The following is a 70,597-nucleotide window of genomic DNA, read 5'->3' as shown; positions in this document are numbered from 1 at the left end:
CAGGATTAGGCCAAACTACACTTCAGCAGGCATGGTTGGGCCAAGTGCTGTGCCATGGCCCATTGGGAGGTGTTTGGATGTACTTTTAGCTACGTAGTGGTTATTGTTCTTCTACAAAATGAATTTGCTTCATTTTGTCATTATTACCTAATTAATTGCATAATCTGATGGGAAAGTAACTGATTAAATTTCTCCTTGGTGTCGATCATTTCTTAGGTGTTTTGTTATCGGAAGGTCCCTTCGGAAGAACAAATCAAAGACCTTTTAAGAAAGAAGAGCTTCAATGAAGCGATATCCCTGGTGGAAGAGCTTGAGTCTGAAGGTGAAATGTCCAAGGATATGCTCTCCTTTGTTCATGCTCAAGTGGGTTTTCTGTTGCTTTTTGACTTGCATTTTGAGCAGGCGGTGAATCACTTTTTGCAGTCAGAGATAATGCAGCCTTCTGAAGTCTTTCCTTTCATAATGCGAGATCCCAATCGCTGGTCACTGCTGGTAGCGGTCATATACTCTTATTACCATCTTGTTGTCTCCATAGTAGTCTGTTATCATTTTTGTTAAAAAAGTGTGTCGTAACATCATGGCGAGAATCCTAGAAAAATGTGTAACATTGCATTCTGTAGCGAAATTGGAAATTGGTTGCTTAGGGCAAATCGAAAGTTCTGCAGAAGCAGACTTCTCGTGGCAAACGTTTGAAGTCTTATGCTGCTCTTTGTTCTGCATTATCTAATGCTGAATTATCAGTACAAATGGAGGTGACTTTTGTCCTTTGTGTGCCCTTGTGCTTGTGCCCGCATGCGTGTTTAACACCATTTTAACAACCTTTTGTCGTCTCTAGTGCAAAGATTGAATTTGTGGAATTTTTTTTATTTCAAAAGAGTCAAAATGAGAGCTGAGAAGACGTAGGTAAACGTTCTAGCTTAGCACTTTGTCTGTAAGGGTATTAGAATCAGAGGCAGCACAATGGCATAGAGATGCTAGGATTAGTGTCTCCTTTCTTTTTAAAATCCTGTATATAATAGAGGGAAAAAGGAAGTGCTAGGAATAATTAGAATAGACAAAAAAATTTTGGAGTAACATTGCCAATTTTCTATTTTCACTGGTTCTCATTTTACTATTCCAGTTGTATATTCATGTTAATCCGATTTAAGAGCTTGGAGTTGTTTCTTGCAAGTACTGGATGAAGTCATGTACATTGTTTTATTATGAACCTGAACAGAAAGCTACATGGATATATACTTGTGCTGAGTAGTGATGTTATCAAGTTTTTTTAAGTTTGGTTCTCTCTCATGTATTAATCTTATAAGCTTCTTGAGTTTCCAAGAGTCTTTGGTGATATAGAGCAGACTAATTTTTTAGGTACCAAGAAACCGATATTGGGGTTTGCATCCTCCTCCTGCACCTCTTGAAGATGTTGTTGACAATGGATTAGCAGTTATTCAAAGAGCTATATTTCTTAGAAAGGCTGGTGTTGAAACTTCGGTGGATCATAATTTCCTTCTGAGTCCTCCCAATAGAGCTGATCTACTGGAGGCAGCGATCAAGAGTATGATAAGGTGTGTCTGATTCTTGCTCCGTCTATTTGTTATTCTCTGGATCTATTTTGTTGTTTCCTGTATATGTTCCTACTTCCTTTCCTTTTAAGCTGCTGATTTTAATGTTAGAATGTCATTTAATTGCATCTTGAGTATAATTTAAATATAATGCAGGTATCTTGAGGTTTCTCGGAAGAAGGATTTGACCTCATCAGTGAAGGAGGGAGTGGACACACTTCTGATGTACCTTTATAGAGCCTTGAACTCTGTTGACAAAATGGAGGAGCTTGCTTCCTCTGAAAATAGTTGCGTTGTGGTACGTTTCTTGATTAGCTTGGTTGGGAAATGGAAACATAAGATATTTGAAAGATCCTTTGAACTGAAGGTTTTGCACATGATGAGAGAACACTTGTGAAAGTTCAAGTTGCAAACTGTTCTTAAGTTAAATTAAGCTTCGCCTCCATCACTATTTTTGGCTTTTGCAATCTGTCCCATCAGATTTGGTGATTATCTATGGAGTCAGCAAACTTACATCTCTCATTGAGTTTGACGAAAAACTTAGAAACTTCCATCGAGATATTATGGAGAGTCTGAATTGAGTTTCATCAAGATTATTTATGGTAGTGAAAATTACTGTAGTATCTTTGATTCTATTGATATTTGTTAAACATCAAGAATGGAAGAGCCATCTAATACCTGTTTTTCATTTCTTGAATGGCCTATTAGGTATCTGCTGAATTATTATACCAAAAAATGGGGACGGTTTTTATTCTCTTTTGGATTTATCAGAGAAATCTCTTGATATGTGCCTGCATTTAGATGAAGCTACTCCTGGAATCGAACTAAAAATGTATTTCTTTAAAAAATAATAACTGTATCATAAGTTGAAATCCACAATAGTCTTATTGATTTGGAAAATATCCTTTTTAAGTCCTCTGGACCTGGAATCATTTTATAAGCCCCACAATGTCACTCCGTCTGGTTGTTAAAATATGATGTGGTATTCTCACATTGTAAAACAGTGCTCCATGTTTAATGTGTTGCAAATTGGAGTTGCTGTTTTCAGGAGCGTGCCTGAAAGATTGACTGTATGATGTATGTGTGTGGTGCAGGAGGAATTGGAGAATCTGTTGGATGACTCCGGGCATCTTCGGACGCTTGCGTTCCTGTATGCCAGTAAAGGCATGAGCTCAAAGGCTCTAGCTATATGGCGTGTCTTGGCTAGAAATTATACATCTAGCATCCGGAGGGAGTCTGCATCTGCTAATGAACTTCAGAATAGGAGTTCAGATACTCTAAATGCTCGGGAGACTGCTGCAAGTGAGGCATCAAATATTCTTGAGGAATCTTCTGATCAAAATTTAGTTCTGCAACATTTTGGATGGGTATGTGGTAATTTTTGAAATTTTAAAGAAACTTTTAACTATTTTTCTACTGTTTATTTTGCAATTGAACCACTAAAGGAGTTTTATCCTGGCATTAGATTGCAGATATCAACCAGGTTCTTGCTGTTAAAGTTTTGACATCCGAGAAAAGAGAAAAACAACTAGCACCAAGTAAGTATTACACCTGCAAACCTTTTTTAGCCTTCAGCAACTAATGTTGGTGTGTTTAATTTTGTACACTGGTGCTTATTGGTCCCTTTGTGCTTTACTTTTTCTCTTTCACCGGCCTTCTACCGGTGCCTTTTAAGTTTTTTCCTCCTTTTTTTCAATAAGTTTTTCTCTCTTTTATTTGTTTATTGCATATCATTGACGCCAGCACCATTGCCATCATCATCATAGGTGTAGCCATCATTGTAATGTTTATCTTCATCATCTTCTTCGACATGGATAGGTTGGAATATTACTTACCTTTACACGTCTCTAGAATTTATTGTGTCAAAAGGGTTGAAGTCCGTGTTGGAGAGACATTATAAAGGGAACAAACTTATTAAAGTCCTAAAGTAGCAATACTTCCTTGTTTTGGGTGGGCGTGATATTCTTAGATTCTAGAACTCACTACTCAACAATCACAATGTGGTCCGCCATAATCATTTTCTTCCCACGATGATTCTTGGTCATCACTTCTTAAGATTGTCGTCAAGTTTCCCTTCACAGATAAAACTGAGAGGTGACTTTAGCAGGAGCTTCCTATCATCTTTTCTAGGGTACTCCCACAGTGTGAACTCATATTCCACTTCTTGGCTGTCTGATCCTCTTTGTTTAGCTCCGAGTCAAAAAGTGGACTCTTTCCATGTTCCATTCCACTATCTCTTTCTATTATAGAAATCTTAGTACAAGTTACCACAAGCCTTATGTGGTACGGTTGTTTTCAGTTTGAGAAAAGACTAAAAGATGATTGCTTTTGGTGCTTTTACACTGCATATCCGGTGATATTTGGTTGTTAAACATGGATTACCAGGTGCTTCAGCAGAGAAATATCATACTTTTATTCAAACAAGGAGGTTTTACTATTTGACCTGCACTTTTCTGGTCACCTCTGTTGTATTCTTTTGGTGCAGCAGCTTCTATGCTTGTCTCCCAAGAATAAGGTTCTTTGCAATAGCTTGACTGCTCAAGTAGTTGCTTCTAGTGGGACTATGTGCATTATCTGAACTAGTTCAGTGAAGTTTGTACTTCTAACCCACTCTGCCGCATAGCCTCCTTGGGTGTTTTCTTAGGCAATCACTTTCAGCACAAAAGAGATTTATGATTAAGACGACATTTAAATTCTAATCTGCTCTGCCTCATGTCCTCCTTTGATGTTTTCTCTGGCTATTAGTCAGCAAAACAGAGATCTTATGATTAAGGCGACATTGAAATTCTAGAATTATTTGATTCGGATTCTTATTGGGCTGTTCACAGATCTAAAAGAGAAACAAAATGAACTGGAACATCTGAGGCTTTGAGCTGGAGCACTTAATCAATATGACTTGATACATATGTATAAATGTTATGCTGGCAGTTTGTCACCTAGCTTAATAGACTTGAAATGGGATTTGACACTTATTTGACGGTTGTCTCCAAGGGCTGCAACCAGTCTCAAAGTGAGTTATCTATGGCTGATATGCATGCAGTTAGTCTTTCCTAATTTATATTCCTGGATACATCTTCAAGGATGCAAATAGGCATGATTATACCATACTTGGTCTGGTCAGAGTTTTCTGTAGAATCTACGTACTCTAAGGCTCCGTTTGTTTGGCGGAAAATGTGACATTTTTGGAAAATGTTTTCCGAGAAGTCATTTTCCTAGAAAATGGCATAATTTTCCAGTGTTCGGTGACCGCCGCCGCCGGTCACTGGCCGCCCGGCGGTAGCCGGCAACCGGAGGCGGCGGCCGGCAATCAGCAGCAGTGGCCCTGACGGCCGGCAGGGAAAGGAAGCCGGCGGAAAATGTTTTCCGCTTTTCAAAAGAGGAAAACATTTTCCTTACTTTTCTTCATGTTTTCACTCATCGAGGGAAAATGTTTTCCGGGGTTAGTTTATTTTTTGCCCCCGAACACCGGAAAACCCAGAAAATGTTTTCCTGGAAAATATTTTCCGAGAAACGAACGGAGCCTAAGTTATGTGAACTCTTGTTTCTGTCTGGCTGTAATTCACTCTCATCTGTTTATAGTGGAACCTTAAGTGTAAAGCAGCATTCCGATCAACTGTGTTTTGTAGATTGAATTCTATTTCTTATTTCTTACACTCAGTGTGGATGGAGTGATTAGGGGGGACTATAGAGGAAGATAAAAGACTAGAAAAAGTATTTCTTGTCTGGTAGGAGGGATTGAGATCAAGGGATTTGGAGGGATTATAGTCTAAAATTTCCTTGCTTTCTTTAATCTTATCAAACCAATCCAGATTTGGAGGGATTGTGGGAGATGCACAATTTTTTTTCTCTCTTCCATATATGTCCTCTATTGTATCAAAAAAATAAAATAACCTGTCATTTGAACATTGCTCCCCTTTAATGAGTAAAACACACTTTTTATTGTGGATTTTCATTTTTTATTTCATGTATTTCTTTTTTTAACTTGCCATGTTGTAATCCTATATCATTTGTTGTGGACGATGCATCTCCAACAACTTTGTCCAAAGTGTTTAAGCATTTTCAGATAAGTCACAAGACACTCCTCATTTCTATTTTTTTTTAAAGTAGTTTTCTTCTGTAACTTTTTTAGGTCGTAAGTGTGACATGCTTTTTTGAACTTGTTTTCATTATGTGCTTTGTTTTTTTTTTTTTTTTTTTGGATCACTTGAAAGCAATGTGTACTTTAATCGTTGAAAGTGCATGATTTCTGTTGGTTCACTACTTTAACATTTCTATCATTAACTCACACCTTGTCGCAAACAAATTAGAACCTATTTATGATGCAATTGTTAGATAAAAATGTATGGACCTTTGTATTTACTACCATGGAGAATTCTTGCTGGAATTTTCTTAATAGTCAAGGTGAGAAAATTTGAAAATATTGCATATGGTTATGGTCATAGTATTTTAGGTTGTTTAGTTTGTTTTGTGTTATAACTATGAATGTGTGTCCTAATTTGTTGGCTTTTTGGGTTGAGTGAAGTGAACTTTTTATGCTACTATATCTTTTTTGATGAGTCAACTATTACATTATTTAATTTATTAAAGTTAATTTTTATCTATTTTTCCTATGATGAAGAAGGACAAAATAGTCATGAAGATATAGTTATATTCCTTTCCACTCTTCTCTCTTCAACCAAACATTATATGACTAAATTCCCTTCATTTCCTTTCTTTTGTTTCATAAGCATCCCAATTACAATAAAATCAAATCCTCTCCTTTCCTTTCTTTTGTTTCATAAGCATCCCAATTACAATAAAATCAAATCCTCTCCTTTCCTTTCTTTTCTCTCTTGAGCTCATTATCCGAATCCTTTCTATTCCTTCCCAATCACTCCATCCAAACCGAGTGTTAATTTGGCCAAACCTCTGTGCTTGTAATTTAAGATTCTGTGGCTAGAGGTAGCTCTGTTTTTCCGCATGGACAGTTTGAGTAAGATATAGATTGGCCAATTATTTGTTATACCATGTAGCTTTACTTCTGTAGTCCTTATTATAAGCTGAAGATGTAAAAGATAGCAGGATATGTTCTTCTCGGTATGGATGTTGTTATGCCCATTATATAATATTATTAACTGAAACTCCAAAATTGGTATGCATAGAGCACTCTTTGATTGTATTGATCATGGTATATTTTTTGTAGGTGAAGTGCTTGCTGCAATTGATCTTAAGAAAGTTGAAATTCGCCAAAGGTATGACAGAATTATTCCGATAAATTATTCATACAAAATTGCAGTGGCAAACAGCCTTGTCCTTTAAGGATTTTTTAGATTTGGGAGTATTGGGGCAAACTTCTTACTACAGTCATTCCAAAAGAAAGAAATAAATAAGAAGCAGTTGAAAATTTCAATGTCGGGACGAGAAAGCAGTGAAAATGTCAATGAACTGACCTCCGAGTTCTTTTTGACATGCTTTGTGTTCTGTCTTGTGGGTTATGACATTTTTAACTCTAGATTTATCCAGTATAGGAATAATCTTCTCTTATACTTCCAATAGCGTATTTGACTTACTTTTTGTGTCTTGTTTAGTTGATTTTTGGCATCTGTTGTTTTCATAGAAACCTTTTAACTGTGTATTAGGCTGTAGTTTAATGAGGATTGCTTTCTCAGGTACCTTCAATGGTTGATTGAAGATCAAGACTCTGATGACACTCACTTCCATACGATGTATGCTATTTCACTTGCCAAATCAGCACTCGAGTCTTATGAAAGGGAAAGTATGTACGGTGAACATGATGTGGGAAACATAGGAGGAAAGAGCACCTATGATTCAGGATCAAATTCAATTTTTGAAAGCCCTGTCCGGGAAAGATTACAAATATTCTTGGAATCCTCTGACCTCTATGATCCATTGCAAGTATTGGAATTGATTGAGAATTCGGAGTTATGGTTGGAAAAGGTTTTGCTGCCCTCTCTCTTTTCTTGTTTTTTAGCTATTAATTTGTATGGCTTGACTGCTTATAGGGCATGGCCATGATGGTGGGACATGCATTCGGCAACTAAAATGAAGGCTTCATATTTCCTCCAATTCATTTAAAGTTCTGTTTACCTTTTACTTTTTGAGTTCGTAGACATGTCTCTTTCTGGTGATTTGAAGCATCATTCGCTTTCTTGTGTGATCTTTCCTCAATTTGAGGCTATGCCACTGTTTATCGTGTTCTGCATTAGGGATATAACAACAGTTACAACCTTTCTTTCTCTTTTTTTATTTTTATATGGATGCATGAGTATTCTAGCTTTTTAAGACGAAAGATGGGTATTTTTACTTGTTGCTTCTGGCTTTTGATACTATTGTGCTGTTTGGCAGGCTATTCTTTACAGGAAATTAGGACAAGAGACATTGGTTCTACAGATATTAGCCCTGTAAGTTCCATAACATTTTCAGTATTTTATGAATATTGTGGTTATCACTTTGTAAATTTTTCTTGGGCCCTTTCTCAATCCCACTATGGCATATTGCCATAGTTTTAATGCCAGTTTTGGTATCTTGGTGGTGCCTTTTGAATGTGGGAGGTGCTATTGCACCAACAACCACTTTGGATCATCACTTTGTACATTAGCATCTTGGTGGTGCCTTTTGAATGTGGGAGGTGCTATTGCACCAACAACCACTTTGGATCATCACTTTGTACATTAGCATATGTGGTTTAGGCTATATTTACTGAATGATTTGTCGAGTCATATAAAGGCGGCGGAACTTTCTTTTAATTATGCTTATCATGAAAAGAGTTAGTTTGAGTTCTTTGTGTTTCGCTCTTGTAATGCCAATGATGGTGTGGTAATTAGACTTCATTTACAATGAAAGAGTTGCATGGTTGATTGATCTATGAAGCTTTAGGATGTCATGAACAACAAAATTAGTAAAACTAATTCTGCTGCATCCTCTGAGTGCGCGCACGTGCGCATGCACATGTGCAGTGTGTTGCTTTTGTGTGCATCCATTTAAGATGATTGTTTACTAAATAGTTGTTGTATGTACGAGGGCTCAGGAAGCTTGAGGACAGTGAAGCTGCTGAACAATATTGTGCAGAGATTGGCAGACCAGATGCCTATATGCAGTAGGTTCTATTCTTTTGCTACTTTTCTTTGGATTCTGAAAGAAGAATGTACAGTTATGATTATGAAAATATACTCTGCGTTCCTCACTTTAATATGATTTAATTCAGCTTACTTGATATGTATCTGGATCCACATGACGGTAAGGAGCCTATGTTTAAGGCAGCTGTTCGGCTTCTCCACAACCATGGTGAATCTCTTGATCCTCTACAAGTACTTGAGGTATTGAGCCCTCCCTTGTTTTCTATATTCTCTCACATTGCTTATTTTACATTGATTTCCTTCAAAATTTATTTGTTGTGGTATTGTTTATGCCATGCTCAGTGTGATGAAACCCTCGATAATGACAGTTTGCTGAAATTTAATAATTAATGTAGGTTCAAAATGCTGATTTGTGTATAAGGATTCTTGGAAAAAGAATCACTGTAAAGCCCTAGTGTAGGAGGTTACATGTAACATTATCATCAAATACACCGGCCTTATCTGTGTTTTCAAACCGGACTGCCAAGTTTCAACTAGTTGAACTGGAAATCAAAGCTGAGTTCCTTCGGGTTAGCCGTCATGGTGAAAACCAGAAATGAATCAGGCACAGTTCAACAGGTAAACTGGTAACCCGATCAACCTGGTTCAAGTGGCTCATAAATTATGAAATTCAAAAATAAACAATTCTTTGTCATGAGTGTGGATCAGCCCAGCAATCTCACAGAAGTGGCTCCACCCCACTCATTTAAATCTCTGTCACTTTCTGATGTCATTTTTTTCCCTCATTTGAACTTCTAAACAAACCTGAAAAGCCAAAAAACCTCAAATGGGCATAGCAGAGAGCTCTGGACGTTATATGTCTTCACTTGCACGCATGTATTAAGTGGGCTAGGGTGAAGTTCTTGTTCTGATCTACCAATAACTTTTTTATAACCCTTGCATTACATGATGAAGTTATCAAATTCTGACCTATCAGTTCAACCAGTTAAACCGGGGTAGGCACGTGAACTGGACTCCTCACTGGTTCTTGCTCTGGACCAGATTTGAAAACACTGGTCCTCATTGATTCTATGTGGAGTTCTTGAGTCAACATATTTTTGGATTAGTAACTTTGGGAAGGTTAAATTAGGAGTAACACTGATGTTTTCCTTATATATGGTTTTATCTTGCTGCATGACATGTTTGAAGTACTTTTAATGTGTATTTTAGGGATATAAAGGCCTGGAGATGTTGCATGGATGTGTGTTGGGTACAGTTCTTGCTACATTGTAACAATAAATAATTGTCATGGACATTGCAGAAATATTTTACACCTAATTGATAATTAAAGTAGGGTAAATTATTTTGGATTTGGTTTTAGATCTGGTCATTTTTGCTAAGATCTAGACACTTCTCCAAGTAGTATATCAAGATACTTCTGTGCATCCTCACTTGGATTGAATACATCTTTTGTTTCTGCTTGGATTAATTGCCTGAACTAAACATTATTATTTTATATGTTGCAGACATTATCTCCAGAAATGCCTCTTCAACTGGCCTCAGATACAATCTTAAGAATGTTGAGGGCCCGGCTGCATCATCATCGTCAAGGACAAGTAAGTTTTAATAATGCCAATTTCCTTCAGTTGGCTGATGTAGGTAATGAAATGTGCTCTGTTAGATTAACCTTGCATGGGATTAAGTTGCTGGTGAACTAATCTATCACATGCTTCAATATAGTTAACAACTGCCTTAATTTATTGCTAAACTCTATTAATTTTCTGTCATATGAAATGGTCCTAAAGTTATTTTCCCCTCTTGGTTTTAAAATAATTTTCTCTTCCGTGTTAATTCCTTTTCATTGGTATAACTATTTTCTGCCCACTACTATGAATACGTCTTGAACATTTCATCCATCATATGCTCCCAATAGACTCACTTTTCACCAAACACTTGGTCCTTGTTGTGATTAAATAGTTTAAAGGTGGTTTCCAGTATAATGCAATACATAGGCCAAGACATAGCAGTTAATTACCGAGTTGTGTGAAAATTGGGTCACAATAGAATATCTGTCAACTTTTTGAGTTTTACTTCGAGCATCAGGCTATGAGTTGGCCTTCCCTACATAAGGAGCTGACAAGAGAAGCTTTGGAGTACATATTGGAAAGTTTTCAATGGCATGATCCTCTGTTATAAGGAATGTCACGAGAACAGTATACTTGGGGCTGGGGTTTTTTTTTTTCAGTTTCAATCCATGTTGATTGAGCATCTATATTTGGCCATAGTTCTATGATTCAAACTGAAAGAGCCTTAATGTTTTACTAACAAAATATCCCATTCTCCATTGGTTTATATTTGTTTGTTTTTTCTTTCTGTTTGTCCTTGTACGTTTCTGATGTTCTAGAACTCTCTTTGTAACATCCTTTATTATCTATTAGAAAACGCACATTTTCCATTGATAGATAAATATGAATGTGGGAAGCATCTTTATAACCCAATTGTTGTTTTTCATTCATTGGTTGTCTCAGAAAATGGAAATCAATTTGATTATTGCTGCCATTTTAGACCTGTTTCACCCTTGTGCTTTTGTTTGATCTTTTATGACAGATTGTACACAACTTATCCCGTGCTGTAGACCTTGATGCAAGGTTAGCGATACTGGAGGAGCGATCACGGAATGTGCAGATCAATGATGAGAGTCTCTGTGATTCATGTCAGGCTCGTCTTGGGACTAAACTCTTTGCGATGTACCCAGATGATACAGTTGTCTGCTACAAGGTCAGTGATATACATTTGTTGCACATCTACCCAATCAAATAAAGAGAGAGATAAACTGCAATCGTTCCAAGATGATGAGGTCTTTTCTAATTCATGAACTTTTCCCACTGATTGTTTTATGTGTGGCAGATACACTCAAATTTCAAAATTATATTAAATTTAATATGATATGTTGTTTACAGAATTGTATTTTGGTTAAGAAAGCAAAAAACCTTTTGACACAATTCTATTATTTTAATTGCTAAAAGTTGGATGTTTCTGCAGTGTTTCCGACGTCAAGGTGAGTCGACTTCTGTCTCAGGACGTGACTTCAAGAGGGATGTCTTGATAAAGCCAGGGTGGCTTGTGACCAAATAACTCTAGATGTGGTATTCGAATTCTTTAAATCATTAAAGGCTCGAGAAGAGGATTATCATTTCCAGTTACTTCAGCGTTCTGGCCTAGAGTTGTATGGAGTCAGCTTGTGGACGAACTGGAAGGTGATCGTCTTTGGCGAGGAACATTGATGACATCTGTGATTTCGCCTTCTGCCATGCTTAAATCGGAAGATTCTGTTACCCATTGGGTATTCACAGGAGGATAATGTAGATGGGTTTTCCACATCGCTCAGGCTGTCTCCATTTCAAGCTGATAACAGCAACAATTTTTGGTCCAACTGAGCCTTGAGTCAGTTTTTCTGGCATTGTACATCTTTCTCAACTAAGTTTCTTGCATTGTCCTTTTAATGTGCTCTTGAAATTGATCCAGTTCAGGAGTTTTCTGTTTATCTGACCCCTTGAGGGGTATTAGGCAATAGATGTTGTACATGATCGATCTATACAAGAAGATGGTGAATAAGCAAAGTGTATAATTACTTCATTCATGGATGTTGAATTACACTGGTTGCAGTTGAACTGCACCTCCTCCGTCTTGCTGTATTGCAAATGGATTAAAGATCTTTTTCCAATTGATCACGTATTTTCCTTTTTGATGGATCGTTTGTCCATGTTTGCTATGTATGGAAACACCATGACTGTGCGCTTCATGTGATTTTACCAGACTCGGCCCTGGAGATCTTTTTCCAATCGATCACGTATTTTCCTTTTTGATGGATCGTTTGTCCATGTTTGCTATGTATGAAAACACCATGACCGTGCCCTGCATGTGATTTTACCAGACTCGGCCCTGGAGGTGATGGCACATCCTTAGTCACTGAGCTTGACATCAAAGCTCAAATCTTGATGGCCATGGAGGAGTCACTGAGCTCAATGCCGGACAAAGGATGCGGGTGACGAGGTGGTGGTTCGGCAGTCATGAAGGAGCCATCGAGAATTCAAGATCAATGCTAGACAATGAGGTCAATGCCGGACAAAGCATGCGGGTGATGAGGCGGCGGTTCGGCAGTCATGAAGGAGCCATCGAGAATTCAAGATCAATGCTAGACAATGAGAGAGAGAGAGAGAGAGAGAGAGAGAGAGAGAGAGAGAGAGAGAGAGAGAGAGAGAGAGAGAGAGAGAGAGAGAGACAGATGTACCATCTCGGGAGGGAGAGACTTGGGCCAGAGAGGACACGGGCGAAGGGGGAGATGTGCGTCGTCGAGGGTGATGAGGTAGTGGCTTGACTTGGGTGGTGACGCCATAGCAGGGTGGAGACGCCTTGATGAGTGTTGGTTGCACCGGGAGGAGAGATGCTAAGCTATGGGTGCATCAGGTTAGGGGTTTTGGGTAGGTGGGATTTCACGGTAAGGGGCTTTGGAATGGTCGGAGAGGCAAAATCAAAAGAAAATGACAACTCCGTAGATGACATGAAAATCATAATCTTTTGTGATGCAGCTTGAGATGGAATCACAAAAGTGGAGATGCTAACGGTAGATTTTAAAAGCTAAGAATGGTGTTTGATGTTTGGTACTCTATCCAGTCAACTCATAACAGGGTAAGCTCTGTGTGAAATTGGATCTCACTAAGTTTTTAATGGGCTTACGGTTTTAGCTATGACCGACATTACTTTAAGCGGTTGACAGAAATAATAGTCATCAAATGGCCAAGTGATGATCTCCTTGATTCAATTTCTTCAGTACCTTGACAGCCAGTGAAATCTACACTACTTATGTTGACCAGTGGAGAGAAATGGACTACTTTCCCAATTATAAAAGATCAATTCAATTTATTCACAAGGCAGAACAAAGTGGACTCTCCACACCACAATGCCTTAGGTTCTTGAGCCGGTCACCGTGCCTCGACACGTTCCCGATTTATTTGAATTACTCCGACTAGACAACACTTCCAGAAAGACTCTTCCAAGCCAAGAACAAGGAAAAGAAGACTCCCAGAAAGACTCGCCGTGACGATATTGACGAGTGGCACCAAGAATTATCAGAGCACACTTCGTCTGACCCTTTTATGCAGTTAACAATATAAGTGATTGGAATAGTGCACACATTTCATAAGAATTTCCATGATATATAGATTCCAGAAAATAGACGGTGGACCGTGCCATTGAACAGCCAGAGAGATTGTTCTACCAGGCTAGCATTACTCAGGCTCATAATTTTCCATGTCCCTCGCCAATGCCAGATCTTGAGTCTGTTAGGCTTTGTAGTTTCTCAAATGAACAACATTTGCGTACGGGAAGAAGTTAATTATAATCAGAGATGAAAGGTTTTTAAAGATGGGGTTCCACAGCTTCCGTTGATTTTTGTTAAGATTGTCTCCTCACATTGAATGCGGTGCTCAAAGCCAAAGAAGCTGTGGAAATGGCAGCTGCTGCCAAGAGGCAATCTTTTTCATCCCCATTCTTCGATTCCGAATGCAAAGGGATTGCACCACAAGCTGTTTGAAGTTTGAGAATTGAATTGAAAAACCAACCTGAGAGCCTGCTATTTTATTGATTTATTCCCGAAGATGAACATCCTATATACGTCGCATACACACTACGAGAATGATACTATTGCAAGGATTGACTACAACAGATGCATAATAAGCAACTATCAGAATCCCCAGTTGAATTTCCTGATTGGGGATGCACAATTCTAGATTTGGGGATAGATGTTAGAATTCAATAACGAAAAGAATATATAGATGTGTCAAAAAAGGGACAAGACGCCATGGAAATGATTCCAGTCCGCTCGTCATGCTAGAGTTGCCCTCTTTCCTTTCGCATCTCTCGACTGCAATGAATAAGTTGTCAACGGATTAATGTGGGGAAGCGTGTGTGTGTGTGTGTGTGTGTGTGAGAGAGAGAGAGAGAGAGAGAGAGAGAGAGAGAGAGAGAGAGAGAGAGACCTGAGCAGCAGTAGATCTTTTTGCATCGAGAAATTCGCTGTAGATGCTATACAGTCTTCTCTTCTCAGCATCTGAGACTGACGGCCTTGCCTTTGAAGCAACGGACTTCAGAAGAGAGTCGGTTATAATTGGCTTTTTCCCATGCTGATCGACCTCCCCTCTGTCGAGAAGATCATGAACAGCTTGAAGCTGTGCATCGGAAAGCAGAGCTTGAAGATCAGCTCCACTGAATCCTTCTGTCATATGAGCTATGGCATCTAAGTCCACATTGCTGGCCAAGGGGAGCTGCACAAGGGCATTAAAGCAGCACTTAGGAAAACTTAAGCGTTGCCCAATGGTTGCTATTTTTACTACCTGATTAAACGGAACTGAAGTTATATAATGAAGTGAATCCACCCAATATCTTCCTAATTACTGAAAAGAAAACAAAAGGAGAGGATGACAATGTTTAGAGAGATTATACTAAATGATAACCAAAGGTAAGTCTTAGTCCTGTTTCATGGATCAGCTGAACAGGCCTTTTTTACTTTTATCACAGCAACGTCAGTAGGTGTTATATCAACCTGAGCCTCACCTGAGCCTCAAGGTCCAAGGTTGAAAGTGATTTACTATTGAACATCCGAACTTACCTGAGCCTCACCTGAGCTGAGCCTCACCTGAGCAGGTTGTACATCCAACCCGCAATGCTTTTTACTATGTTTTCCTCTATTTTACAATGCCTAGGGTGATTTGGCGCAAAATGACTTTTAGGGAAGTCATGGGAGAAGGGATTTTAACTTATAACTTAACGAGTTGCACCAAATGCACTCTGTCTGATGCTGTAAGTTCTAAGCAGGATCTCAGCCGCTCAGATTAACTCTGTTTCTAACTCTTTCTTTTGTGTGTTTTTAAACAATTCTCTGTTCATATGTAATCTTACCAATGCATCTTCCTCGCAAAAGTAGGATTGCGGATATATAGTTCTTTAACAAGTAATCCCATAAATTTCAATAGGTACCACCTGTTTTAGACCATGTCAAAGACGAATTGCTAAAAGTAAGCATTGGCAGATGGATGGAAACAAAGTTTCTACCTTCCTCGATAGAACTTTAAGAACATCCAGCCTCTCCTGTATAGAAGGAAAATCACAAAACAGAAGACGATCGAGCCTGCCAGGTCTCAGAAGCGCAGCATCAAGTAAGTCCGGTCTACTGCTTCACATAAAATGCAACTTCATTAGCACTAAAAGCACATAACTAGACAAATATAAAATAAAGGAAAAGGATCACGATGAAGACAAGTGAATTAGAATTATTAGGTTATAGATGAACCCATGACCCCTGAGGAAAACAAATGAGCACCTCATGCAGCAAAGATGTCATGATATAAATGAGAAATTGCACTATGCTCAATGTCACAAGACTGAAACGATCATAAGGGTGAGCATTGTTCCAAGGTAGAATTTGGAACTTGGAAACCTGATCAATGGAAACCTGTAGATTCCAGGTTCGAAGGTATGCAGGGTAGGTTTCAGGTTTCAAAAGCCTGGAACCTAAAACCCTTCGACAAGTTTTTTGTATTTTTTCTTGATCTAAGTTTTCGCGTGATCCTGCGTTATTCCATGGCAATTAATAATGAGTGTATAATCTGGAATCACTAGTTTGAGCTTTCATTTTATGACTTGTTAATGTTTTATATTATTCGTGTCTCTAAAATAAGTTGTAGTCAGTAGATCGTAGTAGAAAGTGGTGGTCATCAAAAGTGATGATTCACTGCAATTGTTCAATTAATAATATAGGTGGAACCTGGATAGACCCTGAAACCGACCCTGGAACCTGTGACAGGGTAGGTTCCATATTCCAAAAAATGAAGAACCTATTCCCATGGGTAGGTTCCAGGTGGAACTTGTACGGAACCTGAAACCACTCACCCCTAACAATCAACATCAGTTGATGCTGTTGTAGAGGCTCAAGACCAGCTTAATACACTTAGTGTAAGCTACTTCAGCAAATGAAAAGTAATTCACGCAATCCAAACTTTTGTTACCTTCTCTGATACATATGTAGTTTACCCAACACCATGTATCTGAGGTTTAAACAATTTTAAATCAATGAAAAGTCATATGTAGCAGTTTATAGTCTGCCTTGAAGGATTATTACAAAGTCTCCACACTAACTGTTTCCTATAAATTGTTTGCTAAAACATTCATAACAGAAGTGCAATTTCTACTAGCAGCTTATAGTTAGTGTGCTATTGGAAGTAGCACTTTTTGTTACCATGTCCAACAAAATTATTACCTTGTTGCCGCGAAAACAAACACTCCAGTTAAAACTTCAACACCATCTAATTCAGTCAAAAACTGCAGCAAGGAATTACATAACATTAGTAAGTCAAACAATTAAATAGATTTCACATGACCACCTTATAAGTGCTATTGAATGCAAGAAACTAACTTGATTGACGACACGGTCAGTAACCCCCGTATTATCATGCCCCCTTTTTGGAGCAATGGAATCAAATTCATCGAAAAAGAGAAGGCAAGGTGCTGCAGCTGCTGCCTTCGAGAATATATCCCGAACCTGTAATTTTCTAATTGCCGTAAGTTTCGAATATTCAAAACTTCTCCAGTTTGCTGAAAGAATCAATGCAATCCATGTGCAGAATGTAAAATCCAGTACAAATTTAATTGCCGATTTCAAATTCCTAGTAAAAAAGCTTCAAATATTTTATATCGTAATCTTTCTCTCAATCAAATGGTCATAGAGATCCTCCCGCATCATCAATCGTTTTGACTTGGCCACTTCAGTAGGTATTGGAGGATCCTGATTGCTGTCGTTGGCAACGACATAATTAGAACACCTTGGCTGCAGTGGCAGGATCCTCATTGCTGCTTTTTAGTTTATCCTATTTTGACTGCTCGCATACATTAAGGGACCTCTATTAAATGCATACAAAAGTAACAGAAGAAAGCACAATATTGTGAAATGTCTGGAAATAAAAAGGTTTTAAGACACGATTGCACAAGATGGAACACAATCAACATCATTATAGTTGATAAGAAGCCACTTACAGCTTGCTCAGAAGCACCAATGTACTTATTCAACAGCTCAGGCCCTTTCACTGATATGAATCGAAGAGAACAAGCTGCTGCTACAGCACCAACAATGTGTGTCTTGCCGCAGCCTGGAGGTCCATATAAAAGAACGTTTGACCGTAGCCTTAGAGGAGCTTGTGAAAACACTTTTGGAAATTTTGAAGGCAATTCGATCATCTGATATTTCACCAAGTATAGAGACAAGGAGGCATTCAAAAACATTTCATCAGCACATGTAAGAATGATAAACAAGAAGATAAACTAGGTTTATATAACAAGTTAACATTAATGACATTATCAGCAAAGAGTTTGTTTTCCAGAACAACCGGTCTCTTCATAGTCCAGAGTAAATAAGAAGAGTAAATAAGGACTGTTGCTCAGTAATTATGTAAAAGCACATCAAGAAACAAATAGATCATGTTCATTGAGAATCGTGTGGGTTTAATATGGCAGCATTGACTTAAAAAGATCTGTTCTTCATTAAATTCCTAAATTTACTAAACAGTGAGCATAAAAATTAAAGGGAATCGTGGGAAATGATACAGAAGCTAGTGGGTTTGGAAAGGAAATAAGAACTGAACCTTAAGGCAACAATTTAAAGACCATATCAAAACTAGTAGAATACATTATTCACTCATTTACTAAAAAGTATCTAGTAAGCTCCAGGGGCACCGATGTTAATACTCCAAGCTGGAAGCATGAATCTAACACATGAAACGATGAACCACCACCTATATCATCCTACAATAGTAAAAGTTGACATTATTGTTGACTCCTCCAACAGAAACATAATTTCGTTTAGGAGTATAGTAGATTCTCATCAGTGATGATGGCCAATAGCGAGATTACAAGCAGACAGCAATACATTCATCGATGAGCCTTCATGAGGATATCAAACAGGTGAAGGCAAGTGTCACGACCTAAGTGCAACTTGAGACATGCACGAAAATGAACAGAAGGCTGTATTTGTCAGATAATTGGTAGCTACTATCAGATGCTAGCTACTTGGAAAGGGGAATTTACTGTAAACTAGCTTAGCTTGTTTATATACTGCTCAAATTAGTGATCCACTTCTACAACTATCGTTTTATGAAAGTTCATGGTATAGGCGTCAGGTACCATCTGAAGCCCAACATATAGGTAATGTGTTTTCCATTAACACAGGAAGAGACTTAAGACAATAAGACACTTGACTTTGCATTTTCTTGATATCCTTGAAGAAACCTGAAGGGGAGCAATGTGTGTATTGAGATGCAAAAATAAAAAATAAAAAAGAGAAAAAAACGAATATTTAAGTCACAAACTTCAGCACACAGAGTAGCCAATTTTTTTGGCTAGTTTCCATCTAAGTACACAAATGTAAAAAGATTTATTGCAAAAAAATAGGGAATTTACGAAAGGGTCAGTAAGTTTGTTCATCTAACAAAAAGGCAAGAAAACATTTTACCTCCTTAATGGCATTCTTGATATCACTGAGTCCACCAACATCATCCCATCCAGAACGACCACCTTCAGGAGCAGTTTTTGTGATATCGCGCATAGCAACTGGAAGGAAGCCATGCAGTGCTCTCAAAAAATCATCTCTGAGAAGACTCATCTTCTCAGGCCTCTTCAAAGACAGTGAATAAGGCATAAAACGGCCAACAGCAGCATGAATAGCTCGATCAACTAATATTTCCTGAATGAAGTCAATAAAAGATTTTGCTTCCATTTATTTCTCAGGTAAATCAAATGTAGAAGACAACTAAAATACCAGACTGAAAAGACACTGATAAAATTGAAAGCATGCATAACATCGAGTTCACGACAATGATATAACTCAAAGACAAAAAAGGTACAAATCTGAAAGGTCATTTTCTTATTCAGAGTTTATCTATTCGCAACATCATCTGCTCAAGGACTAGCCTTAATGTACTACATTTTCCAGCACAACTTCGACAAAGTCTCATTAAACACATAGAATTCTAGTGGACATCATTTCTCTCAGAATTTTAAATAAGAGGATTTAAGCGTGTGTTTCTCCTATAATGATATTGAGAAAACTGTCACTCATCTTTTGTACACCAATCATGGACACAGCATATGAATAGCTCAATCAACTAATATTTCCTGAATGAAGTCAATAAAAGATTTTGCTTCCATTTATTTCTCAGGTAAATCAAATGTAGAAGACAACTAAAATACCAGACTGAAAAGACACTGATAAAATTGAAAGCACGCATAACATCGAGTTCACGACAATGATATAACTCAAAGACAAAAAAGGTACAAATCTGAAAGTCCATTTTCTTATTCAAAGTTTATCTATTCGTAACATCATCTGCTCAAGGACTAGCCTTAATATACTACATTTTCCAGCACAACTTCGACAAAGTCTCATTAAACATATAGAATTCTAGTTGACATCATTTCTCTCAGAATTTTAAAGAAGAGGATTTAAGCGTGTGTTTCTCCTATAATGATATTGAGAAAACTGTCACTCATCTTTTGTACACCAATCATGGACACAGCATATCTGCAGAGCCATTTATACTCCTTGAGCATCTTACTTTGGACTCAGATTCTACTGAGCAAAAAATTTAGTTGAGAGAGAGAGAGAGAGAGAGAGGATAATAAGAAAAAGAAGAGAAGGTACATTGTCCAGGTCAAAGTCACCATACCAAATCATAGGCATCATAACCATCACATTTGGATGCCACTTCATGTAAGATTTCGTCAGCGCAATCTAAAGAACGCTTCTGCATTTCATGTTTCAATATAGCTTCACGTTCCGTGGCAGCAGGAGCAGGCAGTTGCACATGGAAGTCAAACCTCCCTAGCAGTGATAAAATTTATAATCTGCAGTGAGAGTACCGAAAAGGAACAAAACAAAAATGAAGGAAAGCCATACAACACGAAACGTCTTCTTTAGAGATAAAGAAAACTCCAGCAAACACGAGGCGAACCTGAGGAACTCAAGGCCTGCGGTATTTTATCTAGAGCTCTCACCGTCGCAAGGAAAGCAATGGGTCCAATTCGACATGAGCTCGTCCTTTTTTCCTGAATGACATTTTTAAATGAGAGATGAATTGCGATAATATATCCAAACAATGTACTATAAAATACCAGTACTCTCTTTCCGTCATTTTCCTACTTGCTAGTTAACTATTGAGCAGGAAATGCCTCAAAAAATTTGATTCTCCATATCCAAAATGAAAGTAAATGGTTAAAAACGTGTGATTAGTTTTTTTTCCAGAGAAAGAAAACTCGAATTGGGGTTTTAGGAACATGGCTCAGTCATTCACTTTCCCCCGAACTCAAAGCTTAGCCAAAAGTCATCCTTGTTGCTAGGTTTCCACTCCTTGTCTCAGATAAAGGATCTCACCAACCTCCCCTCCATGAATCTAATTTTCACTAAAAGCAAATGAGCTCTCACACATGCAAGCATCAGATCATGCAGTCCTGCGCGCTAGAGAGTCCTTATGCCTTGCTCTTGAAAAGTAGCAATAAAATGAAATACCTTTTTGTTACAGATAAGTAATAACAGTCTTTGCTTTCTCAGCACTGACCTTTCTCTCTACTCACTTTAGCAAACTAATAGCCTTTAAGCTGCCAAAATTCCGTTGTGACACAAACAACATATAGGAAAATATGATATGACAACTTAAACAGTTTTCAACTTGACCAACTACCACTAGGATGGGAACTTCATTTGCGATTTATATAGTCTCCTTACAATCAGCATTAGCTACTCCTTTCTCTCATCCTCTTAAATAGCAAAGAAGACAGTATATCCCAGCATATTGGAGTATTAACATAAGAAAGATGGAAGAATATTGCATATACCTCTTGTAAATACTTCAAATAAGGGCAATGCATACGCTGAAAACATCTTCTAAATGTTCACTTAGCAATTTGAGGAAACTAGCTTACCGCATAATCATCCACAATGTCTATGAGAAATTCTGTAAGCTCCATTGCAGAAGTCGACGATACTGGCCCTTCTGAGTCAGAAGAGGAAGAAATGATGCTATCGAGATCATCAAAGACCACAAGTGAAGGTGCATGATCTAAAGCATTGGTTATGTATCTAGATAGTTTCTGACGGATGAGGGAACCCTTTTCTAGGGCAAACCGAGAACAATGAATAAAAACTCTGCATAGCAAACAAAAGGCCGGGCTTAGATCTCCAGGTAGTAAACTCAAATTATTCTGGCTTAGTCAAAACTACAAAACCAGAGAAGTGATCCCACGAGAAGAAAAATAATATGAATTAGTTTTCATACATGTGAGCAAAAAAGTCAGGCTGATACTTCAAGTTCTTTGCAACAGCACCTGCCAATAGCGTCTTCCCAGACCCCTAATAAAAGATAGTCATGACAACTATTATCAAGTAAATTACAAGATACAATGCTCCAACGAAAATGTTAAATACATTAGGCCTACAGCACAATACATTTAAAAGAAAAGGGTCAAGATCAAAGTCCAAACTAATTGACCGATATTACGTAATTCACGTACCAACTTTTGCAGGCATTTACTTCTACTTATCTAATTAAACAAGGTCAAATTGAACTATGTCAGCAGAGAATATATTGTCAAGACAAATTCCGCAGGTAAGATCGAGTGAGAAGTATAAATGAGCAAGCGACCTCAACAATTACTTAGGCAAGGTGTAAAAGAGCAAGCAACCCAAGTAGTACATGGAAATAACCATCCCCAGTTAAAAGGTCCCATTTGTCATCTGAAGAACCTACTGATGAAGATAGCATATGCTACAAATGATTCATGGACTTGTGTGGCACTAAGACCCAAATTCCACTAACATTTAACAGCATGATGCACTCAAAAGCCATAAAATGTTTGGCAAAGAGACACTATAAGCGATTAAGATGTTTTGGAGTACATATTATGCTTGACAATGTTCTAGTTAGATGAAATCAAGAAATAGAAGAAATACATTTCGATAAGGAGTCAGAGTTCCTTATCGTAAATTGTCTGTTACATCGATACTACGAGCATACTTTGTCTGATGCAATAGATATGGGCACCCATCCACTACCGTAAGATCTCAAGAACAGCGTTTCCTTTGTCACTGGCTTAATGTTGCTCAGTCATCTCTTAAGCATACTAAGATGCCATAATCATTGACTTTTTACTTTCAGAATTGCCATAATCACCAACTTTGTACTTTCAGGACTGTGCTTTGACCATGGAACGTCATGAACTTAAACTGGGTAGATTGAAGGGAAACAAACATATAGCACAATTTCAGAGGCCTCTGAAGGCTAGAGTTGAAAAAAGAAAACATTAGAATGCTTTCTACATTACATACAGCGGGCCCAAAAGCACAAATAAGATTGTGGAACATAGAGTACAGAAGATGGGCACATGCTGCAATCACACAATACTCTCATCCACACCCAATAATGATTAATGTTGTGTTAGTGTAGTCAACATTGCTAACAAAAGCTGATCCCAAACTGTTAAAATTTCAAAGTTTACAGATGTACTCACAGGAGGGCCATGTATTAGGACATGTCCAGGCAGAGGAAGATCATACTTGCTGAACCACATCCCAGAAGCTGAAGAGAGCAAAACCATCAACCCTGCATTATAGAATTATAATCACGATGGGATCTGTCAAAAGGTAATTACATTTGCCCTTCTCTGTTTTCCTTCAGGTAAGTATCAAAAGTATAAGGGAGGATGGCCACAATACGCCAAAATCAGAGAACACCACCATAAAACAGCAGCATAAATCTGTCAAGAAAGTGATTACGTCCTCCCAGTTTCCCGCACAACAAGTATATTGGCAGAATGGGGTCAAATTGATTATTGCCCTAAGTGAACTTACACCACAATGCACAAATAGCAACCTCTTAATAAAAACAAAAGGCAGCATGCAAGAAGGTTTTAGAGCCTTGTTATTTAGAGAAGAAATAAAGTTGAGCTATACAAATTGAAGTAAAATGCACAACATGAAAGTAGCATTCAAGACTTCGGAATTTCCAGCAAATTAATTAAGTCAAAACACAAAGAAAGAATCCTTGCAACATCTTTGAATCTCGGCTTCTGCATGTAGGCGATGATCAATCTGGATACATAGATATTTAGCAATACAAAATCCACGTAGCACAAGAGTTCCCTTGATGAACATATAATTTGCTATTCTGAACATAAGTAAAAGCCAGATCCTGTTATCAACTGAAGAGATTGACCTCAAGGCTGAAATTGAATTTACCTCCTAAATGAGGCCTTTTCAAAACAAATTGTTAAGCTCCATTTTATGCTAGAATACCTAAACTAGTGCTTGGGGTTTCAACCTCTAACTGCTTGTCGTGGTGAAGGGATGAAGTCGATAGCTGAGTTCATTCCTTTCTAACAAACAATCTGAACTAGATGCCGTGAGATTTTTAACTCAGACGAGGTCCCTATGCCATCAAATCCCAAACACAGGATCTAACACATAGATTACATCAGGAGGAAAACTTCTTTCTGTATCAGTTGCAGTTTACGCACACCCAATTCAAAAGTCAAATGTCATAACACTCTTCTCTTTCTTTTCTGTCCAAAAGCAATCTAGTCCTTAGTCCTAGTCCAGATATCTTTATGCGTCAGCTAGAAAAGGTGCTGTGTCTGACAAATGATTAAGGTTTCTGTTTTCTAGTCAGCATGAATATTTGGTGCTTTAGGAAAGGAATTCAAGCCAGTAGGGGTATAGCGTATGTATACATGCTCCTCTCTATCTCTCTCGCAGAGCAGGGTTATATGCTCAAATATAATCACTACAGTGATACAATAGTTGCAATAACAACTAAAAAGTAGATGCCTACAGCTCTAATTACTAAGAGGAAGTACCTACGGTTGACAACATCAGAAGCAGCTGTCCGAATCCAGCTCAATGAAGATAAATCTGCATCGAAGTCCTCCTCGTAATTTGTATCTTTGATATAATAAAGGGAAGTTGGGTCACCCCAACCCAACTTTTGGCCCAAGAACTTCATTTCTTCACTGAGCTTGTCATTCCCTTCATTTAATGCTAGCTCGTATGCACTGAACTTCTCATGTTGGGTTAATCCACCAGATATAGTCAGTGAGAATAATATTGAAGCCCTCTGTTCTTCCAATTTAGATCTGTTAGCCAATAAATTGTTTAATAACTTCTCCTTTCCTGGAGATCCAAACATGTCAATTTTTACAACAAAATGAAGCAAAGTCTGATTCCCCAAAAACAATGAAGTAACTTCCTTCTGAGAAGTAGAAGCAATAGTATCAAGATGTGCCAAAAGCCAGTATTTAAGAAGACACGGCAACCCAGAGCCATAAGAATTCTCATCATCCTTGTTTTCAGAAAGCGCACGAGACAGTGCATCAACAACTTTATTATGAGAAGACCAGTCTTCAGCATCCATAAAAAAGCCCGTGTGCACATCCAGATGCATCTTTTTCTTGCTTTTGTATCTGTGCAGATTAAGCTCTCCTTCCCCATTTTTCTCAGGAGTTTTTTCCTTCCCTAGCAACTTACAATGGGCAGGAGAGACCAACATCGACGAAATGTTCTTGTTCAAAATTGTAAAGGAACTCTTCATGTGAACCCCTACAAACAAGAGGGAAAATATTTCATGGCTTAATATTCTATGCTTGTTCTTCATCTACATGAAAGAAGTCAACTAAAGGAAAATACACATTAGCAAACTCAATTGAGATATTACAAGTACAAAACCAAATTATACAAAATCAAAAACTTGCTGAGTAGCCAGCCAACTAAAGTTAAAGATGACAGGTTTTCAGAGACTAGGATGAAAGGATACATGTATGCACAGCCGTATACAATATCAGGTTTTATTTCCGCATTGCCAACAGAAAATACAATACCAAGACATATCTTGGTTGACACTAAAAGAAAATTAGAATACAAAAGAGCTTTCAAATTGATAAGTAGGTTAACTCATTATGCACTGGTAAAGCATGGGAAGTTGTTGTGACACCGATCCTAGAAATAATATATGTAATGAACACATAAAGTTTGTAATGTACCACTTAGTTTTTTTTTTTTTTGGTCGAATGTACCACTTAGTTCATCAAATTTTTAGTGCATCAATTTAACAGTTATCAGGTACTTGCAGCACCATCCTTCAGCAATAAAAGCAGTGCTTCTTATGTCTTTTGGTCCTCGGACTAGAGACTTAAAAAGTCATTTTTTCTAATTCACCCCTAACTGTTTATTGTCTAAGCAAGTTTAGTTGTTTACGCAAACAAGCAGATAACTTAAAACAGCAGTTTGCAATGATAACACAGCGTAATTATGAACTCACAACGAAATAATGGTCTCTAAAAAGTTCCCAGGAGAAGATTTTATAGTTAATCATATATAAGCACTCAAAACTCAATTATCCAATGTACATGTAAAAAGTGAGCACTTTGGGACTTAAAACAATCAAATAGTGTAATGAGCTGAAAAGAATTTTGCATCTTTTACATAGTAAGAACCTCTCCCATGCCAAAATAAATGAGGTTATTTCCTCTGTTGAAAGGGCTTAAACTGGAACCCATTTATCTTAACTGGTAGACTAAACAGAGAGGCATTGCAACTCAGAATTTCAGGGAATAAGAAAATTGAAAGTTTAAGTTCGAAGATGCAACTACCTGCTACCTTTACGGGAGAAACTAGAAACACAATTCTCCGTGAATAAATCTTCCACTGGAGAGATTACTTCACTGATATAAAAAATTACTTAATAAAGTCAAAGTAACTTGACCTTAATTGGTTAAACTATCACCAACAAAAACAGAACAATTAAGAAAAAAATAAGAAGCTGCTAGAGCATTATAATAACATGAAGTACTACATGACGATAAAAATCAAACAGGCATTTGTGCGCTAACACCTATACTGACCCTGGAAATAACACGTGATTTTCATAGGCATGCAAGCAAAATGTTACTGCAGTCACATTATGCCAAAATCAAAACAAATGGAGTCATTACATTGATTCAAGATCTAGGAAACTTACGTACACGAATGAAGGCCAACTCCAAGATACATGCAAAGAGACCGCGAAATCATAATATGTCCTTTGGCCACAGATTCAGAAATCAAAAGGCAAACTACTGCATTACGTACTTCATTCTTCTCGATTCCTTTGCTCCCTTCCTTTCCATTCAAATTGATTTTCTGTTGGAAGGAATTGTTTGTAGGATTCTTGCTGCTCTCCTTTGCTGAAAAGGGTGTAATAATAACTGTACTAAGAGGATCAAAGCCAAAGTTCCTAGCAGTTTCTGGGTGAATATAAGCAATAGCTGTGAGAACTATTCCTAGATCAACACCGTTGACTTTATTCTTGTGTATCAATCTCTCATCCGGTTCTTGAATTCGCAGTAATGCCCTTTGTGGTTGTTGCTTCCTGTTGGGACACTGTGTGAAGTGATCTTCATTTCTCAGCAGATTTTTCCTGCGTCTCTTTGGGGCAACGGCAACTTCAGTCCCCGGCACAAGTTGGACTGAGAAAAATTCTCACGTCCGTCATGTTAGTACAAACACGCTCACAAAAACAGGTTACACATCTATACAACAAATTTGTACATTGCTTAACCTATCAGGAATGACGGTGCATCATATTCCACATTACTGGGGAATGATGAAATAGACCATATATTACATGCAGTTGTACCATGAGAACTTGCTCTGAATTGTTGTAAGAAATAGCACACAAGGCCACATTGAAGATAATCACTTTAGTGAATACACATATTGGATCTTAAAATCATACCACAAAAGCTAACACTTCATCTTCATCACGTTTAAGTTTGAGTAATCAGCAAAAAAGGTGCAGCTACACAGCAAACAAATGAATCTCTAATCATTTTGAAAAAAAAAAAAAAAAAAGAGCAAGGTGGTGATTCCATGGAGCTTAAACATCAAAGATTGCAACAATTGCTTGATAAAGTGCCTCAGCTACCGTAAAGTAGACAAAACAATTGCAGAAGATCTCGTCTGACCTACAGCTTTCTCTGGGTATGTCGAGATAACACGAAATGTGACGGCTTGGCCATGCAACCACAAGGGGAAGTTCATTGTTTCATGAAGAACCCGGACCTGCAAGGAAAAGAGAACCATGTAACATAGTAAGAAACTGCTTGGATGCTGCTTCAAACAAGGATGCTACATAGCCATTGTAGCAAAAGTGAAGTTAAGAGTAAATGATATATAAGGTAACATCAGTTACTTCATTGGAACAGTACCAACGTAATGCACAAACTAATTCAAAATACATCATTACTGAAATGACCTGCCTTCAAAGCTTTGATTTGAGAGAAAGAAAAGCAAGCCAAAGAGCTAGCCGTAATTCATCAATTATCCCCTAAAACTTTCTGCGTTGATAGACTCATCCCCCACCTCCACCTCCTTCCTAAGCAAGTTCAGAGTGACTTAAAAAACGATAAGCAAGTTAAGATGACTTATAACTTTCTTTCAGAGTCTAAGATTAAGCCTTAAGGAACTTCAAATTTTTTTAATTGCCGGTAGAGAAGGCATCGATGCGAAAAATGTTTAGTGCAAAACATGGCTTGTTCATATTCAACAAGACTTCCAGAAAAAGAGATCCTTATGCCAAGGATGATAAAGTAGCTACGATCCCGATTCAGAAACTGTTGACAGAAGTACCTGCTTCAACATAGCAGCCTCAGCATGCTCTGCGTTTAGCTCCAAAACTTCCCAATCATCCTCACTAAGTGGCTCCACCATAACTAGAGTAGCATTGGGCAAGTTTGATATAACTCGCACTTTAACAGTAACTCGATCAGGTAATGAAATGCACTCAGAAAATTGCTGAGAAACCTACAAAGAATATCAATCTGCAGTCACAAATATGGTAGATGAAGATTCCCAACACAAGCAACATGGGCACAAAACGACATTTATATTATGAGTCTCTAACGGAGCACAACATGTCTGAATGGAAAAACTCAAAAAGCAAGTCATAATGTTTGCTGCGAGGAGAAGAGACAAAACACGAACATTGCGTGAAAACAAAACCATAAATCTACAAGGATTCTATATTAAGGCCTATTGCATTAAGATCATCAACAGAAAACATTAAGATACTTTACAATTTCACTGAATTCATCATGATGCATAAGCAAGCATGCAATTCATCATCAGATACAATGGTCATACTGCTCTTTTTAGTGAATGTTCTATCAAGATGTAGAGAGAATCTCGGATTGAAGAACTTGGGACATACATGACACAACAAGCGAGATCAAAAGCAAGTGATAAAGTTTCAAGATCTAGAATAGCAAAAATCGAAGATAACGAAGCTAATTCAGAACAAACTGAAGAGAAGGAGGCTGATGGTTGCAAATCTAGTGATGAAGGGGATGTGAGCATGGATGGTGATGGTAATGATGTAGATGAGGTGGTTAATATTCATGAAAATTAGGCTATCTTAGAAGATAGAAGTTTGGATTTTGCCTGCTGAGTTTGAGTTTTATATTGATAGATATCAGATTCATTTCCATTTTAAGTTTCAAAAGCATTTTTTTTTTTTGTGAAACTTCTTGCATGATATCTCATTTCAGGATAATTTTTAAAGCCATTTACAAATTTTATAACTTGTCTGGTGAAGGATTTGTCGCCAATATTCAACTTAGTGCCTCCATCACTTGAGCAAGTGCGGTCCCTGGCTGGGTGAGGGCCTAGTTTAGCGCCTAGCACCCTAGGCATTTGGGAGCGTCTAGCGACTTAAGGGCACCTAGCGCTTTTAACAACACTGATCCTTTATATCTAGGACTAGATGGTTTCATCAACCAGCAAAATAAATAAATTGTTTCAGTGGTGGGATCTTTGTAATAGTTTGACTCTTGGAAAAAGCATTTCCTTGACTCTCGCTCTTACCTACGATCCATTCATCATTCCCACAGTTTTATTTCTTAAATTCGTGATCTTAACACTCTCCGAGAACACTAAAATGATCAAAACAACAAGATGCATTAGACAGTATTCAGTGATTAAAATCTTTTCAACTGGTATATAAAAATCTTCTCAATTCACTCAGAGAAGGCAACATAACTCTCGTAAGTTTTTTCTTGAACAAAGAAGTTGTACACGCCGGACCAAACCGGTAGCTGGCATTAGCTGCCGACCAAAGTACGAGAAAGAGCCATTGTATGCAAGTAACAGGACATATTTCAATCTTTCAAAAGCTCTATCCTAAAACGAGTACTCGCATCCTATCTCCATAGCTTTACCACCAAACCCAAACAAACCATTTCCACTACCATTTCTGCCGTCCCTCTGGCCATGTTGCCAAAAACAAGACTTTAACACAACCAGCCAGAACACTGAGCCACCCTGCCAATCGCAATCAATGGTTCACCAAGCAATCACTAAGCGAAAAAATCTACTCCAAACAAAAAGAAAAGAGCTTTAAGAGCACCCGCGTCGCCTCTAACGAACCAGAACCCACATCAAGAACTAATCTTCCCAATTTCCCAGAACAGTAAAAACGCCAATTCTGGACAGAGAGACACGCACGAACACAAAGGCCCAGTCCGTCTCTGCCTACTCTCAATTGCTCCGCACACCCAATTCAACGCGAAATTCACGCGCTAAGCGCAACTAAGCCTCGACCCAAAAGCACTCAAGCCATAGCAATTTAGCAAAGAACTCTTTTTTTTCCCCGCGCGCGAGAGAGAGAGGGCGAGCGAGCAAGAGAGCAACAGAGAGACCTCGATCGCCGACGAGGGAGACGCGGCGCCGGACCAGGCGACGACCCAGGAGCCGCGGGTGCGGAGGCAGCGGAGCTCGAGGGCGAGGGGGTGGGGGAGGAGCCCGGACGGCGTGGACTGCTGGAGGGTCTGTATCAGCGGCGGCGGGAGGGAGACGAAGCAGTCCTCCATGCCGCCGGCCGCCCTCACCTCGAACTCCAGCCCCATCTTCTTCTTCCTCTTCTTCCTCTTCTTCTTCTCCTTCAGCAGGTGCGGAGGTCCGGCGTGCGAAGAAGCAGCAGCAAACAAATCGCCGGGGAAGAAATAGAGAGAGAGAGGTTTGTATTCTCGAGGACACTGATAGATCATTCGGGGCTGACGTGGATATTTTAAATAATATTTTAAATTTTTTATGGTTTTTTTCTCTTATTTTTCCTTTTCTCTTTTTGCTTTTTTGTTTTGGAGTTAGGCCAACCGATTTAGAACTGAATTGGAAAGAGCGCATTAAGTTTAGGACTTTTTGGATAACTTTCCCAATGTCTTTGTGATAGAAAAAGGTTTTTTTCCCCTTTGCCACATGAAATTGGTAAGCGTCCAATCCCTTGGTCCGACTGAAAAATCGAATCCTAAAGCTTGATTTGACATTTCAATATATATAATAGAAAAAAAGTAAATATGGACCTAATACCATGTGAGATTTTCATGCTTATCAAGAAAACGAAAACATTTTGTTCATCATTATTCAAAGAAATGTCATCTTAGTTAAAAACTGACAATAAGGTTTTTTTGTTCTTTCTTGTGCTAAGATAAAATGTTTGCTATTCTAATGTAATAATTTACTTTAGCAAAAAAGAAAGAAAGAGAGTGATGATGAGATTAAGCTATCAACATTGATAGTTATGCTTCTCAAATTTATTTTCGCGATTATGGGCCGAAACCTACGGCTTTTACCTTTAGAGATGAAAAAAGCGAGATTAGAAAGAGTTTGACAAGCTTACACCGTAATTATCTAGAATATCGAATGAGAGTTTAGTAAAGAATGGCATTATTGCTATTAGTACTTAGATTAGCTTATTAAATTCGCGAGGAATAGCTTAGTAAACTATCAATACTTGCAAAGCCACGTTTTCCCTCAAGAAGTTTCCGAAGCTGAAAAAACAAATAAAATGCAGATGCACATGTTAGCACTCTTTTTCAATCCAATCAGGCGAGAAAGATCCGAAGTGCATGCGCGACAGTCGGGATAGATGCGTTATGCATTGCTTTGTGGGTATGATGCACCGCGCGCTCAATCTCGACTCGGTTGACTCGTACACCGTCACCAAACCTGTATAATGTATTCTGTCGGGCATGTGTCATGGACCAGAGGTTTCAGGGGACAATGGGCCGAGGAAGTGGCCGGGATGACCAGACAAGCCTTGAAGCTTCTAAGGGCCTACAGACTTCATGTGTACTCCAAAATATCCTTGAGGATGATATGGAAAATATACACTTATGTTCTAGAGTATTCATGTAATTAAAGTGGGCTATTGGTAGATAGGGAGATGAGATATTGGCCGTTAGATAAGAGAAGATGTACGATTGTAATTAAAGGGTTCGTGTATAATAAGGGTCTCGTCCCCTCATTTGTATCCGCCAGCAATCTAAAAATAAGGTATAAGAGTTCCGGAGTTTTAAAGTCATTAGGGGTCCAACCAATTTATGCATGAGAGGCTAAGACCGGTAGCCTATTCTGGTTAGGAATAATTTCTAAAAAAAATGTTTAAACATTGAAATTATACATCTTAGAATACTTAGCAAGTTTTATGAAGGAATACATGTGTCTCTTCAAGGAAGATTCAATCAAATAAGTTATCTTAATCGGTGACCATTTTCCAATTGATTAAACATTGAGGTTATGAGATTAATCATTTCGAAATAGCAATATCTGCAATTATTGTGATTTAAATGAAGAAGTACGTACTAGTTTCGGCTTAGTAACATGTGGCAATTTTGTTTTCCCTACTTTATGTTTCTTGAAAACTATGTAAACATTCTGGACATGAAACTATGAGAAGAAGTACAGTCCCATTTTCATTTACAGCAACGTGTACATGTCATTTGTTTCAAATTTCCCCTCTATTCGGCCATCGTGAACAAAATGGATGAGGAGAACCAGGATGCAGCTGCGGAGATAATAACCAAGAAATATTCAAGCTGACAAGATGCAGGAATCCAATAACATCTTGGAACAAAACGTGGGACAAAAAAAGAAACAGTGAACTCTCAAGGTTGTGTCAAACACGAGAAAGGGCATGCGGAAGAAATAAAGCCACTAAAAGAGGAGGAAAGAAAGTAAAAGTGAAGGAGAAGAAAATCGACCCCAGTGGGAGGAATGTGGAGTTGACGGATCACGAATCCAAGCATGTTTTCTTAATGTGCTGGTTAGAAAACTGGGCAACATCATCTTATTAAGAAGTTCAAGTTCAGAAACAGTTTCTATATCGTGACTGGCTCCATCCATCGAACCATCTATAGAATGAGCATATGCAATAGCTTTTTTTTTTTCTCACTTAGGTTCTCTAATCTATGCTTTACAATCGACCGGACAACATCGATAACGTCTATGTTTTCGCCGAGCTTGTAGAGAGCCTATGACAGCTCTACATTTCCGACTTAGCTTCTTTTTTTTTTCATATCTTTATATGCAGATATACTCAAAATGATTATTGGATAGGCAATCACAAATCAATTTGCTTAGACCAACATTGAACAGCGTCAAGAAACTAATGGAGCAATGGATCGGGGTGCTAGTGATGTATTCCTTTGAAGATGACGGTTGAATGTACAAGATATAACCCTTGCGGGCTAAGAATCCGTCATTAAAAGAAAAGAAAATGCACTCAAATCTAATATCAAACTAATCCACACGGTCGATTTAGTTGCTTAAGTGATTTAGATTGTCATAATTTCCACTTAATTCAGTTTTGACTACTCTTTATTATTTCTTAAAGGCAAATACCCATGCAATTTATGAGTCTTTACCTTCTCAAACAAAAGTTCAAAATTTTTCCCTTAAAAGTACAAGTTTAAGATTGTTTAAAGTTCAAAGTTTGTCCAATAAAAGTATGGCTTTGATTGTTTCACGGAAAATGAATAATTTAACAAATATTTTTCTAAAAATTATCGTCTTTATCGCTTACAAAAATGAATGAACTCAATTGCACTTTCATGACAAATTTTATGACTTCCGGTGCTTTTATTCCTTATTTTAAAATAGATTCAATGTTTTCATAACTAATTTGATCCCTGTGCTGTAATTTTTGCGTCAATGCTATTAGATAGGCAAAGTTTTTTGGTTTTCTTCTAATTTTTAGGATGTCAAAAAAAGAAGATCAATTAAAGCAACCCGAATATTTCCATGACAATATAAGATCTCAATAAGTAAACAAGATGGCAAATAACCTATTCAGGAAAAAGGGCCGTAAACTAAGGGAGTTCCAAAACAATTTCAAAACAAAATACAATCCTAGAACTTTGCTTTAAAACACTGAAAAACATACATGAGACATTATTAGAACCAGACAAGGTAGTCGATGTTGCAGCGCACAATGTTCCTATTCCAATTAGGTATTTTCATGGCTTATCCGCAAACAGCCTGTTGTTATATTTCACTGCTTTCCGAGCCCTTCTTCCAGATAATTGAATACAACCTCAGCTTGCTTAGGGCCCGTTTGGTTCAGCATTTGGATCAGCATTTGCCAAATGCTTGCATTTGGAATGCTCAAAGCCCAAAGCTGGTCCGAACCAGCTTTGGGCTTTCAGCATTTGCCAAATGTTGAACCCAAATTTTTTATCCCCAAACTATCCTTAGTTATTTTGGCTTATTCCGGTTTTGCCCCTCGTGTGTACTGTTCATCTTCTTCGTGAGGTGGCCGACGAGGGAGGCCGGCAAGGCGGCCGGCGTCGGATCGGGCCGGCAAGAGGCCGGCGGCCGTCGCCCGAGGCCGGGCGACCCTCGGCGAGGGTCGCGGGACCCAGTGGCCGCTTGGGTCCCGCGACCCTTGCCGAGGGTCACCCGACCTCGGGCGACGGCCGCCGGCCCCAGATCTAGCCCGCCGGCGGTCACCCGACCTCAGGCGACGGCCGCCGGCGCCAGATCTGGCTCGCCGGCGGCCGGCCGGCGCCGGCTCCGACGAAGGGTAAGTTAGGTTTTTTATTCTCAAAGTCCATTTGCAAAAATAATTCACCAAACACTATATTTTGCCCAAAGTAGCTTTATAAAATATTTTTACCAAACACCATTTGCATTTCCCCAATAGGCTTTCACCCAAAGGTATCTGCATTCCCCCAAATAGCATTTTCAAAGTTGAACCAAACGGGCCCTTAGAAGCTCTGTGAAGACTTTGAAGTCGTTGGGCCACTTCAAGCAATTCGTGTGAATCAACTACCTTACGCTTAGGCATAACTTTGATGACCATATTTTCCAGAATAGATGCATGTCCGAGCACAAACTTTACCGGCACAAGCACTTCCTCATATTTGATTCTCGAACAAAGCATAGAATCCAAAAATCTCAACATTCTTGAGATTCCGTGCCCAAGTCTATAACTTCTTCTTTATGTGCCAATAGCTCTCATGATCAACATTGTGAGAGTTTAAGCTAGATTTACGCTGCACACGGATAAAAGATAGTAAATATTCTAACAAAAACACAATTTAATTTCCACGCTATAATGTTTCAATCACCCGCAATAATAATCGTCCATTGTTAAATCAGATATCTAGCCTACAATAATGAGACTAGAGGAAATCATAAACAAGGGAAACCAAAAATTTGGGCACTCAAGTTCATCAATGCATGCATAAACTTCTCATTGTCACCGTCACAATGGGCCTTCACAAAAAAGAAACGAAAAAAACCTAGATGAGACAGTTGTGAAGCATCTAGAGCATTATAGGGGGAGCATTTGAAACATAGATTGTGACAGTCAAGAAACAAACAGATCATATACTAGTGTCATTAGTTCATGGACTCAAGAAGACAAAGGAAGGGAAAGTCTTTGGTACATTCCGGTTAATTCTTAAGTATCTAAACCTATGGATTAGAGTTTAAGGAGTATACCCAGTGGACGCACCAATCAGATGGCTCAAAAATTATGACAAGCTTCTCCAAATTTGGAGTAGTTGCTAGAATATTAGCTATAGCAGGAAAGCTGAATTGCCGAAAGGGAATGTGTAGCGTTAGAGAGTTGCAATTCGGCAGTGAAACCTGCACATCTTCTACCTTCAGAGACCACATAACCTAACCACATCAAATGGTAAAGTCAGATCAATAAAAAAAAAGTTTGCAGAGGGTCACATCCTTCTATTTGTTACGTTAGCACTAACTTGGAATGATGGAATATAGACTAAACTTCTCTTAAGTACATCACAAACCAGTATTTTTTTTTTCTCATAGACAATTCCATCAATATAATCCCAAAACATCCATAAACTTTGGTAGAATAAAGCCCATCACCGTAAGTGAAAAAAACTACATAGAAAAAATTGATGTCCATTAGGAACTAAGATGAATATGCTCATCCAGTGGCACCAACCGCCCAAAAGAATTTGAGTAGTGTTCTGCAACTTTTTGTTAGGATTCCTTGCACAATCACAAAAAAATAGAGAGTAAAAAACAAGAAAGAGAATTGAGACGCAAGGTTTTATCCTAATTTACCCATAAACTAGAGTTACGCACAGCAAAGAATTCCACTATAATTAGCACCTCGCACCTCTCTGTTAATCTCTCAATTACAAGAGAAAGATAATATATATATAGGTAATAGTTTGAACCACACCCTAACACTTTTGACTAGATTGTTGATATCTAATTCCGCATTGACTAAGGACGGTGCTTCAATAATTCTTATCATCTCTTCAAAATAATCCCTCTCGAATGCAACAACGGCAAATGAGGAGTCGAAATCTCCAAAGGGGATTCCACGACAGGAACATCATCGATCACCGACTCTCTCAAACTTCTCGGATGAATTCTTTTTACACCCGGGCATCTTATGAGATTCAAGTATTCAAGAACAGGGCTGCCCATCGAAATCTTCCGAAGCACATCATCACCAACACCTTCAATGGACAGGGGCTTAAGCGAACTCCAACTAACGCTTTCGCTAGAGGAGAAACAGCAGCCTCTTAAGCATAGCTTAGTCAACGAAGAGCAATTATAAAGCAATGGAGACCAGTAATGCTTCCAACAAATGTTCACTATGAGAACAAGGTCTTCAACTTGATGATCAATCGCAAAGTGAACCCATAAATCAGTGGTAGAGGGGCAGAAGTCCCGCTTTGATATGATGTCAAGGTGGAACTTTCTCACCTTAAATGACACATAGTGTCTCAAAACCCCATCCACAAACGAATTATCATAAAAAGAGTCGAACCTAAGATCTGAAATAGTGGTCCAAATAGACCGCCACCTTTTCGACAAAATGCAAGTTTTGATGACGTCCCTTGTGGGCAAAAAGGAGAAGATGTGGTGGATTGGGCAATCGGGCAAGAGACTGGTGTAATCCTCGTAATCATGTCGGCCTGTGGCCTGCGTCGAAGTACGCACCATGGCTTGTGAATGGATTCTAGCGTCTCTTTTTTCTCTCTATTCAACGACGCATGGGCTTGTGCATGATCACCCTCTCTTCGTTAGATTATGGCTGAGATTTGTGCTACTATATGCTGGAGGAAGTTCAAAATTTTATACTATGCTTAATGCATATATTCTTTTATCCTTCCAAATCCCATAAAAAGGAAAGCAATATTTTATACATCGGGTACATGCTTAACGTGGTGTAATTAACTAATCATATTACTTGCTCATTACGTTGTATCTAATATACTTCAAAGAGTTGGACTGTTTCCTCAACATATACTGATTAAACCTGCTTCGGTTTCAATAAATGATCTTTTTCATGATTTTGCACCAATTATTATAACTGAGAAAAGCTTACATATCATAAAAGGCCATATGATAATAACTAAATTTTGTTACAAACATGCTATTTAACGAGGAGTCACAAGAAGAAGATTATATTTATTCATGTTAATATGAAGTAAAAGAATTCTATTTCCGGCATAAATGATTTTTCGAATTATGACATCATGAATTGACCAATGAAATAGATTAAATAAGGTCACTTTAAAGGTACGAGTATTAGTGATGTCTTTTATCTCATCTGGAAAATTGAAACTGAACACGCGCGATCCTGTAATAATTTTATTTCCTTTTTAAGGACCTCTTTGAACGGGAAAAGTACCAAAGTACCAAATTAGTGCGTTGCCCTTTTCCTTTCTTGTTTTTTTTTTTTAATCTTTTCCTTGTACATTCTTTATCCTTTGCATAGCCAACCAAAAAGAAAAACTTTAACTTGGAAGAAAAAATGAAAAAGAAGAAGAAGAAGAAAAGTGATGGAAAAGCTCTTTATATTCTTGATATAATGATTGAAAAAATATCATCACTTTTTGGAAAATCAACATTTTTCGGGCATTTCATGTGCATTTGGATGACTATCTTTAGAATTTCGCGTTAATGACCTATCGTCTAGTCACAAGATTGAAGAACAAAAGAGTAGAAGAGAACATTTTTCTCTAAATTTTTTGGAAGTTTAAGGTACAAAAAGAAAGAGATTTGTGAATGTCGACGACCATATGTTGGATTAATATTCATATTCGATCACATTAAGGAAATTAAAAGGGGATTAGAAAGGCAACAAATTATTTCGCATCGTCAATTAATGATTTCCAAAACAGAAAAATTGGAACACCGTGATTAAGAAAAAGAAAAAGAACATTTTATTATGAATTGTATTGTATTTACACAAAATTGAGAAAACCATCCCTCTCGATGGTTTTTTCCACATTATTCTCCAACTAAAAAGATATCAAAGAACCTCCCTATCAAAAAAAGAAAAAAAAAAGGGACTATTTACTTTTCCTCCCCTATGTTCTTTCCTTTTTCCCCTTTTCGCCCCTATTTTCTCTCCTTTTCACCTTTCCAGCCCAGGGCCCTTCCGACCGTCTACGGCGACGACAGATTCACGTGCACGCTCGCCGCGATCGCTGAGCCGCACGCCGGGCAGTTCCGGTGGCTGGGCCCGCACGCCGACGCGCACAGGCACATGTGCCTGCACGGCAGCAGCACCACCGTCTCCCAGCAGCGCCCCGTGCACCACCGCCCCGGCCTCAGCGATTCCACCGCCGCAGCAGCATCGCCGCCTTCCGCGCCCGCCGTCCCGGCATCGTTGCTCCCGCAGCAGGAGGACTCCGCGTCGTCGACCACCCCGCCGCCGCCGCCGCGGGCGAGGGCGTGCTCGAGTTTGGAACGGAGGAAGTCGGCTTCGGCCTCGTTGTCCTGGGCGAGGCCCCGCCAGATGCGGTTCTCCGACAACAGGGACTTCACTTGCTCTCGGAGGAGCCGATTCAATTCCCCCATCTTCGTGATCTCTTCGTCTTTTTCCTTGATTTTTCTGGCCAACCCCTGCGTCTGTAAGGAAGTCAAGAACAAAGTTGTCAGGATTTTGTTTGTGGAAATCCCAGAACAAGTCATAAACCCTAATCAGTCCATCAAAGACTTGTCGAAGCAACACAAACTCACGACGATGACGAGGAGAAAAGGCAAAATTTAAAAAAGGAAAGGAGGAAAGAAGGGTCATTACTTACATGTTGGGAAATCAAAGGGTCGATCTCCGATTCGTGCCCCAGAGACGGCGACGCCTTGGTCATCTTGCGAGGATCGTGATTCGCCGAGAAGCAATCGCCGCTCAAGTGGTCGTCGCCGATGGCGTCTCTGGACCGCTTGCGGTGGTGGGTCCTGGGGACAGAGGCGGCGGCGGCGGCGGCGGCGGCGGCGTTGTAGTCGCCGGTCGATGATTTCGCCGCGCAGAACTCGGGGATTATGCGGTATTTCCGGAGGCGGCGGCACGACGGCCGCGAAATCTGGTCGGGCGGCGTGGTCTCCGGCAGAGGGATGAAATCCTCCGCCGCCTGGATAGGGTAGAAACAGGTCGCCATGAGAGTCGTTCACAGCGACAGAGAGAGAGAGAGTTTCAGACGAAAAAGACAGAGAAAGGTGATTGGTGTGCGCGTGAGGGAGTTTGGCCCTTTTATTTTGGAGCGTTCCCGACCGTTGCGACGACGCGGGCGGGCACGCGGCGACCTCCGGGCGGTCGAGGGAGGCTTGGCACGCGCGCCTCGGCGCAGGCAGAGGCGGCTGCACGGCGGCGGCGTCGGCGGCGGCACACCCCGACGCCCTCCTGTCCCCGCCGCCGCACGCCGTGAAAATTAAATGTTTCTTTTTTAAATTTTAATCGACATTATTTTTTTATTAATTCTTTTTGGCACATTCCCCCACTGATTAAAATTAAAGTGTGCCGCTATTATTATCCACGTACTTGTCAAGTACATCCTCGTTCGTATAAAAAGTCAAATTGGGTTCGTGAATAAGATTTACTTTTTTATTTTCTTGAATTCTTTTCGCCTACAGAATTGACCCACATTTTCATTTGAAACACATTTGACAAGAAACATGTTCAATCTTCAATTAATTTTTTTAACTATTGGGTGGGTCGGAGATTATTTTTAGAGAAAAATATAAATATGTGCGTACGGATACTATTTCGCAAGTTTAAGGCGGAGCACGTTCGCATGGGCTTGCGGAGAAAACTTCTCCTTCGCTCGCGTTCTCCGTACGCATGAACTTCAGGAGGAGACTTTATCGAATCATACGGACAACTGAATTATAGCTGTGAAAACTGGGGAGACTTGTCAATAAGCATGCGACCCTATTGGTAAAGGGATTGGAGAGTGAAGATCCTAATATATACGGAATTCGACTCCGCATGAGGTAGAGCAAAAGTCAGAGAGTAAGGAAAGTTAGAGTTAAGATAGACAAAAAAAAATAAAATTGGGAAACTCCACATTTGCTGGCCGGCTTTGATAGGTGCAAAACCTACCCACCGCACATAATTTAACTCAGTACGTCGTTCTGAGGGATGTGTACAGGTTCAGCTTCCCCATAAATACACTCGAAAACTTGGAACAACTTGATTAATGTAATTATCATGATTAACGTAATTATCAGGTAATTAATGTTATTAATCTTTTGTCTTCTGCTTATCGTGATCAATGTGACCTTCACCATCGTTCCTCGGTTGGAATGTCATTCGACTTTGTCTCCTCTAAGGGAATGTGTCTTGTGGCTCATGACACCTGATTAATTATCATATCTAAATCTTACTTAGGAGCTCGCTGTTCACCTAAATAGTATGCAATTCCAAATCTCTGGTACACCTATCACTTTCTCAATCGATTTTGCAATAACACTTGCGATCGCTAGTTGAATATATGCTACACCCATACACGACACTATAACACAGTGTGTTAGCTGGGAGGGTGAGAGAGGTGTTCATGACGTTCAGGTTTTAGCCCAACTTCTAGAAAAACGATGGGTATAATCTGAAAATGCGTTGGCGGAGATAAGCGATGAAAGAAATATCAAGCGGTTCGAGCGATAAAAGTGCCCGTTTTCTCCGTCGAGACTTTGGACATGAGGGGATCATCACAATCGACGGGATTATTCACGTCTTTCATGTGTATATCGGCTACATCGCCAATAAGTCCAAACACTCGTCGGGTAAAAATGGTAAGATCTTCGATAAGGCAATCTTGCCGCGCTCAATATCAGGTGCTTGACAAATTGCTTGTCTACATATTTTATTTCATTAGCCACGGTGCAGAAGACATTAAGACTGTGGCATTGTCGGCATTGTGGAGATGGTAGAGATGAGGCTGTCCTGAGCCCGAGTGGCTCAACTGGTGCCGACACAATCACGCGGAGCACACTCGGGAGATCACCGACGCCGATCCTGTAGAACGCTGTCGGAGGCGAACCGGTCAGCTTTTTCCTGCAATGGGATCGGGGAGCGCAAGCGATCCGTCGAAGCGAGAGAGACCGAGGCGGAGATCATGATCATGACAAGGAATGAACCGGCCGGGATCATGAAATGGGGTCGTAAGTGGCGGTCCATGGTTACGGCTTGGGAGGGATGTCTTGCTGTTTTGGACGGCGATTGGGATGGTGCTCAAGAAGATTTCGCTCTCTTTGGTTTGTTTTGCTGTGAGTATAATTTATCGCTCTATATTGATAACTAATTCGTACATGTATTTTCATTTGTCACAGTCTCCTATATATATAATTTTATCTTGTGCTTGGTAAAAGTATACTGCTTGAAATGTTTAATTTAATATTTTTGTTAGGATGTGCGACTTTGAAATCGCATTTGCACTTGGGCCTCGTTTAGATCTATGTATCCTTAAATTTGTTCGGGATACCTATTCTAAAACCGAGCGAAGCATGAGATTATTCGCCCCGTAAGACATTATTGTAACCCATCAATGTATCGGATAGGATCCCATTCATACTGGATTGATACATGTTAAAAAAATTTGGATATGTACAAAGCCTCAAATCGATGTGGTGCTTTAGTTCCATGCTCCAAAAGTCTCGTAAAAGAGGGAAACGATTATTGTTTCATTCACAATCAGTGTCAAAATTAAAATAGTACTCGAAATTTAAAAAATTTTGTAAAAAATACATGTGAATTGACGTATTAATATTTACATTACATGAGTATATAAATTTTGAGGAAAAAAAAGAAAAGGCATGAACTCGCGGAGAGAAGTGAGGAAGTACAATCAGAACCATGTCTTGCCCTTTTCCTTTCTTGTTTTATCTTTTTTTCCCTTCCTTTTTCCTTGCACGTGCTTTATATCCGTTGCATACCCACTGTACTTTTTTGACGAATTAATAACAATTTACTATCCCCATTTAGAAAATTATTGAGACATTGATTAAAATAATATCATCACTTATTGGAAAATCACCAATTTTCGGACATTTTATGTGTTAGAATTTTGCGTCAATGACCTATCATCTAGTCACAAAATTGAAGAACAAAAGAGCCTAAGAGAATATTTTTCCTTAATTTTTTTTGGAAGTTTAAGCTACAAAAGAAAAAGATTTGTTACCTTACCTAAAAAAAAAAAAGAAAAAGATTTGTTAATGTCGTGAGGATACGTTGGGATAATATTCATATTCGAGTGAAGCAAAGAAATAAAAAAAAAAGGGGCGATTAGAAAGGCAACAAATTATTTCGCATCATCAATTAATGATTTCCAAAAAAGAAAAATAGGAACAGCATGATTAAGAAAAAAAAATATTTATTATGTATTGTATTGTATTTACACAAAAATGTAAAACCATCCCTCTCGATGGTTTTCCCCATTATTCTCCTTCCTATCAAAAAAAAGAAAAAAGGGTCTATTTATTTTTCCTCCCCTATATTCTTTCCTTTTCCCCCTTTTCGCCCCTATTTTCTCTCCTTTTCACCTTTCCAGCCCATGGCCCTTCCGACCGTCATGGCGACGACAGATTCACGTGCACGCTCGCCGTGATCGCTGAGCCGCACGCCGGGCAGTTCCGGTGGCCGGCCCTGCACGCCGACGCGCACAGGCACAGGTGCCTGCACGGCAGCAGCACCACCATCTCCCAGCAGCGCCCCGTGCACCACCGCCCCGGCCTCAGCGATTCCACCGCCGCAGCAGCATCGCCGCCTTCCGCGCCCGCCGTCCCGGCATCGTTGCTGCCGCAGCAGGAAGACTCCGCGTCGTCGACCACCCCGCCGCGGGCGAGGAGGTGCTGGAGGGTGGAACGGAGGGAGTCGGCTTCGGCCTCGTTGTCCTGGGCGAGGCCCCGCCAGATGCGGTTCTCCGACGACAGGGACTTCACTTTCTCTTGGAGGAGCCGATTCAATTCCCGCATCTTCGCGATCTCTTCGTCTTTTTCTTTGATTTTTCTGGCCAACCCCTGCGTCTGTAAGGAACGAGAACAAAGTTGTCAGGATTTTTATTTTTGGAAATCCCAGAACAAGTCATAAACCCTAGTCAGTCCATCAAAGACTTGTCGAAGCAACACAAACTGACGACGACGACGAGGAGAAACGGTAAAATTTAAAAAAGGAAAGGAGGAAAGAAGGGTCGTTACTTACATGTTGGGAAATCAAAGGGTCGATCTCCGATTCGTGCCCCAGAGACGGCGACGCCTTGGTCATCTTCCGAGGATCGTGATTCGCCGAGAAGCGATCGCCGCTCAAGTGGTCGTCGCCGATGGCGTCTCTGGACCGCTTGCGGTGGTGGGTCTCGCGGACAGAGACGGCGGCGGCGGCGTTGTTGTCGCCGGTCGATGATTTCGCGGCGCAGAACTCGGGGACGATGCGGTATTTCCGGAGGCGGCGGCGCGACGGCCGCGAGATCTGGTCGGGCGGCGTGGTCTCCGGCAGAGGGATGAAATCCTCCGCCGCCTGGCTAGGGTAGAAACAGGTCGCCATGAGAGTCGTTCACAGCGAGAGAGAGAGAGAGAGTTTCAGACGAAGAAGAGAAAGAAAAGGCGTGTGGTGTGCGCGTGAGGGAGCTTGGCCCTTTTATATCGGAGCGTTCCCGACCGTTGCGACGACGCGGGCGGGCACGCGGCGACCGCCGGGCGGTCGGGGGAGGCTCGGCACGCACTCCTCGGCGCAGGCACAGGTGGCTGCACGGAGGCGGCGGCTGCGACGGCGGCGGCGGCACCCCCCGACCCCCTCCTGTCCCCGCCGCACGCCGTGACAATTAAATGTTTCTTTTTTTATTTTTTAATCGACATTATTTTTTTTATTAATTCTTTTTGGCACATTCCCCACAGATTAAAATTAAAGTGTACCATTGACCAAAAGAAAAAAAAATTAAACTGTACCGCTATTATTATTCAGGTACTTGTCAAGTTCATCCTCGTTCTTGACATCCTCGTTCTAGATTAAAAAAAAAAGTACATCCTCGTTCATATAAAAAGTTAAATTGGGTCGTGAATAAGATTTATTTTTTTGTTTTCTTGAATTCTTTTCACCTACAGAATTGACCAACATTTTCATTTGAAACATATTGACGAGAAACATGTTCAATCTTCAATTAATTTTTAAATATTGGCTGGGTCGGAGATTATTTTTAGAGAAAAATATAAATATGTGTGTGCAGATACTATTTCACAAGTTTAAGGTAGAGCACGTTCTTACTTAAAATACGGAGTTGGTGCGATAATTCATATATTTATTTTTTATAGGTGCAATTTATTTATCTTTTCGTAATAAATATTTCAATTATGAAAACATATGATTTATAAAATCAATCAAGTCTCACAAGATAAGCCGGGCTAATTCCCAAAAAAACCCCAAACATTTTGTCCCAATTATATCCTGAATTTTTTTTTATCTCAAGAAAAACCTCAAACTTTTATCCGAGTCTCAAATCTGCCTTACTGTTATAAATCCGTCCAATTAACGTCAGAAAAAAAAAAAACAGAACCAGCGGTTGCGGCGTGGCCAAGCCTTCGCCGGTGGCCGCCGCCACAGCCGCCGGGAAGGAGCGGCGGCCCTCGCCCTGGGTCGCCCACCCGGGCGAGGCCTCGCCCGGGCCTCCAGCCCTCGCTCGGGCCTTCCCGAGGGCCGGCGACCCTCGCCGGCCCCGGGCGAGTCGCAGGCGAGGGCCTGCTGCCCCCGATCTGGGGGAGGGCGCCCCTCCCCCAGATCGATCAGAATTATAATATCAATTCCGGCCGACAAAGGAAACCGTCAGAATTATATATTCGATTTGAGACTTGAGTAAAAGTTGGTGCTTTTTATTGAGATAAAAAAAAGTTCAAATCAGAATTATCGTTGAAAGTAAAGTTGTTGCTTTTTTTTTGGAATTAGCCTCGATAAAAGACAACACTACTTTAATATAACAGATTTTCGTAATATATATTTAATAATTTATAAAGCGATACAACTATTGTCACAATACGACATCTTTCGTCGCCCAAATCGAACGAAAGACAACACTCCATGCAAAGTACATGCACGACACCCATCGAATGCTAAGTCAAAAAACTCGTCCTTTTTTATTTCATCATTAGTTTAATTAGATATCTTATGGCATAATAGATGAAGAAATATAAAGAAGGGAAACTTTAATGTGGCCCTATCATTTTTTTTTCCTTTGAAATCTTTTCTTATTGTTGGGTTTTTTGAGAAGAAAATCGAACGGGACGGCGTTTGGGGCACCGCAAAATTAATGGTAGGTAATTCGCGGACTTTATACTTAACCTGTTTTAAACAATCATGCCATCTTTGTTTGGCCTATGCCATCATTTTTTAATTTATTAAAATTCGATGTGATGTGATAAAATGTATTTGTATTCAGAAAATGCTCAAGCCTCAAAATTCAAAGTAGCTTTGGACCTGCCTTAGGCTAAAGGTCTTTGGAGATGCAATTGTATCTCTCCAAAATTCTCCAAAAAATTAGTCAAACATCATTTGTATTTGCCCAATGGCCTTTAAGGCGCAAAAGGGCTCTGGCAAAGTGTTGCCAAACGCAGCCTAAGAAATACCACTAGATAACCTAAATTAATAACTTCTATATCAAAATAAACAATATTTGTATAACCCTAATTAGATCTAAAAGATAAAAAGGTGATAAAATTATCCCAACCTCTAAGATAATTACATAAAAATTCTAAGATCTTAAGGGCGCGTACGATAATCATTCTATTTCTGGCCAGATCTATTTTTTTGTTCTTGGGAACATATTTGAAACAGATATACGTTTGGTAACGCAATTTTACTTTTCTACTTTCGAAACACATTTTTAGTCCAAAAATAAGTTTAGAACAAAAATGAAAATTAAAATTTTTTCTACTTTTATGTTTTGGAAAAAAAAAATAGAAATTAAAACTCTTCTCATTGCTCGTCTTCGCCTCCCGCTGCCTGCCACACGTGGCTGCTGCCCACTGCCAACCATCGCCACCCCTCGCTGGCCATCGCCACCCCCTGCCGGCCGTTGCCTCCCGCCACCATCCCCCACTAGTTGCCTCCCGCAGCTTGCTGTTGACCACTACCACCCCCTGCCAGCCACTGCCTCCCACCTCCCGTCGTTGAATGGAAAATAGTGTAAGGGGGAGATATTTAAGAAGGCCTATCAAACGAATTTCTATTTTGGAAAGAGAAATTTTGTGTCGTTATCAAACGTGTATCTCTGTTCAGAAACTTGTCTAGGGAATTAAATTAGAAAAATTTGGTAAAAAATCCATTTCAGAAACATAATGATTATCATTTGCGCTCTAAAATAACAAACAAAATATATCGTAATCTCGAAACTTGTCACGTTCCACGTCATTTAGTGTCTCACTTTCTTGTTTGGGGCCTTCGGGGCATCAAGCCACACTACTCTAGCAATGAGCAATAGATATGGCTTTTATCTTCTGCAAAACATAAAAGAGAGAGAGAGATGTTCAGTATCACTAGCAGAGCATTCAAAATCCACAAGTTGCTCGTTTCTTTACCTCTTCAAACAAAACATAAAACATAAATATATATATATATATATATATATATATATATATATATATAGAGAGAGAGAGAGAGAGAGAGAGAGAGAGAGAGAGAGAGAGGAAGCAGGCAGTATCTTACCAGCCAAGAAGCTTCAGCATCAGAGTCAACTCAGGGTCAGTGAAGCAGAAACCAAATCAATGATGTAGCAAAAACCCAGCTTCCAATACCTTAAACCTTCTGACAAAAAAAAAACAACCTTAAACCCAGTATTTATGTCCCATCGATCAGCTCTTTAAACCACGAACAATGGAAAAAGAAGAGAAACAAAAATCTCCAATCTCCAATGAACGAAATCACTGAAAAACCAACTCGTGAAGCCGCTTTGAACCTTGAGCCAATCACTGCGCAAAATATCTTCACTTTCTCGGTCCGACCAACAATTCTCCAAGCAAGATCCAAACTTCCGCTACAGTGAAGAACTAGAAAGAATTCCGAATGGACTGAGAAAAGCAACATCTCATAAAGAACATACCAGACAAGATACATCGAGCGTACGAGGTTGGTTTGTTGCTGCAGATGATAAACTAAAGAAAGAACAAATAATTTCTCCGACATGCCACCAACTTCTGCTCAAATCCGCAGAATCTTGACGTTATTTTAACAAGTGGGTGTCGTCGTCGTTGGTGTTGCTGGTAGTGTAATGATTCGAGAAAGATTGTTATTCAATGGACACTATCGTTTTCCCATCCTCGAATGAGTCTTGGCCCGTAACGTTTCAAGAACAAGAGAGAGAAACTTAGGACTGAGGAAGTCACATGGTGTGACAGTTGGAGAGGAGGGACCAGCGGCTCAAAAGCTTTTCAAAGTTCCGTACTTTTGCTCTGGCTTTCCAGAGAAAATATTAGCAGTACGATACTGCCACGTCATTGTCTTACGTGGCTTATCTGTTCCATTTAGAAAGTGACACGTGTCACTTGACGTGAAAAAAGAAAAAGAGAAAAAATGAAGGGACGGGCGAAAAGTTGAAATCCCGCTTAAAACACTTTCTCTCTCCTCTTTTCAATTTTGGAGGCCTTCTTTACCTGCTCTCGTGGGGGAGAAGACGCTCTCTCTCTCTCTTTCTCCACTGCCTCCGCCTCTCCCAAGAGCCCGGCCGTCGCTCCGAGTTCAGATCTGTGTCTGGCCCGTCGCGGCTGCTGGATCCCGAGCCCCTCCCCCTCCGCCTGCGCCTCCGCCTCCGTTGTCGCCTCCGGAGCCCCATCGAGCGGCTACGATTTACGATTCGTCGGCTGATTCCTCTCTCTCTCTCTCTTTCTCACGCACCAAATTCCTGGCTGTTTCCGACGCGGCGATCGAGCACAAAGTCTATGCTCGCGTCAGTTTGGGGAACCCTAGCGACGTCTACCTACGGCCGCACCATCTCTCTGAGCCTTGGCAACTTCTGGGCCTCCGTTCGATTGCGTCCCCCGAGACACTGCGGAAGAGGTCCCTGGTCGAGCTCGGGGCTGGGTCGATGGTGAACCTGGAGCGGGCGGTGCAGCCAACGAGCCGGATGGGCGGGCACTGCGTGCAGGGCCACGTGGACGGGACCGGGGAGATCGTGTCGATGGAGCCGGAGGCCGACTCGCTGTGGGTGAAGGTGAGGGCGGGGAAGGAGCTGCTGGGGTACGTGGTGCCCTAGTGGTTCATTGCCGTCAACGGGACGAGCTTGATGGTGGTGGGCGTGTTCGATGGGGAGGATTGCTTCAATTTCATGCTGGTGGCGTATACGCAGCAGAAGATGGTCATTCCCATGAAGAGAGTTGGGCAGAAGGTGAATTTGGAGGTGGACATATTGGGGAAGTATGTGGAGAGGCTTCTCAGAAGCGGGTTCGTCGATTCGATGAAGACTTCTCGATCGTGAAGGTGATGATCACTCACTCTCTGTAGGTGGTAACTTGATTGTGAAAGTGCATTAATCTAATCTAAAGCTGTTTGGTTCGCTGTTAATGGAATTGTCTCGGTCTGTCATTGAAGCTAGTGATTTCATTTTAAGATCTGTGGCATAAATCATTGCAGATGCCGTGCACCACAGTTTTGTATCGGGCGAGAAAGTCGTTAGTTCTTTCATGCGAGGGCTTGAGTGATAAGATGGGAAAGGGGGTTTGTAACTCCATGCTTGCATAGACTCTGTCAGTTCTTGAAGTGAGAATGCAGTTGTTCGACCGATGATCACCTAGTTTAGTCGCTAGCTGCAAGACCTGGTAGAGGTGTACAAGTGTTGTAGTGACTAACTTGTCTAGAGAAAAACATAACATGAGACATAAGAATTGCATTTTGATATCATATTGCGCTTGGTGGTGCTTTTTATGGTTTCTGTGTTCACTTTATTTTCTATCCCACTCAATAGTTATGTTCAATTGTGAGTTAGGACTTGTGAATTCGCAGTTAAGGAACAGTATATGTTTTTATTTGGGAACATAAATATCATAAAAATATTTCAATGCTATTGTGAAAAAAAGTTCTTCAACCGAGAATAGCATACTTCTATACAAACTGAAAATTGCCAGTTATATATGGTGTCATGATTTCTGTATTGCCGCCATTTGCATGTTTAAGGGAATAGATATGCTGAAAATTAAGGGGGTAAACTGACTAAACTGTTCTTTTTCCTGTTAACATTCTAAAGAAGCAACGAGGTGTTATTGGAAAAAAAATTGTAAGAGGCAATGAAATGCATATAATTCCTGACCCATCCTCTTTCTCCTCTGCCTGTGTCATTGTTTCCTTGCACTTCACTTCCCTCCATCACAGCAAATGTCAACCGAGATATTTTCTTCATTGTTTGCTCTTTCTAAATTTTCAGTGAAGCTATTTGTGCAGTCAATGTGTGCATCGTGTTTTAGTGGCAGTAATGAAGTCATTGATAGTTTGTGTTAAGTATAATGTATGCATTCGTTTATTCAACCGAAAGATTTGAGACCGAGATTAGAAGGTCGATCGCATTTTCTTTGTCGCAAGCAATGAGCATTACCCGTCAGTAAGCTTACATTGTCCAATATGTTAAAGTTTTAGTTTCTTTTGTTTCTTTTGTTTCTTTTCTCCACGATTAGACTGTTAGTTTTGCGGTAGATGGCTTGTTACAGATGCTGATATTGTGAGTTCATATACTTGTGATGGTTTTGCCATTGCTACTTGATAGGTCTTCGTCATTGCGGCAAGAGTTGCTGAGTTGCTGGCTAAGGTGGACGAACAATCTCAGTCCAGACATTAAACGTGGCCCTTTTACTCCTGAGGAGGAGAAGCTTGTCATTAAGTTTCATGGAATAGATCTTTTTGAAGCATTTATGGGGAGATCAGTCTGCTTGATTGAGAAAGTGGAATTAACTTTGAATTGATCTTTATCTTTGTACTTGGTATTGAGAAGGCAATATAGCGTGTGTGCTTGAAATTGAGAAGGCAATATTGAAGGAAAAAGGCTTTGTCTATATTATACTTGTGAACTGAAATTTGTGTACCTTGCTAAGCTTGGTGATAAACAGCCGATATGTGGCTCCATCTTATTGTAAGAATATCGGGTTATTGCAAGGTTGCTTCCATGGAGGACCATCATTTCCTTTTGGCTGTGATGAATTTCTAGTAATCCCCTAGTCAACTTTTAATGGTAAAAACCGAGTTATGTATCTGGGTGATCGGTTTAGCACCCCTACGACCTTCTATTGGCATGCAACAGTAATTCACTGGCAAAAGGTGAGGCGCAATTGCAGGTCTGGACAATTTTCTTGTTCTTGCCCTAACTTGAGAACAGAAACGCATTTCTTGGAAGGAAAGGGGTCCATCTCTTCTCATTTATGTCTTTATTTGAAGCACCAACGAGTGACGCCCTCCTATTTCACTAAGAAAAATTTAGAAATGTCGATTGTGTTTAGGTACCATAATTCCATGGCTTCTGTCCTAATCTCAGCAAAGTCGAATTTGCTATTGTTCTATCTTTTGCATAAAAAGGTCTCAACCTATTCAATAGATTGCGACTTGCCCGGTGCATGTCATCGTTTTCGCATCCTCGAATGAGTCTTGGCCCGTAACGTTTCAAGAACAAGAGAGAGAAACTTAGGACTGAGGAAGTCACATGGTGTGACAGTTGGAGAGGAGGGACCAGCGGCTCAAAAGCTTTTCAAAGTTCCGTACTTTTGCTCTGGCTTTCCATCTCTTCCGAGTTGCTGTTTGCCTTCATCACTCCCGCCGTAATCATTTCATCTTTCGTGCGAAACCGAAACGATGACGTCTCTCTACACTCGACCTCCTTTCTCTGGAGGTGGAGCTGAACCACACTTCTCTTATGTGCTTTTCTCTGTCAAATGTCAAGCAGCGACTTTCTTTTTCCACTTATTTCCTGTTCCTTTAGCTTAGATCATCTGTCAAATCACATTACTTTGATAATTTCATACTAGTTTTTTTTTTCAATGGAGTAGTTTCCTCTCTCTGTAGTCTTATTTACTGAGAATTATGAGCTAGTGAAGTATTATGTCAATAAACTTGTTGACTATATTAGACATTATGTTTATCCAGTTGACCTTTCCAAATTACAACCCAAATAAGAAAAAAATTAGTTTGAACATGTGCCAAGTTAGGGACCAGGCAGGTCCTAGGTGGTCATTACCTGATATTTTGACCAATTCAGATGTTGCACCCCAAGTCCAACTATGAAGGAGTTTTGAGCTGATATAATTAACCTGAGAACTTCAATTATTTAGCTATTTCCAGTACTTCTTTTGATGATAATATCCATGTCAACTGGAATCCCAGCTTGGAAGTACTTTCAGTTTGGTAGTAAAAGTTTCATATATTATATCACATGCGCGACTTTACGACACCATGTAATAAGTTGAATAAAGCAAAATCATCACCAAGCAAGCACATAACAACGTAGTCGAAAGTATTTTCGGATTACCCCATATATGTTAATTAAACATAGGAGAATAGTTAAACAAGAAATGTTGGTAAGCAACTCAAATGAGAGCTGGTATCCTAAAATTAGCTAGTAACTCAATTATAGAATAGTTGGTTAGTCGCTCAAATAAAGGTTGGTACTTTCATATAACAATCGATAAATTCAAGTTGTCAGTAAGAAAAGGTAAATAAAAATCTGCCAAAGATAAGAGAAGACATTTTTGATAATGCTGGGTGCTGATTTTGTACAGCTTGAATAACACCAGCGGCAACTAGCTCAATATGCAATTGTCATTCTCAATAGCCAGCCTAACTCCATGTATCAGTGCCCATAATTCAGCTGCACAAGCACTAGCTTACTGGCTATAGAAGGAATAACGTCAGAATTATGCTTCCTGGGCTGAAACTTTCTAACTGGAAGCATTTTCATACGCAGCAGCACATTGGGCACACATACTGGACAGGCCACTTGCCATTGCTCTCTCGTTTTTCGTCACGTCTGCTTATTTTCTTTAATCAGGTATCATCATAGCTAAGCTCATCTTAAACATCAAGGCTGACATATGACGAAAAACATTCCAGTAAGCAATTATACAGTCACTCAACATTCTGCATGGAGAAGCTATGCTCACAACCATAGTTCGAATTGCTGTGTATAATCCATAAAGGAAGTATCTTTATATTTAGTACAGGTATTTGTTTTAAGTACATCGTTCGATAGGTACATATAAGTATGTGATAAGCATAGCATAAAGAACTAGGCGTCGGTCCATGTAATGTCAAGCCAGCCCCAATTTTCCTTGGGCACCCCCAGGGCCTCCCACACAGCTCTGGATGCATCGACAATGTCGTTGTCACATGGAGGTTGGTAATCGTGATCTTCATCGCATCCCATGGTCGAGTCGCATTCGTCCACCACCATAGCCTGGGTGCTCCGCCCATTGCCGTAGATCGTTATGTTCCTGAGGCACCTGCTCATGTTATCGAACCACCCCGTGGATAGTGCCACGACAGGCGTGTTATCAGAATGGTACTGGTTGTCGCACTCAGATGGGCCACCTCCATCTCCGCCCTCCTCAAAGCTGTTCAGGGTGAGGTGGGCGCTGGTGTGGCCCGACACTGGTGGCGAACACTTGTAAATCGGGTACATTTGGCCGTTTTTGCAACACTCCGAGTCATCCCCGGTGTTGCATTGTCCAGGAGGGGGATTCTTCCCTCTGATTCTGCCGCTCGGTCTGCAAGACTGACCTTGAACTTCCATACAACTCATAGCCAGAAGAACAAGAAGCAATGAGCCCAAGCATTTCAAGCTAAAGTTATTCATTTTCTCTATCTTTGTAAGATGTTCTGGCCCTTTATCTCTCGATGCTAGAAACAGGAGTCATGTAGAGCTATATATAAGAAATCAAAGGCGGTACTAGTAAGACAGCACAATCTGGCACGACAATTTTCAAAGGCAATCGAAAGCTGCATGATACAGAAGGAACTAACGATGGTTACTTCCCATCAACATAAGCGATACGGCCTTACGGAGAAGCAAAACAGTTGACTACTATCTCATATGTGCTTAGTCCATCCTCTAAGCGATGAGAAGAACTTGGATTCGTCACTGACCGAGACTTTGTCCGATTCTCATCCGAATCACCGAGACATGATTGAACATTTCGAATAGCAGACATGTAGATTGGAATTGTCTTCTAATTGCCAGCAAAATAAGGCTCCATTCCCGTTACGGAACTTGTTTGCCGTCTTAAGATCCTAAAATACACCCATTAGTGTTCCAAACTTGAACCAACAGAAGACGTAACCACTCGTCTCCGTGACACTGACATCTTTTCCTCTGTTTTTAGCAGAATCTCAAACTGTAAAACAAACAATCGGCCTGCTTGGCTTGCTACATATATCTACAATTGAAATTGATGATAAGAGGTCCTGCAAATACCCAAATTCCAAAATTTGACGAACTATATGTCATGAAAGTAAATGACAAAAGAGTTGCATCATGGGATTTTGACGACAACTTTGATTCACTTGCAAGTCGGACGATTCTATGGTCGCCTTTTCTATTTCTGTGCCTTCTCATTTCCCATAATAGTAGACAAGATCATTACAAATTCAGGAAAAGAGAGAAGGAACAAGAAAAGAAAAACGAAATTCCATTGCCGGGACTTAAACCCGGTTCTCTCGGGTGAGAGCCGAGTATCCTAACCAACCAGACTATAATGGATCTTTCGAGGTGTCTGCAAAATGAAATACATAACAAAAAATTATCGATTCTACATACTATCAAAGCTCCCTGCATGACTAAGATAGCCAATCGGGATTAGTGTTAAGTTTTTTGAGATTAAAAAGAAAAGTAAACAGTAAAAGTGTGTGATCACATAAAATGCAAAGAATATTGTAAATTACATATAAGGAACGAAACGTCTAGGTAAGTGCCTCCGTTAATTCTTAATTTTATGGATCATTGTTAGCAAGTTAAAGGACTGAGTTCATACTTATCTCGACCTATTTGCTCAGTTAAGTTTTTCTTTTCTGTTCCTCTTTTCTTGATAGTTCCTTCACTTAAGAAATGGGGTCCTGAAATGGGAAAATGATACAAATGATCTTTGAACTTTGGCCCTATGTGCAATGTAGTATCTGAATTTTAAATTTATTCCATGTGGTTCTCGAACTTTGGTCCAATGTACAGTGTTGTCTCTAAACTTTTTATTTGTTTAATATAGTCTTTAGACTATTGGTACATGTTCAATATAGTCCATGGACTATATAAATATATTTAATATTATCTTTGAATTTGAACTAATAGAAGGACAACATTAAACATTTTTATATAGTTTAGGGACTAAATTGAACATGTACCAAAAGTCTAGGGACCACATTGAACAAATTAAAAGTTCATGGACGATATTGCACATTGAGTTAAAGTTCAAGGACTACAAAGAAGAAAAGAAAAAAAAGAAAAAAGAAGAAAAAAGAAGAAAAAGAACTCATTCTCAAAATTGTGCCGAGAAACAAGAAGCAACTTTTTTTTACTTCTTGTTTCTCTTCCAAAACTGTTTCTGGGCACAAATTTTTGCAAAAATGTTCCCGGGAATAAAAAGTTTACGAAACGCATTGCTGTTCCCAAACTATTTCTGGGAACAAAAGAACAGAAATTTTCATAGTTTGGCACGTTACCAAACAGGCCCTAAATGTTACGTCACGGACAAGTTTGGACAAGGACATTTAGATCATGAAAATGCACTGAAAATGTAAAACCAAGCTGTATTTTTTTTTAAAATATTTTTTCGATTTTTTTTTTCTGACCTTCTTCCATTTGGCTGGCCAGAGTCGAGGGTCGGCAAGGCAGCCTCGCCGGCCCCTGGCTGGGCGAGGTTGGCCTTACCTTGGCTAAGCGAGGTTTGGCCTCGCCGTCGCTAGGCGAGGGAGACCCAGGTGATGGCCAGAAGCTGGCGAGGCTCGCCCTCAACAGTGGCCGGCAGAGGCGAGCTTCGCCAGAGGCTGGCGAGGCCTCGCCTCTGGCTGGGGAAGAGGTCCAGAAAAAAGAAAGAAAAAGAAAAGGAAATATAAAATAATAATAAAATTTCGAAAAAAATATTAAAATATTTAAAAACAATGCTACGAATTCTCTCTTTCGTTAGACAGATTTCTTCTTGGCAATTATACTTGGGCTCTCTGAACGGTTTCTCTTGTAGCTTTACGGAATTGATCGACTTACATGAGGTGTCAATTGACTTACATTGCAGGAATTGGAAGATAGCGATTCTGAAGTCAATGCCAACGTGCAAACGAATGTGATTGAGGAAGCGAACCCGCGCTGGAACAAGTACGCCTTCGGCTATGCCATTGCGGCCTCCATGATCTGCATTTTGCTTGGTTTTGGTTAGTCCTCTCTCTGTCGCGATGCGTCCAATATATCTTTGCGAATCAATTTTCCATATAGCGAATCAATTCCTTGCAACTTAATTATGTTGCCAAAAAAAAAACAATAATAATGATTTGAGTTATATCTTGGTTATTGCACTTTAATTTGTCTAGCTTTATTACCGATAAAAATGATAAATCTATTGCCAAAAGGTCGTTTTTTTAATGCATAAAAAAGCAAAAAAAAAAGATTATTTAAGCTTAGTTCGTTTCACGAAAAATTTGACGTTTTTGGAAAATGTTTTCCGGAAAGTTATTTTTCAGGAAAATTATAATATTTTCCGGTGTTGAGTTGAGACTTGAAAATGAACTGAAAAATATTTTACGTCGTTCAGTATGGGAAATCAGATTTGATTTTCCTCCGTGCACTCCTTTTAATTATTTTTTATTTTTTTAAAAAATAGAATTTTTAATTATGTTTAATTTTTGGATTTATTAATAATTTTTTATTTCTTTTCTTTTATTTTTTAATCTTATTTTTTTTATTCTTTTATTTCTTCCTCTGCCGGCCACAGGCTAGCCTCGCCGACCTTGGACGAGCGAGGCCAAGCCTTGCCTGTGGCCAATCGTCGGCAGAGGAAGACAGAAAATAAAAAAAACAAGAGAAAAAAAAAGAAAAGAAAAAGATTAAAAAATAATTATAACTCGAATTTTATTAAAAAATAAAAAAGAAAAATAAAGAGAAAATGTGTTTTGTGAAAGAAAGTGAGGTGAAGGAAGATATAGAAAATGTTTTTCTGCTTTATGAAAAGTGGAAAATATTTTCCTCACTTTTGAATGTGTTTTTTTCATGACTAGTTTATTTTTCGTGAACGAATGCCAAAAAGCCGAAAAATATTTTCCTGGAAGTTATTTTCCGTGAAACGAATGGAACATTAATTTTGGATAACTTCATCCACTTTTTTCTTCTTCTATTTGTGCCAAGCAAGTTAATTTCGGATTGTGTCCATCGTAGTTATTATTTATCATCATTCTTATCTGGCAATAATATATTATAGTGAAAAATAGGGCAAGAAATATTTTTTTTCATTTTTTGTGTTTCCAATTTCTTGTGTGTGGTTACGATTTACTTGGGAATATTGTGATATTAAATAAGATTTTCATTTTGAATTTTGGCAGACATAGGAGTGATAAGTGAGGGGACAGAATTAGTAAGGCCAATAGTAGCAAGGCAGAACTTGAATATGGGCGAAGAGCATGATGATTTTCTGATAGGGATTTCTAAATTGTCTTGCCTTTTTGGGTCGGCACTAGCTGGGTGGACTTCCAATAGGATTCGCAGTCATTGCAAGATTGTGTTGGCAGTGGCCTTCTTCTTTGTCGGGGCTCTCCTCATGGGCATTGTGCCCAACTCATTCTTCCTAATGTTGGGTCGCCTCATCACCAATATCGGTGTTGGCTATGCCCTTACTATTGCTCCTGTCTACATCGTCGAGATCTCTCCTACTCTCTACCGCGGCTTGCTCACCTCCTTTCCTGAGGTATTCATTTCTTTCCTTTCTGTTTTTTTTCCTAATTTTGTAGCATATTTTTTATTTTTTAATTTATCATCAATTTTTGTTGGATGAAAAACTAAGGCTAGAAAATTAAAGTTAAAGGAAGGTGATTTCTTTTTTATATGTGTTTTGGTGGTTCAGGTATTCATCAACGTGGGCACCCTTCTCGGCTACATCTCCCATTATTGCTTCTACAGGTCACTCTCCAACATTGTCGGGTGGCGTGTCATGCTCTATGCGGGAGGAATCACCTTGGGCCTGCTCGCTTTGGGGGTCCTTGCCATGCCATAATCTCCCTCGTGGCTCGTCATGCAAGGCCGCCTGGGCGACGCGAAGCGCACCCTCGCCCGGATCTCCAACTCTGAGGAGGAGGCCGCACTTCAGCTCGCCGAGATCAACGAGGCTGTCGGCATCCCTGAAGAAAGCAACGATGATGTTGTCGAGGTCACCGGCCAGAGCACTGAGGGCATGTGGCAGGAACTCCTCCACCGGACCCAGTCTGTCTTACACACGCTAGCGTGCGCCGTTGGAATCTACCTCTTCCAACAAACTTCTGGGATTAACACCATCATCCTCTACAGCCCTCGCATCCTCGAGAAGGTTGGCATTATCGGTCATACCAGAATAACCCAAATCGCCCTGCTAGTCGAATTTACGAAGACAGTGTTCTCCATCGTCGCCACCATCCTCCTTGACCAGGGCGGGTGGCGACAGTTGTTGTTGAGCAGCCTAGGCGGAATGATTTTGTCGCTTGCCTCCCTCGGTGTGTGCCTCACCGCCATCGATAGACACTGGAAGGTCAAGTGGGCGATGGACATGTGCATCCTCTCGTTGGTGTGCTACGTGGCCTCCTTCTCCATTGGGATGGGGCCAATCGCAATAGTATACAGCTCGGAGGTCTTCCCTATGAGGTTGCGGGCGCAGGGGTGCGCAATCAGTGTCGCCGTGGGCCAAGTGGCGAGTGGCTTAATATCAATGAAGTTCATGATTTTGTACAGAGCGATTAGACTGGGTGGGGCTGCCTTCTTATTTATGGGAATGGCCATCTTGGCATGGATCTTCCTATACTTTCTCGTGCCTGAGACCAAGGGAAGGTCCCTAGAGGAGATAGCACAATTGTTTGGCAAATGGACCAAATGGAGGTCCTCGGCCAGAGAACTGGAATTGCGACAGAGCAGCGCGATTGAGGGAGGCGTATGATCAGTAAAACTTATTTGTAGACTCAAACATGGCTATTAAATATCGATTAATGCAGAAAAGGAGGCAATTAGGACGACCAAGCATGTTTGTTTCTCTATGTTGTTTTGTTCCGTACATTGTCTCTATGTTGTTTTATAATTAATTACAAAAAATTAAATGATTTTGAATTAAATTCATTACCATATTCCAAATATACCTTTCAAAAATACTATAGATATGACATTTTCTCATATAAATCGATTAATTATGAAAATAAGAAGGATTTATACGTTTCTTTTCCTCACACGTGGATTGCACGAATATAGCACGTGGATTGCACGTGAATTGCACGTGTATAGTAATCTTTTTTTTTACCTATAAAAAAGTATTTGAGAGGAAGACCTATGCACCCTTCGTCGTGGACAAAAGGACACTATAAGTGCCATAAGTTATGTACGGCGCTCACTTTAGTGCCAAAAATTTTCGCCGGCTCACTTAAGTACCAAATTTTTTTTTACCTATAAATTGGTGTCTGAGTAGCTGGTGTGTCCGTCGATATCATAGCCATTTGGCGAAGACGATAGTTACTTGCCGTTCCTATTACGGCTATTTGAGGGAGGAGAGGACAACGAAGATGAAGATGTGTTGGCTTCTGCTTGAGTTAACGAAATACAAGAAGAAGCAGACGTTGAACCAAGTGATGGCAACCACCATTCTCAAACATCTACGCAGCTAGGTTTCTTCTATTTTCTCCTGCGGCCTAAAAAAAGTGATAAGATGCTACAAAATTATGAAAAAAAGAAACGAAAATGAGTGAGTACCTGGGGGAGAAATAGCTACACAATGATTTGTCTTTCTTTTATTTTTTAACTTCAAAGATATTTTGCAAATAACTACACCAAAATCACTAAATTAGCAATATTTTCTTTGAGCATATACACCTTGAGGAGTCCTTTAACCATAAGTTATTCTAGAAAAAGTGCACGGTATGTGCACGAAATATTCATGAAGTTTGGACCCACAAAGTCTACATTTGCTTGAGCTTGAGTTTTGGGGAAATGACTTTTGGTTCAAGGTGCATTTGCCTAAATACCATTGATTTAGTTATTTTGATGTAGTTATTTTTAAAATAGCTTTGAAGTTGAAAAAGAAAGTTAAAGACAAAGAAATTCACGGAATTTTTTTATTTTTATTCTTTCAATTTCTTGCATATAGTTATAAACATTGTAATGATAAATAAGATTTTTCTTATTTTTTTTTAATTTTGACAGTCCAAACAGCAATGAGCGGGGTGGCGGCATATATAAAGGTGGACGTGAAATTATCCGAAGCGCATCTTGATGTTTTGACGGGGTACTTGAGCGTGTTCACATTCCTCAAATTGGTAACGACGAGATGGATCTCTGACCAGTTTTGCCCCCGCAAGATGATTATGATAGCGGGGGCCATGTATTTCGTCGGGCCCCTTTTTATGGGTTTTGCCCTTATCTATTTTGTTTTCTTGGCCGACCGCTCCTATGCCACGGTAGACACCGGTTTCACCCTCACGATTGCTCCCATCTACACGACTGAGATTTCCCCTGTCTTCTCCCACGGCCTTGGAAAAGTGATACGGATGCTACAAAATTAGGAAAAAAAGAAACGAAAATGAGTGTGTACCTGAGGGATAAATAACTACACCATTATTTGTCTTTCTTTTCTTTTTTAACTTCAAAGGTATTTTGCAAATAACTACACCAAAATAACTAAATTAACAGTATTTGCTTTGAGTATATATACCTTGAGGAGTCCTTTAACTATAAGTCCTTCTAGAAAAAGTGCACGATACGTGCACGGAATGTGCATTCGATATTGTGAAGCATGTTAAGAGTCACCCCTGTAGTCGTCCATGAAGTTTGGACCCACTAACTCTACATTTGCTTGAGCTTGAGTTTTGGGGAAATGACTTTTGGGGAAATGACTTTTGGCTATAGGTGTATTTGCTTAAATACTGTTTATTTAGTGATTTTGGTTTAGTTATTTGTAAAATAGCTTTGAAGTTGAAAGAGAAAGTTACAGACAAAGCAACTTCGCGGAATTTTTTTATTTTTATTCTTTCAATTTCTTGTATATAGTTATAAACTTTGTAGTGATAAATAAGATTTTATTTTTTAAAATTTTTTTTGATAGTCCAAATGGCGATGAGCGAGGCAGCGGCATATATACAGATGGACGTGAAATTACCCAAAGCACATCTTAATGTTCTGACGGGTACCTGAGAGTGTTCACGTTTCTCGGATTGGCGACGGCGAGATGGATCTCTAACCAGTTTGGCCGCCACAAGACGATTATGATGGCAGGGGCCATGTATTTCGGCGGGCCCCTTCTCAGGGGTTTTTCCCCCACCTATTCTGTTTTCTTGGCCGGCCACTCTTGTGCCACCTTCGGTGCTGGCTTCGCCCTCATGATTGTCTCCATCTACGCGGCTGAGGTTTATCCTATCTTCTTCCACGACCTCAAAAAAGTGATAAGGATGCTACAAAATTATGAAAAGAAGAAACGAAAATGAGTGAGTACTTGAGGGAGAAATAACTACACCATGATTTGCCTTTCTTTTCTTTTTTAACTTCAAAGGTATTTTGCAAATAATTACACCAAAATTACTAAATTAACGGTATTTGCTTTGAGCATATACACCTTGAGGAGTCCTTTAACCATAAGTTATTCTGGAAAAAAGTGCACGGTATGTGCACGGAATGTGCATTTGATATTGTGAAGCATGTGAAGAGTCACCCCTGTAATTGTTCATGAAGTTTGGACCCACTAAGTCTACATTTGTTTGAGCTTGAGTTTTGGGGAAATGACTTTTGACTCAAGGTGTATTTGTTTAAATACCATTGATTTAGTGATTTTGGTGTAGTTATTTACAAAATAACTTTGAAGTTGAAAAAAAAGTTAAAGACAAAGCAACTTCATATGATTTTTTATTTTTATTCTTTCAATTTCTTGTTCATAGTTATAAACATGGTAATGATCCAAAAATGTATCGAATTAAATAATGAAGAGATAATGGTAGGGCTAAGGCAGACATGATCTCTTCACAATCCCATGTGGAGTTTTGTGTACTTAAGGTTGTACGGCTAGATATTTAGTCATCGTGGCGTCCTTGCATTTCCCACAAAGAACCAGCCATGTACGCATGTCAATTCAAGTAAGGCTTTTTAATAAGTAATCTCAATTAATTGGCTGTTGACACCTGATTTTTGTCAATCTGGTAAATTGGTGCCTTAAAATGCGAATGGCCAAAGTAGTGTAAGAAGGAGAGAGAACAAAATAAAATTATTACAATATATATTTAGATAAAAAAAAAAAAAAGAAAGAAAGAAAAGAAGAAAGGAACTGGGCCGGTTCGATCCGGCCCGTTTGAACCTGGCCCTCCTATTTTCCTTCCCTTTATTTTCGTTTGGACCCAGCCCATACCTCTACCACAGTTTTCAAAGCCCACAAACTCATTACTCTGGATTTCCATTTTAGACATTTCAATTTAAAGGCCCATGAAACAGCTTGGGGGAATCAACAAGTCCAGCCCGGCCTTTCTCTCTTTTCATCACCCTCACGCTCATTTCTCTCTCGCGTAGTTTATGAAGAGGACAGAGCACACCAGCCATAATGTAGAAAAGGCAAAGGAAAGTAAGGACAAAAGGCCAAAACGGCCGGGGACAGGAAGGATAGATAGATCCCAACGTCAAGGGGGGGAAACAGAGACCAAAAAAAAAAAAGGGAGAAAGAAGAGGGGTGTTGGAAGAGGAGAGCGCTCCGGTTCCTCCACCCGTGAGGATTGCCGGCAAATCTCTTCTCCCTCCCAGTCAGTCGTTCATCGCCGCCGGACGCCATCGTCTCCGACCGCCCATTGCCTTGTCCGAAGACCTTCCGGCTCTATAATCCTATCGTACCGAGATCAAATCGCCGCGGAAGTCAAGCCTGGCCGCAGTGAGGAGCTTTATCCTTCGCCGACATTGTCAATTCCGCTCCATTCCCGAACCAGGTAACTCCTCCACTTTATGCTCTGTTTTGTCCTGCTTGTCTGGCTTGAAAACACCGAACCGAATTAGTGACTTTTCGAGCAAATCGTGCGAAACCGAAACAATTCCATGATGATTTGTAATAATTTAGAGATTCAGACACTGTGTTTGGACGGAGAAAAGCTTTAAAAGTGGGTCTGGAATTCGTATTCATCTACGCATACTAGCTGTTCGCTGAAATGTCTCGATGAAACAACATAGGCTTAGAACGTTGAATCTGGTTTTGACGATTCACAGTGTTTCTTTGTAAACCGAGACAGATTTGTGGTGAAATATGGCCGTTTAGATCCTTGCACTTCATGTTTGAGCCAAAAATCGCATTAAATCTCAGTTTTAAGCTCCGGTCTGAACTTGCCCGCCACCTGTTTGATAAAATGCTTGAACAAAAGGTCGAGACTGCTGTTACCAAAATCCGTTCTTGTTATCTTCGTTCTATGCTTTGTTTGTGCTTGAATCGACGTTCCATCACTTACTCGATGTTTTCTCTTTTGGTTGTATGCTTGAACAGATTTGTGGTTGTATGTATGTCTTTCCCGTCCGAGATGTCTCTCGTACCAGCTGAGTTTGAGGTCCTACACCATCCTGAGTTAGACCATCACTCGTCCCATTGGGGTGCATTTGGGTCTGCTCGGATAGAAATGATCAGGTTCCATTTTGAAGTTTTGTTCTTTTTCTTCTCTGTGTGGACTGAAAATTCTTCTCCGGTGACACAAAGAAAACGCCGGTCAACTAGTGGCCGGCACTGAGTTGGTGTCGGTCGGAGCGGCCGACCGATGGGGAGTGGTTCGGCGATGACCTAGGCTCCGGTGCCTGAGAACCAAGCTCTCGGTGACGAACCAACGTGATGGGGGGACGATGGAGAGGTCCGGAAGGGGAGAAGAAAAATGGAAAACGAAAAAAGAAAAATAGAAAAGAAAAGGATAAAAAGAAAATCAGAAAAGAAATAGGAAAATGGGGTTTAATATAATCAGGTCAGACCACAGTAATCGGACCCCCGGTCCCAAGTCCCTTTTCCGGAATTAAAAAATAATAATAAAATGCCGAAAAATTCAGAAAAATTCAGAAAAATTAGGAAAGGTTTAGAAATTAGTTTTTGGGTTAATTTCATTAGATTTTAGTGTAGATTTTATTCTAGACTTAGTCTAAAAAATTGAAAAAAAAGTGAAAACCTTTAAAAAATTGCCCCAAAAAATTGAACAAGCCATTAGGGTTTTGCCATAGGGCTTTTAATTGCCTTTTTTTTTTTTCTATAGAAGATAATAGGTTGTTGGTTGTGCGTTTTTCATATATGGTTGTAATTTTCCACTTTAGCAGGATAGGATGAACTTTTGGAACTTCGATAGGCTGCTTTAATCAGTTAGTTGGCAAATAGTCAAGTTTAGATACCGAAAGGGCACTAGTTAGATGACTAGTGTAATCAAATCCTCAATCCTTAGAATCTCTGATTGCGTACGTATCGAGATGATACTTCCATGTCTCGATTAGGGTTTCTAGCCAACTTTTAATTATGATTAGTGGCGACTCCAATTGAGTGTGTAGATTAGAAACTAGCGTTGCGCGATGTATGAGGCTTGAGAGCGCCTCCGTCCTTGGATAGATGAGCCTTTTAGTTCATCCTTCGAACGAACCAATCGATGTTCACATCTATTAGAAAATACCTCTATACCTATTCATACACTCTCTCCTCGATCGGGACGAGTAGGTCGTGACACCGGCATATAACACACACGCATATACATATATATGTTTTATGTTTATGGGGCTTTAGGTGAATATTATGGGGATAATTTTCCAAAAAGTTATATATTTAGTGTATAGCGACCAATTCGGTTTTAAATTTTTCAATTTAATAAATTTAGTTATAAACCTTTTGATAATGTAGTCATTCCGGTCAATTTTTTAGCTAGAAATCACTCACGTGGACGCTAACCATCCTACGTGCTACGTGGCCCGATTGATGCTAACGTGGATGATTTTTCCTATGTTTTTATAATTTTTAAAATTTTTTCTTTTCTTTCCTTTTTTTTCTTTTTTTTTTCCCATTTCCTCTATTGATCGCCGACCATAGGCAAGGAACGCCCTCACTGGATTTGGCAAGGGGAGGTTGATAAGGGCTGCTACAAGGATCAGTGAGGCCTCGTCAACCGGCAGAGGGAAATAGGGACAAAAGGAAAAGGAAAAGGAAAGAAAAGAAAAAGAAAAAATTCAATTTTTTTTTAAAAATTGCGAAAATCATTCCATTAGCAATTTTTGATCAATTTGGTCAGAATGATTACGTTGACAAATTATCAAAAGATTTTAAACTAAATTTGGTTGTATTTTTTTTTTTTTGGTCGGAAAAAGTGCCATATTGAAAAGTTTATAACCGAATAAATTTAATATTTTTGGGCAATTTTCCCGAATGTCAAGAGTTCGTAATTTCCTTTCATACTTAGATTTTCGTTCATTTGTTATGTTGTTGTAATTATTATTTTTCCAGATATATTAGGCAGTTCCCAAAAATATACTAAAGAAGTTAATTAATTGCACCGGTATCAACTAAACTTGGGAAACCTTAACGTCGACTTCGACGCAAACTGACGTTAAATTTCTAGATTGTTCATATGGAAACAGCCCCTCAAGTTTCGACTCTAGTGGGTGGCTTGATTAGCAGACATGGTACATATAATAAAATGACAACATTCTTGCATAGATAAAGATCATATTTGTACAAATTACGTACAAAAAAAGTCCTAAACTTATTACGATTGTGCCAATTCAATCCTAAACCTTTTAAAAATTTGCCAATATAATCTATCTGTTTAATTTTCACTAGAAATCGTTAACTTAGACACCAACTGTTTTACGTGGCATCACTGACGCTGACGTTGAAAATTTTTACAATTTGTATTATTTTTTCTGATTTTTTATAATTAGTTTTTTCTTTCTTTTTTTTTTTGCCCTTCGTCCTCTGTGGTCACTGGCTTGGTCAATGGCTAGCGACCGGCCACAAATGAAGGCCGACAAGAGCTACCCTCACCTCCCTTTGGTGAGGCCTAACCTCGCCTAGACAAATCTCTCAAATTAATCCTACGCTCCAACATCTTAATGATACATGATTAGCGAAAACATGCAAAAAAAATGAGCCACAACGGTCACATAATCGACCGGATCAACCAGCAGATATGATTCCGAACGAGAGTTTCAGTCACAAAATACAAGATTAGAAACAACAAATTGTGCAATTCGGAAATGGAACGTTGCGGTGGTTCGGGAGAAGAAGTGAAGGAGAGTGGGAGAGTGAAAGCGGGAGTCATGCCATCAAAGCGAAGCGCTAAAATATTTAAAAAAAATCGAAGAAAAACCTTGGAAAATATTTTTGTAAAATTTTTAAATTAATATTTATTTGGCAGTGCTGTGTTTTCGGGTACAGAGCAGATGGGCTTTGGGCGGGAAAGTTGAGTTTGAAGAAATGCCCTTGGAGATGCTCACTAATTACAATGACGCCCCAGTAAATTGAATTGACGACTTGACCCCTTGCCACGTCACATCAATGGTATGTTTTTTTTAGAATGATCTTTTTTTTTTTTTTCATTTTCTCTCTATTTCCATTCCCATTCCTGTCAATTAAAACCATCGAATTGTCAATTCTATAGTGTGATTCGGGGAATGCCAATTTCTATTATTAAATTTAGTCAAAGTCATGTACTAAATAAAAATGGCCGCAATTTGTAATTTAAAAAGAGTCGAGATGACTATAAGGAAATCTCCTAAATCTCTCGCACACTTTGTAAATCTATCCTAATAATTAAACAAATCCCATCATGACTTAAATCTCACCCTTTTACAAAAAGAAGAAGGCCTAATACCCTAAAAAACCTAAAACTTTAACTTTTGTCCCAATTTTACCTTTTGTCTCATAAAAAACCTCAAACTTTAGGTTATGTCCAAATTCTACCAAAAACTTTTTTTTATCCCATAAAAAACCCTCAACTTTATATCATGTCCCAATTTTACCATAATTTTTTTTTTCTATGAAAACCCCAAACTTAAGTCTTGTCCCAATTTTACCGTTGAGTCCCAATTTTATCCTAAAATTTTTACGCTTTCATAAAAAACCACAAACTTTTACTTGAGTCACAAATCTACCCCCATTAACTCTCAGTCCAAAATTTCTCATTGACAATCGAGAGATGAAAAACTCCCGAGCACGAGCTATCTGACCGCAAGAGATGGAACATTCCCAAACACGATAGATCGAAGACCGAGCGCAAAATTCCTAAGAGCAATTTTGACAAAGGGTTAATGGAGAGTAGATTTAGGACTCAAGTAATATTTTGTGATATTTTATGAGACAAACAAAAATTAGAGTGACATTGAATTGGACCTAAAGCTATGATTTTTTTTATAAGATAAAAAAAGTTTGGATTAGAATTGGTAGTGAACTTAAAGTTAAGGGTTTTTTATAAGACAAAAAAAGTTTATGGTAGAATTGGGACTGAACCTAAAGTTGGGGGTTTTTTATGAGACAAAAAAAAGTTTAGGGTAAAATTGAGGCAAGACCTAAAGTTGGAGGTTTTTTATGAGACAAAAGGTAGAATTGGGACAAAAGCTAAAGTTTTAGGTTTTTTTAGGGTATTAGGCTAAAAGAAGAAGAAGAAAGTTCATGAAAAATCTATGTACGTATTTACCATGCCCTACGATTACAAGTAACTCTAGATAGCAATCGTAATTTATAATGCTTAAGATAATTGACAAGTAATCTATGAATGTTTACCCTTCTAAATTTGGATTAAAAAAAAATTATTGAGTGTTACATGAATCTCTCGTATTCCCTTATATGACGATGGAAAGTATGTTTAAAAAATGGATCGAAATCCTTACATATTATTGTACTTTCTATTAATTTCATCTCACTATTTCTATCATCACACACCAAGCAAGTGTGTTATCTATTACCGATTTGAATTAAAAACGAAATCTTCTTATTATCTTACAAGTTAGGTGAAGTTTTTTTTGAGACGGATAAGATCTTCAAATATTACCTCTCCTTTTACTTAATAAACTTTTCCATCTTTTTCCAGACGCGGCACTATTAGATTTTTACCAGCAGAGGATGAAGGAAAGAAAAAAAGAAAAAAGAAAAAGAAAAAAGAAAAAGGAAATAAAAGTTATAAAAAAGTTCAAGAAAATCAGAAAAAAATAATTAAAAATTATAAAAATTGTTCATGTCATCTCTTTGCATTTGTAATATACCGTGAACAGATTCCATTTTTTTTTTAAAGTAGCTTGAATTCTGCCACAAATAAAAGGGTAATAGATCTTCCCACAAAACATGTTATAGATAACCATCTTTGAATTTGGCTTTATGACTTTTTTCAGTAACTTTAGGCTTGATAAGATCTGTTAAAATCGGAATTACTGTTCAAACTTATTGCACATTGTTGCCGAAGGTTGCCTGTTAAAAAGAAAAATGGACTTTGTGGTTCAAAAGGCAGGACCGTTATCTTGCGATTACCCATACATGCAAATTTTCTTTTTTCGGCAAACGTTTCTCGCTTTCATCCTCCGAAACCCTAGAAACTGAAAGCCCTCTTCCATGGCGTCTCCTCAGCCGCATTCCGCCCTGGCAACGGTGGCCATCGGCTACCCTGCTCCTCATCCTCCGCCGAGGGGACATCACCGTCCCCACCCGCCTCAGCGGCACGCCCCCCTTTGCAATCTGCGGCCGAAGTGCAGAATGTCTCTTCTCTGTTGCACGCTGACTACCGTGGCGATCTTTTTGGGAGTGATGATTTGCTTCTTCAAATAAAATTGAAAATGATGATTATTATTCGGCACTCTCAATGCTCAGAGTCCTATGTATGAGTATGCGTAACATGTTATAATTGATCTTTTTTTTAAAACTAAATACGGAAAATATACGTATCATCTTATTATAAATCAATTTACGCATTTCATCCGAAAAAATTGAGTTTTCTGCTAATGAGTTTGAATTTCGATGTAAAGTGTTTGATGAATCACTTATTGGCTAAATAAAAGAAAAAGAAACTATCTTTAATTAATTATTGTAGTCAATCTAACTAACAAGTTAATATATTTTATTTTCAAAATTTAAAGACGCAATATACTCTTAATGACCCTTGTAATCAATGAACATCTCATTTGATATACCCTTAATGCAACTGCCAAACAAGACGTCTAAAAACTTTCCGATTTCCACAAAGAATGTAAATGTCTCAGCAATTTTGCATGCGTGGCTTGGACATTGCAAGCATACATCCACTCGTCCAAAGTTCCCGCAACATTGTCCTTTAATTTCAGACGCAATTTGAGATACAATGTCAAGAAAATGTGAAATACTACTACTACTAATAATAAGATACTCGTTTGGGATAAAATTTTTTCTATTTATAGTAAAGACTTATTACTTAGACATTTTCTCTAAGTTCTAAAAATAAATCAGTTGTACAATTCAGTATTTGATGTTGAATATTTTTTAAAATTTCCAAATATTTTGGTGATAAATAAAAGTCAAGATGTCATAAATGGACCGATTGTACGCTGTAGTATTTGATATTTCAACATTTTCAAAACTTTCGAGTATTTTGTGAGGACGTTTGACAAAGTTTTATTGTAACAAAGTGCAACGATGAAATTTTTTTAATATTACGGTTATGATAGTATACGAAGAATTTCCAATTTTATGGTATAAGTGCAAAACTTTATAAAATGTGAATATCTTTATTTACAATATGTAAATTTCTAACATTTGACTACGCGATATTAATTTTTTAATTTTGGACCAATATTGACCGTCTAAAATTGCATGGACTTAGGAATTTATACTAGTGAGGCTAAAGAAAATTACGGGTTATTTTAGATTTTCAATATGGGGAAAATTGTGTCCAAAGTTACACCGTATTAAATTTTGGTTAAACAATAAATCCAAAATTTGTTTGGCAACACCAGAAGTAAAATAAATCTCAATCCCGCAACATGTCTACAAATAAATCATCACTGCGTATTTGCAACATAATTGCTACAAACAGACCACATTTTTTTTTTATATAAAAAAATAGCTTTGAATTCTCGCACAGATTAAAGGATAATAATAGATTGAAAATTGGTTTTACGACTTTTTTCCAGTAATTTAAGACTAATAAGAGGAAACGGGACCGTTGCGGTTAAAAAAGGCACCCTCGTGGGAGGCGACGGCTCGTGGGAGGTGACGGACGTCGCTTGTGGGCAACGGTGGACCTTGCTCGTCGTAGGCGTTGTCGGCGTCGGCGTCGGGCTTTGTCGGAGGCGTCGGGGGCTAGGGCGGAGGCGGAGGCTAGGGCGTTGCTCGTCAGAGGCGGCGTCGGCATCGGCGCGAGGAGACAGACCTCGCTCGTCGGAGGTAGCAGACCTCGCTCGTCGGAGGTGACGGACGTCGCTTGTCGGCAGCGGCGAACCTCGCTCGTCGGAGGCGTCACGTGAATTTCCGAGTAAGGATGACATGCACATTTAGAAGCGAGTTATTATATGATCGAACTTTTTATACATGTCAGTCATCTCGCGGTATTGAGTTTTAGAACTTTTCATACACTTGCCGAGTATCAAGGCCAGCCACGACGATATATTTGTAGGAACCGGAAATGCTCTTAATCCCAGCGTTCCCGGCCATCCTAAGTTAGTTCATTTATTTCATATGGGCATTGCTTTTGCATTCAGTTTTTCTTGAAAATGTGCTTCGTTCATAAAAATAATTTCCTAACGTTATTAGAAACTTGTTCGGTTGCTTTTCCTTATGAAGTTGGAACTTCGGAAATTGAATTTTTTGTTTATTAATTTATTATTAATAAACAAAAAATTAGGTATTTTCAATAGTACAAAGGATTAAACTTTACCCATAAAAATTCCCATAACCTTGAGAAAAAGGGCCAACATAAACCTGGATATCCTATAAATGATAAATTTAAGTCTTTTTATTAGGTCGTTTGCCACTGTTAGAAGTAAGTTACACTTTCACCGTTGGATAGTTAACATCGAGTGAAATTGGTTGCATAACTATCTCTAAGTTTTGTCATACATCCAACGCTAAATGTGCAATAATATCATAAATTTGACATATTAAAGCTAGCTAGTAATGTCAACCAAAGTTGACTAAGCAAGGTAGCGAGTATCATCTTTCTAATCATGGGTCTGGCGACCTAC

At 39.3% G+C, this 70,597-nt stretch overlaps 6 protein-coding genes and 2 pseudogenes across 9 annotated transcripts in view; 3 read left to right on the top strand and 5 right to left on the bottom strand.

The window, feature by feature from the left end:
- LOC130135986 (vacuolar sorting protein 3-like) overlaps positions 1-12,329 on the top strand; it is a 15,703-nt gene extending 3,374 nt beyond the window's left edge. The window contains exons 2-14 of one of the 2 annotated variants that reach the window (XM_056305911.1): positions 217-492; positions 1,357-1,553; positions 1,707-1,848; positions 2,645-2,917; positions 3,016-3,088; positions 6,733-6,781; positions 7,199-7,487; positions 7,896-7,951; positions 8,578-8,646; positions 8,755-8,866; positions 10,132-10,221; positions 11,213-11,383; positions 11,648-12,329. In XM_056305911.1, the coding sequence (XP_056161886.1) occupies positions 217-492; positions 1,357-1,553; positions 1,707-1,848; positions 2,645-2,917; positions 3,016-3,088; positions 6,733-6,781; positions 7,199-7,487; positions 7,896-7,951; positions 8,578-8,646; positions 8,755-8,866; positions 10,132-10,221; positions 11,213-11,383; positions 11,648-11,740 (1,890 nt within the window). In that variant the 3' untranslated portion in view covers positions 11,741-12,329. Of the gene's footprint in view, positions 1-216; positions 493-1,356; positions 1,554-1,706; positions 1,849-2,644; positions 2,918-3,015; positions 3,089-6,732; positions 6,782-7,198; positions 7,488-7,895; positions 7,952-8,577; positions 8,647-8,754; positions 8,867-10,131; positions 10,222-11,212; positions 11,463-11,647 lie in introns of both variants that reach the window. The other variant, XM_056305912.1, reaches the window with a different exon arrangement.
- A 1,986-nt stretch (positions 12,330-14,315) lies between these two features.
- Positions 14,316-30,716, bottom strand: LOC115693657 (peroxisomal ATPase PEX1). Its single transcript, XM_030620692.2, has 17 exons — positions 30,428-30,716; positions 28,362-28,535; positions 27,698-27,794; positions 26,717-27,199; positions 24,561-25,295; positions 23,213-23,304; positions 21,982-22,055; positions 21,629-21,851; positions 20,662-20,755; positions 20,377-20,531; positions 19,164-19,394; positions 17,693-17,893; positions 17,076-17,201; positions 16,920-16,981; positions 15,716-15,833; positions 14,644-14,928; positions 14,316-14,528 (listed from the first exon to the last, which is right to left on the bottom strand). The coding sequence occupies exons 1-17, from the start codon at positions 30,632-30,634 to the stop codon at positions 14,490-14,492; spliced, it is 3,396 nt and encodes a 1,131-aa protein (XP_030476552.2). The 5' UTR covers positions 30,635-30,716; the 3' UTR covers positions 14,316-14,489.
- Positions 30,717-36,299: 5,583 nt separating this feature from the next.
- Positions 36,300-37,001, bottom strand: LOC130135980 (putative F-box/LRR-repeat protein At5g02930). Its single transcript, XM_056305895.1, has one exon. The coding sequence runs from the start codon at positions 36,999-37,001 to the stop codon at positions 36,300-36,302; it is 702 nt and encodes a 233-aa protein (XP_056161870.1).
- A 1,203-nt stretch (positions 37,002-38,204) lies between these two features.
- LOC115693649 (probable BOI-related E3 ubiquitin-protein ligase 3) lies at positions 38,205-39,469 on the bottom strand. Of its 2 annotated transcripts, none has more exons than XM_030620682.2 (2): positions 39,095-39,469; positions 38,205-38,918 (listed from the first exon to the last, which is right to left on the bottom strand). In XM_030620682.2, exons 1-2 carry the CDS (start codon positions 39,443-39,445, stop codon positions 38,454-38,456), a joined length of 816 nt encoding a protein of 271 aa, XP_030476542.1. In that variant the 5' UTR covers positions 39,446-39,469; the 3' UTR covers positions 38,205-38,453. The 2 variants fall into 2 exon arrangements, with proteins under 2 accessions (XP_030476542.1, XP_056161909.1); XM_056305934.1 differs by having other exon boundaries at positions 38,205-38,912.
- Positions 39,470-42,738: 3,269 nt separating this feature from the next.
- On the bottom strand, positions 42,739-43,861 carry LOC130135994 (probable BOI-related E3 ubiquitin-protein ligase 3). Of its 2 annotated transcripts, none has more exons than XM_056305935.1 (2): positions 43,480-43,861; positions 42,739-43,304 (listed from the first exon to the last, which is right to left on the bottom strand). In XM_056305935.1, the coding sequence occupies exons 1-2, from the start codon at positions 43,816-43,818 to the stop codon at positions 42,849-42,851; spliced, it is 795 nt and encodes a 264-aa protein (XP_056161910.1). In that variant the 5' UTR covers positions 43,819-43,861; the 3' UTR covers positions 42,739-42,848. The 2 variants fall into 2 exon arrangements, with proteins under 2 accessions (XP_056161910.1, XP_056161911.1); XM_056305936.1 differs by having other exon boundaries at positions 42,739-43,298.
- A 3,719-nt stretch (positions 43,862-47,580) lies between these two features.
- On the top strand, positions 47,581-49,888 carry LOC130135979 (uncharacterized; annotated as a pseudogene).
- A 2,625-nt stretch (positions 49,889-52,513) lies between these two features.
- Positions 52,514-53,080, bottom strand: LOC115693655 (kiwellin-1-like). Its single transcript, XM_030620689.2, has one exon. It carries the CDS (start codon positions 53,078-53,080, stop codon positions 52,514-52,516), a length of 567 nt encoding a protein of 188 aa, XP_030476549.2.
- A 2,117-nt stretch (positions 53,081-55,197) lies between these two features.
- Positions 55,198-58,379, top strand: LOC130135978 (putative polyol transporter 2; annotated as a pseudogene).
- Positions 58,380-70,597: the final 12,218 nt, after the last annotated feature.

This window comes from Syzygium oleosum, unplaced genomic scaffold, assembly GCF_021117445.2.
Source record: "Syzygium oleosum isolate NSW1041296 unplaced genomic scaffold, Sole_v2.1 Sole_v2.40, whole genome shotgun sequence".
Classification (NCBI taxonomy): domain Eukaryota; kingdom Viridiplantae; phylum Streptophyta; class Magnoliopsida; order Myrtales; family Myrtaceae; genus Syzygium; species Syzygium oleosum.
This window is presented reverse-complemented; position numbering and strand designations above follow the sequence as displayed.

What these genes read in the sequence shown, in the direction of transcription:
- LOC115693655 (XM_030620689.2), bottom strand. Translation starts at nt 53,080, where the DNA reads ATGAATAACTTTAGCTTGAAATGCTTGGGCTCATTGCTTCTTGTTCTT.
- LOC130135980 (XM_056305895.1), bottom strand. Translation starts at nt 37,001, where the DNA reads ATGGTGCGTACTTCGACGCAGGCCACAGGCCGACATGATTACGAGGAT.
- LOC130135994 (XM_056305935.1), bottom strand. Translation starts at nt 43,818, where the DNA reads ATGGCGACCTGTTTCTACCCTAGCCAGGCGGCGGAGGATTTCATCCCT. An exon ending in ACCCTTTGATTTCCCAACAT is followed by an intron (nt 43,305 to 43,479) that starts GTAAGTAACGAC and finishes CGTTCCTTACAG; the next exon opens with ACGCAGGGGTTGGCCAGAAA.
- LOC115693657 (XM_030620692.2), bottom strand. Translation starts at nt 30,634, where the DNA reads ATGGGGCTGGAGTTCGAGGTGAGGGCGGCCGGCGGCATGGAGGACTGC. An exon ending in GCAGGCCTTGAGTTCCTCAG is followed by an intron (nt 20,532 to 20,661) that starts GTTCGCCTCGTG and finishes TATCACTGCTAG; the next exon opens with GGAGGTTTGACTTCCATGTG. An exon ending in TTTGTTTTCGCGGCAACAAG is followed by an intron (nt 15,834 to 16,919) that starts GTAATAATTTTG and finishes TATGTGAAGCAG; the next exon opens with TAGACCGGACTTACTTGATG.
- LOC115693649 (XM_030620682.2), bottom strand. Translation starts at nt 39,445, where the DNA reads ATGGCGACCTGTTTCTACCCTATCCAGGCGGCGGAGGATTTCATCCCT. An exon ending in ACCCTTTGATTTCCCAACAT is followed by an intron (nt 38,919 to 39,094) that starts GTAAGTAATGAC and finishes ACTTCCTTACAG; the next exon opens with ACGCAGGGGTTGGCCAGAAA.